The 60,948-nt window shown below is 36.5% G+C and overlaps 1 protein-coding gene and 1 non-coding gene across 2 annotated transcripts; both read left to right on the plus strand.

Moving 5' to 3' along the window:
* Positions 1-8,740: 8,740 nt before the first annotated feature.
* Positions 8,741-8,822, plus strand: TRNAK-CUU (transfer RNA lysine (anticodon CUU)). Its single transcript has one exon. It is a non-coding gene; the product is annotated as a tRNA-Lys (tRNA).
* An 11,081-nt stretch (positions 8,823-19,903) lies between these two features.
* Positions 19,904-59,273, plus strand: HFM1 (helicase for meiosis 1). The gene is given in 39 exon segments (XM_086617555.1): positions 19,904-19,974; positions 20,359-20,480; positions 24,777-24,824; positions 26,555-26,625; positions 28,438-28,570; positions 31,494-31,645; positions 31,994-32,071; positions 32,206-32,367; positions 33,557-33,757; positions 33,841-33,929; positions 34,864-34,907; positions 34,999-35,100; positions 37,153-37,298; positions 38,806-38,900; positions 39,739-39,872; positions 40,725-40,772; positions 43,142-43,222; positions 43,833-43,924; positions 44,733-44,785; positions 44,787-44,837; positions 44,925-44,972; positions 45,175-45,272; positions 45,359-45,490; positions 48,350-48,435; positions 49,344-49,427; positions 50,490-50,647; positions 51,363-51,466; positions 52,737-52,892; positions 53,395-53,490; positions 53,868-53,986; positions 54,851-54,933; positions 55,087-55,187; positions 56,990-56,992; positions 57,363-57,476; positions 57,901-57,994; positions 58,260-58,275; positions 58,277-58,366; positions 58,766-58,923; positions 59,207-59,273. Coding segments are annotated over 39 exon segments (3,780 nt in total).
* Positions 59,274-60,948: the final 1,675 nt, after the last annotated feature.

Consider the following 60,948-nt stretch of genomic DNA (forward strand, 5'->3'; position numbering starts at 1 on the left):
GTGGATTATTTACAATATTCTAGTAAGGCTAGAACTAAGTACACGAGTTCAGCAGTGTGCCTGAAGTACTCCTCAATTACATGGCTTCACTACTAAATTCAGTAACTGCCGAATCTGGAGGCATGAGTCATCACCTGCGCATTACATCATTTTGCAGGCCTGAGTGGAAGGGGCAAGTTACTGATCCAAAAAGTCATAAACAGTTACTTCCTCTCCATTCCTGGCAGAGGACAGATGCCAGTTTTCACTACTGAAATGAATGAGAACTTCACTCTTAGTTCTACAAAGGGAGGAAAGCCAGGGATGTTAACATGATGGGCTTTTTCCCCCTCTTTTTTTGGAAGTGGTTTCATACGTTCAGACCCACTGGGGTCCTGGGGGCACTGATGGGCTGGGTCAGTCCTGATCTGCCCCACCTGAGGCCGTGCCCCTCCCTGCCCAGGACCCTATTTCAGCCCCGACAGGGGCTGCTGGTCTCTTGGCTCCCCACAGCCTTGCCTGGCTGGAGGCTGTTCTTGTGCCAGATGGGTGCTGGGGGGCTGCCCCTGTGCCTGGGGAGGTGCTGGGGCTGCCCCTGCCCAGCTCCCTGGCTGGGGGTGGTGGTATGAGCCCTGACTGCCCTGGGGATCTCTCCCAACTCCCAGTATGAAGAGCTGCCAGCCTTGATGTGCCCTGACAAGAATGTTGTTACAGCTGGATCTTACTGAGGAAGAAATCCAGTGCTCATCTTGGTTCTGTTACTTCTCTTCTTGGAGGTGTACAGCAGAGACCCTCTGTGGAAGCCTTCTAGACAGGTGGGCCTTGGCCAGTGTGTACCTAGCCTGGCTGTTCTCTTTGCATGCAGCTTATGTGCTCCTGGTTCAGACTCCCAGGTTCTTTGGCCAAAGGCAGCAAATACAGGAATTTATATCAGGAAGCATATATCCTAGTCTAGGCAGCTAAGTAACCTGAGTTTTAGGTTCTCCCAGCCCAGCAGTAAATCAGAACAATTACTCAGCCTGGGTTGTGATATACTTGTAGCTGCTTCTGTTGCCCCTTCAGTTTTCCCTTGGGGTGACAATACTAAAATTTCAGAAAAGTGATTAATTTCTTGCAATCTGCTCATACTGAAAGTAGTCATACCTCTATCAGCCGTCTCCAATACTACTGCAGTGCCTACCAGCTACTGCAGGGATAATAGTTATTGAACTTGGGTATACAACCTTTGGGGGTTTTTTTGCCTTCACTAGGAGTAGAGGGTAACATGCCTTGGAAAGGCATTATTTAAAGTGTGTACTGGGAGACTGCAGAGCTTGTTCTGTATTAAATTCCAAGGATGAATTCTCTTGTGAGTAGTTTGCTGTGACTTGACTGATTTATTTATTTTTAAAGAAAATTGACTGACTTTTTTTTCTTTACTCTTGACTACATGTAATGAAATGAAAACTAGCTTCATTGTTATGATAAAGACTACAATGAGCTGACTTTCTTAACTACAGGAGAAGGCAGTAACTTCTGTAAGCTGGTAGAGGAAGATGTTGATGTTTACAACAGATGTATCTCTGTGTCAGGTTACAGCAGAAGACACTTCTCAGGCTCTAGCACGGGGAGGTTCATGACACAATGATGTGGGAAGGCTGTTCTGGTTCTTCTCCCCGCATGGGAAAACATGCCATGTTTCTAGCTTACTGTGACTCTGGCAACTAGGTGGAAGCCATGCTTTCCTTGTTACCAAACTACATGTTCAGGTGTATGAGACAAGCCCTCTCCAGACAGACGAGGACCAGTGCCAATAGCACGTATGGCTGCATCTGGAATAGGCAGGACAGTCAAAAATTAACTTTTTTTGAGCTCTCATGCCATAATTCTCCAATGTTGCTCTAAGCATAGAAACTCATGTAGAAAACTTCGTCACATTGCCTTGCCTATGTCTGGTTGCCTGCTTTCTGCTGTTGTATGTTTTTTGTAGTGTGGCACATAGCATGTTACTTTTTCTGAAAGTCCTCTCACACAAGACTGTTCTTGAGTTCTTTCATCTCTTTCATATCCTCTGTGAAGAAATATTTAGTGCTGAAACTTGGTATGGGCATGGTCCAAGTAGAGGGTTTGGCTGCATATGAGCTTTCCAGGGCAGAACTTTGACTACGTTCTGATTTTCATTTTTGTTCTTCACTCTGTGGTATGCAAACCACAGGACCATATGGCACAGCTACAACAATGTGCAAGCTGATTATGCAACTGCTTCCTATTATAGCTACAAAATATGGAAATGATGAGTTAAATGTATCAAAAATAATGTCACTGTTAAGAAAGCAGCAAGCCCCAAACATTATCTGTGAAAACTGAAATATTATTGTCCAACAGGCATTTGTAAAATATCTAATGTTAAGAAGACAACTGAAAATTAATTTAATTTACAAGTAACAACACAGAGGGGTATTCCAGTTCTTTTGCCTAACTGAAAATGGACTTGCTGCTGCCATGGCTGAGAGGAGAATGAGGGTGGCTGTTCATGCTTTGTCCATGAGAGTTGTCAGCTGCCTGCTGGATAGAATATGTATTCCACAAACATAGTGTTGATGTTACTGGTTTTGGTACAAATGTAGTAGTAAACTGGCATTTATGCAAGTCCATGTCACTTTCCAAATGTCACGGCAATCTCGTTTATTCTCTCTTTTGTCCCTCTGTTAACTGGAATTTGTAGCAAAATTAAAGGAGTCATACAGGTATTATATGAAGTTTGAAAAGGAATGGGAAAGCAGTAGGATTTGATGGAAGGATTGAGAAAAGTGGTAGGTTTTTTTGGATAGCAGAAGCAGCTTAGGAGCAGTTTTATAAACAGTGCTGGTAAAACTGTAACAAAAGGACAGAATGGAGAGTGGTGCTAATCAGGTGAGAAAAACTCACAGGAACATTACAGCTTTAATTTGTTGCTGGCTAAGGCAGAGAAGTCTTCATGTTTGTGCTAGTTATAAGGATCTTTAAGCTGTTGTGGGAGCATACAACTTAGCAGGGTGTCTTCCTTCAGAGATCTGAGTAAGGGAAAAGAAATAAGGCAACTATAATGCCCCCCCTCCCTGAACACTGCCTGTCATGCCAGAAGAAAGGCTGAGAGTTTACTTCATCACGATCTCTATTATATTCAATATTCTTGTAGCCATAGGCTTTGTGTACTAACCATTCTCTCTCAACTCTGAAAACCCAATTTCCTCCTTTTTTTACCCAAATTACACCCTTTGGACACAGTTTGGGGTATTCTGGGTTGTAGATGGTCTGTTTATCCCAGGGTGCTCTTGCATAGCACTGACCAATGGAATCTTATTCTCCACTGACTTTATCTGCATTTGTATATATACAATGCAAACAAAGCTGTGTATAACACGGTCTTACCTGATAGCATTTGGTACCACGTGGCTCTGATGAAAGTTACTTCCTAAGGAGAGGTGGAATGGAAAGTCAAGCCTTTAGATGAAAAGGTAGTCTGGAGAAAATCCATGGAGGAAACCAAGGAGAGATATTTTGAACAGATCCTGAAATCAATGAAGAGCTGGTAGGGATAGCTGAAGGTGAAAAGGCTCATGTGTTTACATTAAAATTTGCCTTAAGTAGGTTAATTTTAATGTTTCTGCTGGGTGCTTATATTAAGAACCATTAAGGTCGAAATACAAGCACTTCAAGTTAGGAAAGCAACTAACTTCAGTGACAGCTTTAAATAATCAGATTTCTTAATGGAAAATTTCACTGAGGATGAAGTTTTAGTAGAAAGAGATGGCTAAAGCAATGAGAACAGCAATATGCAGCCACAGGAGATACAGGGAGAGGAAGAAAGCCAGGGTCAAGGATGAAGTCAACATCACAGACAACAGACAACCATTAGGTCAAAACCGAGTAGAACAAAAGAAGAGCATGAGTAGTGCATGTATAATATATGTGGTAGGCAGGGCCAGATTCTGCCCGAGCTTACACCAGTTCAGCTTCGTTGTCTGAATCCTCTTAACACAATGTCACTTTAAATATGATCTAACAACATCTGTGCAGGCTTTTATTTAAATCAATGCACAAGGCTAAATTTTCCACTCTCCTATGCTGTTTCTAGACAGTTGTAACTTCACTGTTCCACTGTTGTTACTATTGTGGTCCTTTAGATACTACTGAATTTCTTCTCCTGTGTATCTTCTATGGGTAAACATTTACCTGTTCCACATCTGTATTCTGCTTTAGCAAGATTAAATTCTTCAAATTAAAAGATCACTCTAGGAAAGCATGATACTGTACACTATTGCTTGAACAATATATTATTTTGTACATATTTTAAAACTATGAATTCTGTGTGTGTTCTACCTGTCAATTGTCATTTAAAAATACTTAAGGTTTTTTTACAGTGTTAGTATTCACATTTTCCATATTGTTGTTTGGCAGAAAAGCCCTGCAGATGACTTGACAAACAGCCAAACAAAACCAGCAAGCCTTTCGGAGCCCGCTTCTCCCATGATGTGACTGGTGTGGTTTCAGTCTCATGAAATGATCCACAGGAAACTTTGCCTCTAACTTCTATAGTTTAAAAATTGTAAATCTCTAAAAGCTGTCGACACCCTACCCCAAAAGTCCAGCCTTTGGCTACTCTTATTAATGTATGTTTTATCTTAGTTTAGCATTATAGACAACACTGTATTTGCTCCTTGTTTACATCAGTGTAACACAGGTAGAATTAACCCCTCAGCTCACTGATTAACAAGAGCAGCAGTGATACCACCTGGTCTTTTCCATGTGCCTATCACGCTGTCGGCTCTGAAGAGCTACCAACACAAGAACAAAGAACCGCAGCTCCTAAGAAACTTTTCCATACCCCCATCCAAAAGAAGAAAGCAATGCATACAAAGAAAACTGTGCTGTACCCTGCATGGCAGCTTCCCTGGCGAGGTGTGCCGGGGTCCCGGTGGGCTGAGGGAAGCGATGCAGAGCCCCCAGCAGACAGCAGCGCTGGGGCCCCCAGACCAAAGCAGTCTGTCAAAGAGAAATTTTATACTGAAAGGAAAGTAATACATATATCTCTTAAGGCATCTAGCTTAAAATATTAAAAAGGAGGCCAGAACTATGGAAAGGGGAGTTATTTTAGAAAATTGCCCATGGACTGTATTTTAATGTTCTGAAGCTGTTCCCTCCAGCTATTTTATACAATACCCAGTTTTCTTGAGTTTCAGAAGTACTAATGATTCAATGGATGCAGAATCACAGAAAGCTCCTGAACTCAGCTTATGCTCCCCTCCGCTGCCTTGAAGTCCTATTTCCAGCTAGTGTTTTAGAACTATAGAACATTGCAAAGGGGCAAAAACTCCCTGTAGTATTAACTGTTACCTTCTTTGAAAGGAATTTGTTTTCAAGCAGAGAAATTGGATGTATATGATCAAAATATTTTGTCTTTTTCCTGACAATTGTAGATTATTAACTTGAAGCTTGGCTTAGTGCAACAATTAGTAATGAAATGCAGCATCTTCTTTTGTGTTTAATATAAAGTTTTTTCTCTTATCCAGTATTTCTGTGGATATTTCTTGTGGGTTTTGATATTTAAAATAGCAGATATTTGAAATGTCATGAATAGAAATAGAAATTTGGTAAGTAGCAAGTGCCTCTCCCCAACTGATATGAGGATAGTGCTTTTTTCAATCCTTACCAAACACATGGCCAATGGTTATTGGTGTGATGTCAAAGTGTAACATGAAAATACCGTTTCAAGCAAATTTCAACTATACATGACTTCAGATACATGCTGCATACTGTCTAGCTATATAAATCATCAGGGTAGAGATGGCTTGTTTTTATGACAGCAGCAAATAACATTGCCAAGATTTCCACTATTAAAAAAAAGTAGGAAAAATGTAGATAATGCAAAAGTATAACTGAAATTAAAAAAAAAATCTGTATTTGCAAAATCTCATTTTAATGCCTTTTTCCACAAGACTGTTCTGAATTAATTAAAAATTATAGAAGCATTGTTGAAGCAAAGCCATGTTCTGCTCAAATTTCACCATAATCGGAATATTCCACTTGGAGATAACCACCTTTGCCCAAGGTTTTGATGGAAAATTTCAAAACAACTGGGTATTGTAAGTGGGAAGTAGTCTGAGGTATTAGAATTTTACCAGGATTAAAACTCTATTTTTCAACCAGCTCTAGGTGGAAGTGCTCCTCTTCCTCCTTCATTCCATTCTGTGGGCTTCCCAGAAATCAAAAAGGAATCACTAGTAATAACAGTGAAAATAAAGCTATGCCTTACTACCAGAGGAATGAGGTAGCAGTTACTGGGAAATTAGTCTGAGACCTTGAAATTGCTTATATTTTAATGACATGTACAACAGTGTAATTCGCAGGAAAGGAATAATGGTTAAGACACGTATTTCAGGCTGGACTTGTAGCAGCCGTGATCTCAAATGGGGAGTTTTGCTGCTCTCTTGTTCCCTAAGATAATTGCTGGAGATTAGTTTTGCTCCTAGATCTATATGTACTAGTACATGTGTGTGCTTATATTTCTAGGTTTCCAATGTATGTCAGTCTGTATTGAGTGCTGGAGGCGTGTTCCGTGCTCTGTCAGGCAGGAGGGCCCAGGTGACACCCAAGCTCTATTTTCAACCCTTGAAATGCTCACAGCACACACCCCATGAGCTAATGACAAAGCAGAAAGTCTCTGTGAAAGACCACTGTGAATTCCCTTTAGTCTTTGTGAAACAGATGACAAGAAGCAGTAGCAATGACCGTATCTTAAAAGCCTGGAATGCATTTGGGGAAATAAGAATTTATTTTTGAAAGCCAAAATACCTGTGAGCAAATGGGACCAGATCTTCCTTTGGGAACTGGCTGATGCGAGTGCTATCAAACCCAGGGAGACAGGATCCAGGTGCCCCTTCCAGGAGTTTCAGCCACTCTGAGCCCTTCTCTGTGCATCTTCCTTTTTGCTTTCTTTTGCTGAGTAAACCTCCTCCACCGAGCTGATGTCGGCTGTTGTATTGCACGGTGGTTGTTGTGATAGAGCTCAGCTCCACCACAATAATTGCCTGTGTCTCTTTGCTCTCCTTTGCCATCTGGAAAGCGCTTAGAGCCGCAGCAGAGCTCTCAGCCGCAGTGCGCCGACTGGCAGCGCCATAAATGTGTGCTCTGAAACTGTATGAACGCCGGGCTTGTGTCTTAACACTTCAGTGCATTTCTCTTGCTTATACTCCAATTTTTTTATTACTATTATTTCCAGTGAACACTGTGAGTTTATCTAAGTTGACTCTAAAGTTCTGTAGATCTATATTCTATACTTTGTGCATTGGTGATTAAGATTCTTCCCCATATGTATGTAGTAGCTGGGAGGAATAGCTTGGCACTGTGATTTTTTTTTTTGAGGAGATTTATCCTAACACTTTGTTTTCCCTGGTACTCCTGCTGTTGCCACTTCTATTGCCCAAGGAAATGTTTCTGCCTCAAATCCCTCTGCTTCCAAAGTCTCTGCACAGACCGTGAATATAGGCCAAAGGTTATGCTTTGGAGAAAGCAAAAAAGGGTGGAAAGAAAAAGGAAAAGTTACAGGTCTCAAAAAGGGGGTGACTTGGTGAAGTTTAATGGCTTTTTACATGCAGAAGTTCATGTTGGAAATTCTTACAGCCTCCCTGGTTTTACAACTCTGGCTCTGTAGAGGTAAAGCCAAAAGAAAAATGAACTGAAACAAGGTGATGGGAGATAAATTTCATTTTATATATATGTTTAATTAAAACACTGTCTTAGGAGAATGTTATCTATTAATGCAGCTTCTCAAGAAACAACACTTTTTTCTTCATAAAGAAATTCTTTTTTTTAATGCTGGGTATTTTGTCGTCAGCTTATGAAGACCAAATGTTAAAGTCATTTGCCTAGATGTTGCAATTCTAGCTTGTTTTACAGGAAAATAAGGTGCTTAAATGAGTATGAAATACTAAATGCTAATAGACACTTGAAACTCACATTTTCTAATACTTAGCAATGCTGCAGCAACAGTTTAGGTTAAGCTGATTTTATTAACTTTTTGTAAGCTAGTATGATTTGTAAAAGCATTCTGTTAAGGTACAAGTTTTTAATCTTTAGTTTCATGCTAAATTAAACAGTTTTAAAAGTTATATGAAAGCCATTCCTGCAATTCAGCATTATTAGAATGAACAAATTACATTCTCCACTTTTAAATATTGATTTGACCCTTTGGCTCTCCTTGCAAATGTGATCTAATCATCACTAATGTCGGTAGAAATACTTTGCTTGTGTATAGTGGTTATTTGGTTGGGTTCCTTTGCATTGTCGTGGGTTATGTTGAACCGCCCCACACACAGCCGGTCACTCCCCCTCCCCCACCCCCAGGAATGAGGGAGAGAATTAAAGGATAAACGTGAAACCCGTGGGTTGAGATAAGAGTGATTTAATACAGATGATTTAATACAATGTAGGTGCTCACCACCCCTCGTATGCGAAGCCCGTCTCGTCCCGAAAACTGCAAATCCCGGACGAACGCGAGGCCCCGAAATAGAGAGGGGCAGAGAGGGAGAGAAAGAGAGAGAGAGAGAAAGAAAAAAAACAGCAGAGCAGCTGGCAACGCAGAGGTAAACCCATCTGGGCTGCCCCGTTGTGGAAAGACATTGCTGCTCGAGTAGAGAAGCTGATTGTGAAAGTACGACATGTAGATGCCCATGTACCCAAGAGTCGGGCCACAGAAGAACATGAAAACAATCAACAGGTGGATCTGGACTGGCAACAGAAAGGTGAAAAATTTCTAGCTCAGTCGGTAGAGCATGGGACTCTTAATCCCAGGGTCGTGGGTTCGAGCCCCACGTTGGGCGCCAAAAAGGACTGTCGTGGTTTTAGGCTGATCCAGCAACTAAAACTCACACAGTCTCTCCTTCTCCAATAAAGTAGAGAGGAGAGAAAAAAAAACAAAAGGACTGAGGGTTGAGGCAAGAACAGAGGGAGCACCCACCAACCATGGTCCTGGGCAAAACAGGCAGCGCTTTTTCTCAAAGCAAAACAGTTTATTAATGATTACTTAGAAGGACAAAGGGAAATAAAAACCGATTACTTGAGAGGACAGAAAGAAACAAAACCAGATCTTAAAACCGACACCTTCCCCCCCCCACCTTCCTTTTCCTCCCGGCTCTACCTCCTCCCCCCAGCAGCACAGGGGGCAGGGACTGGGGGAGTGCAGGTCAGTTCATTCCGTGCTGTTACTGCTGCTTCTTTCTTAAAGGAGAAGGAGTCCTTACACCCTTTTCCCCTGCTCCAATGGATCCCCTACCCACGAGGAAAAATCCACAAATTTCTCCAGCGTGAGTCCAGCCCACTGGAAACAATCCTTCCCCACAGATTGCTCCGGTGTGGGCTATACCACAGTCTCGGGTACTTAGGGAGCTGTAGCCACTCGCTCCGGCGTGGGTCGTCACGAAGACTCCAGATGCCTTTCTGCCTTGCCGTGCCCCCAACACGACCATCCTCGGGCTCAGGCATCTTCTCCCCACGGGCTGCGAGTGGGTCGCTGCTCCACCGAGGCCGTCCTGGTTGCAGGGGGGCAGCCTGCTATCTCACCATCAGCCGCAGGGGAAACTCGGCTCCGGCACACCTCCTCCTGCTCCATCCTCACTGACCTGGTGTCGATGCAGCTGTTTCTCTCAGATCTCAGTCCTCTCTGGGTGAACTCAGCCCAGTGGGCACCCCGGGAGTGGGGTGCCCCCGAGTTCCCCAGCTGGCTCCGCCGCTGCCATTCTCCGTGGGCGGCGCCGGCCCGACGCAGGCAGCCGCCCGGCCGGGAGCCAGGGAGCGGGGGCAGTGCCCTCCTCCCTTCTCTGCTCGATCCTGGGCGAAGCACCTTTTCCGGTTCCCTTGTCCTGACTTAAATAGGGCAATTCGCAGAGGCGCCCTATTGGCTCAACCCCGAGGGGGATGGCAGTCTGATCCGGTGGCCAGAACTAAGCCTAACCCGGATCCAAAACCGGGGAGGTCGCAGGGAGCAAAATCCCTCTCCTGCCACCAGAACCACCCCCCCCCTCCACATCAAACCATGACATTCATTAATTAAATATTTGGACAGGAGCGCACATGACTCTATTCTCTTGTAGCCTAGGGGAATGCAGTGATTTGGGGAGGGGATGTGGGGTGTATCCCAACTCTCAGGTGATTTTCCTGAGCCATGCAGTTGTGTTGGCACATATATGCTCTATGTACATAAGGTTTAATTATTCCATACCACTTCAAATGGTTTTACCATGAAAGAGCTGAGACAGGCCTGGCCCACAAAACCCAATAATTGAGTAACTGGAGTTTTCACTCAGAAGGTGGGACATGTTGATTGAAATCACTTCACTAAAAGGGAGGGAATCTTGAGTGAGTGCCATAACTACAATGCTGTTTGGAAAAATGAGAAGGGAGAACCCTACCATACTTCGTAGTGGCTTGCTAGATTCTGCAAGCTCCCAAGTCTTCCCCAGAATTACACAGGAAGCCAAGGCTTTCAATTTTCTGCAGCACATTCCAGTAGAAAACACATACACCACATTCTAGCAGAAGGCAGACAAAACTGTCAGAGCATTATGGCATCTTGAGTTCTTCTGCAGACAAAAACTCAGTCCATTGATCACTTCATCTTTATGTATTTAAATATATATGTCCTCTTCTGAATATCTTACAAAAAATCAACCAATAAGTCTATATGGTCTGAATTAATACATGAAAGGGCTGATTCATGAATAGCTGGACTAAATATGCAAATGACAAAGTTTTCTTCATGGCTTTATATAAGAAATTATTTTAAAAACTTTATCAATGTCAGTGTGTCAGCTTGCATGTCTCTGTGAAATCTTGAAACTGCTCTTTCATCTATGTTGTAAACACATCAACAAGTATGTAGAATGTCTTGACTTTGAAATGCTGTCACCTACTTTCTGTATCGTTGTCAGCAGTCAGCTTGTTATAAAAGTGTTTCATATCTAGCTCTGTTTCTTTTGGTAGTGTGTCGACATACTGTGTTCCTTGCTGCCTCTTCCATTTTTATCAAAAATTCTGTGTGACAGAAGTTTTTCTCTTTCTTTGCAACATGTTGATATCTCTGGTTCTCCACTGTCACCAAAGCAGTTGTGCTGCTTTGAGGATAACTTGAGTCTGTGTAAGCAGTCTTCAGCATTTTGTGCCAAAGTGCAGTGGGATTTTGAACTCAAATGTTTTTGTGATGGCAAGAAGTCCCCAAGCTTCAGTCATTGCCTTCACTCCTTAGTTTGGAACTTTCCCAGAACATGTTCAGTTTAATTCAATGCCTATTCCTGACATGCTCTGCAATGTGGAGTCCATAGTTTGCTTGGAACAAACCCATCTGGTGATGGACAATTTCTTAAATGTGAGTGTACTCGGGCTTTCTATTCTGCTGCTTCTCATGTAATTTTCTGTTTTGTTTTGGATTTTGTTTTCAGAAGATAACATGTCAAGACCTGGTACAATTGCCTTAAGTGCCCCAACTGAAAGCTGAACATCTGTACAAGTTACAGCATTGCAGAATCTAAGACACTCGCTATTTTTGAGTTTAGAGCTATACTTGTTTCACAAGGATTTTCAGTCCAAAAATACAACACTGCTCAAGTTCAGAGGTACAAACTTCGTTGAGTTGGAAAAAATATTTTGTTCAAATCCTTTCCAGACTTGTGCAACAGAATTGCATAGATCAGTACTGAAGGTCAGTGAAGCCAAGAACTATGAGTACTCACCACAATAGATACTGTAATATTAGATACTTGTATCATTCTCCTGTGTACTATAACATTAGCATCTTGTTGCATCTACAACCACAGTTTCCTCACACCTTTCAAAGGCCAGTGTCATGTTAAGTTCCTGAATCAATACGGTCCAAGTGTTGTAAAACACATTTTCCTGATATCCAATATGGAGTAAGGAGTGTTGGTTTATGCCCCTTCCATCATCTGCAAGGGTATGTACTACTTCTGCACTTCCTCCTGTTTATTACTTGCACTTCAATAACATCCTAAAGCTCTACTCAGGGCTAGACCATGCTTCCTTAGCTGTATTCCAGAGACACAGTTTTGTACTTAACCCTTTTATGATGCATTCAGTAAATACTACTATATTATCAAGCATCTAATTATTAAACTTAAAATCATAAGGCTCAAGGCAATGTTCTTTATGATCATAAAGGTTAAAATAGATAAATATGAGAGAAAATACAAACTTTGAGGAATATATGCTGCTTACTTTAGTGCAAGGAGAATAAACTTCATTTCTGAAGCAAGATCACTGCATGAACTCTTTGCCCCTCTATCACATTCCTGATAACTAACATATCATAAAGAAATATCTTCTAGTTACGGTGTGTTTCAAAACCAGGTTGACATGAAGCAGAGATCAAACAAAATCTGTATACACGGACCTACTTTGAAAAAGCTAAGGATCTGTAGGGTGTTCAGATCATATAGTCTGCGGAAATTTAATTGGCATATTGTTGCTGTTTAACTTAAAATGCACAGCATAGCCACAGTACAGAAGATTACTAGAAATAACTGAGTAAGCAGGCTGTCATCCTAGGAAAGACAGTTTAAAATTATCAGAATTATCTCTAAAATACATATGTGTCTTAGCCCATATGGACCCCACTCACCTCACATGGTGATCATACTGGTGCTTTAAACATTGTTTGTGTGGCTGAGTCACTTTATTCCACCTTTATTAACATAAGTTTAGTAATTAGTATGGGACCAGGGAAGGAAGAAAGAAGTAAGATGAACTTTTCTAGAAGTCTTTGGATAAGCGTTTCAAAGAGGACAGTAGCTAAAATATTTGCTTCTTTTTGTCCCTAAAGAAAATGGAGGGGACACAAACCCAAGAAAATAAATTCCCTTGAGGAAGAATCAGACACATAGATGTTGAGTGGCCATAGTGTCACACAAAGAATCAAGGTCTCCTTACCTCTTGTCTGCTCCTAAAACCAATATCTGCTAGAAATAAACATTTCAACAGACAAACTCTCTTAGTGAATAAAAATGTTATGTGTAAAACAAAATATATTCTAAAAATTCATCTTATCAGACCCATATTTTCAAAACTCACAAATTTTCTTCTATCCCTTGAATGTGGACAAATGCCTCAGTCATAATAAGACTTCTGTATAAGCAGCGTTTCCAACATGAAAACATCCCTTTTCCTGAGAATTAAATTTCCTGACTTATTCTATGGACCTTTTCTTTCCATAATGTGTTTTCTCATGAGTTTAACAAGCAAGTTAGCAGGCTTTCACTTACAATCCTAACTCAAAGTCAACTGGTCTGCAAGTATTACTGAGTAATGTTTGTAGAGCTAAGGATTTGGAAGATAAACATTTTGGACATATATTTCAGTGATTCAGAGTGATATAAGAAGACTACTATGAGTAAACTTCTTAAAAATTGCCAAAATTTTATACAAAATGAAATTCAAACAGTGCATATTACTTCAAAACATGGACAGAAGATGACTTTATTTTCTCTAGGGAACTAGTTTGATAAGATGATAAATAGGCTCACACTGCAAAAAGAAAACATCACTTAAGTTCCCTGTTCCTGCACAAAGCTCACTGCAAAACTGGGACTATTCATAACATTAATCTTTATTAGAACAGTTTATATTTTTTTACAAATGAGAAAATCATTCTAGGAAAAATCTGTAGATTTTATAATACACATACCTAATAAAAAGAAGAAATCTACAAATGCATTTCTTTTCAGAGATTTCTGAATTATTTTTTATGATAGAATTATAGTTTCCAATCCAAAGCAAGAAATGCTGACAGGAAATCTTGTCAAACTGAATGAACTATTAGCGGATCTGGAATCCAGATGTTAGCCATTGTATAATAGTAAATATCATTGATTCATAATAATTTAGAGCAAAAGCCTAATAAAATAGCATTTTGTTGTACCTTATACTTGTGTTGAGATCTGACTTCAACAAAATAGCTCTAGCTTAAAAAACATCCCTTACTCTTCTCCCTTTAAAAAAAGTACATTGCTGGAACTGATGATATGAAAATAGCCACATTCGTTATTTTCCAAAACAGAGGTTGCAGATGTTAACTTTCTAGTTTATTTGTCATTTATTCAGAAGTGGACTCTATGGACACTGTATCAATGGGACATTCTTTATGTTTTACTTTTAAGGGAAGCAGGGATGACTTGCCTCCTAGGAGGCACACTCTAAAGGAGCAAGTATTACCATGGCATTAATCTAATTTTCTTTCCTTGTGCATATGTCTTATCAATTGAGCCTATCATTTAAATATACAAAAATTATAAAGTATCATCTATGTGAACTGTAAAATCTATACTCAATAATAGAATATCTTCTTTGTCTATGTGCAAAACTGCTAATGTCTCTAAATAGTATGTGACATAAAATAATGCATTTGTACATGATGAGATTTGTTCAGAGTGGAGTTGTGAACGTGAAATATGCTCGTTTTAATTTGAAGATGTTAATACTATACATAATGAAAATGGTCCTTGGTGGTTAGTCTGTGCTTGAGGGGTTCAGTGGGAAGAGTTCATATCTTAAAAGAAAAAATTTATAGTAAGAAACTGAAAAAGGAAACAAAGGTAAAGTACAGAACAGAACACTTTCCCACCTCACCATGGAAAAAAAAAAAAGTGTTAAATATATTTTACTTTAGCCACATTAAAACCAAAGCTCAAGAGCTAAACTTCCCAGGGAAGCATACGTCAGGGGCACGGCAAGAGCAGGCTGCTGGCTGCCGCCCTGGGGAGCAGCGCCGTGTATCGGGTCTGGGAGATCCCCTCCGGCGGACATGCAGAGCAGTATTGCCAGGTCCCAGCGGGAGCTGCGTTTAGCTCTCTTAAGACCCAATCTTGCAAACGCTTATGCACATGAGTAATTTCAGCTGCCACGAATCAAGTTATTCACCTGTTTTAAGTTTTTGCAAGGGTGGTGCAACATCGGGCCCACGTTTGTACATGCTAGCCAACCCGACAAAATGGAAGAAACTCCCATTTTGTCTTCCTCATCTAAGCAGCTTAGGGTTTGCTGTATTTTTATTTCCTAATTTTGACTGGAAAAGATTACAGCTGCAATTTTTTTTTTTAATTCTGGAATCTTACAATTTCTTTAATAAATAAATGAATCATTTTGCAACCATCTCAAGCAAATGGTAAAAATCACATTCTTCAGAGGTCACCTGTATTTTTAAGACCTAATACTTCATAGTGATTTCTGTTATAAGGTAGAGCACTTTTCAGAGACCAGTGGACTTGCCATGTCTCTGAAACTGTTGATAAAGCCAAACAAAGGAAACTGAGAGAAGACATCGACGATTGTCAGCCCACTTATGTCTTGATACTTTTCTGCATTTAATTTCTTTGTAGCTGATTTGTTCAATTTGTAAGTTCTGGAGAAATCTGAATCTTCTAACAGCTTTGTATTTACTAAGTATGAGTATTATTCTGTTATATGGATCACTGAGCAATGTGTGGTGGTTGTGCGTTTTCTAGTTGTGTTGCTCCAGAACATGTAGGTTTATGACTTAGTATGTGATCTCCATGAGCTGGAAAGACTCAAAACATATGGCAGATCAGATGTTAGGCTTGGGGAAAATCAAAAATTAAACTGTCTCAGAGCAGTTGAGAGACTGCTTTGCTATATATTTTATGTGATTTGTGTGTATGTTGAGGGAGATGTCACCTAGGGAAGGGAATCGAAGAAAAAATAGCTTTAAAAAATGAACTGTTTGTATTATCTCTTTAAACTTTAAAGTCTGGTCAGCTAAAAGCAGATGTTGTGAACTAAGATGGAAACTTGCCTGAGGCCAGAATCGAAGAAGGCATTCTCTAATAGTAAAAAGTAAAAATACTTTCTGGTTTCAGAGTGTATTATAAGCACAAAATGAATGCTTATTTGTATGCTTATAAGCACAAACATTTCCCCACTTTTATTCAAATTACTGAATAATATTGGTGGCTTCAGAATTTCATTTCAGACAATGGGTTCATTAGCAATCCTGACTGTATTCTAAGCTCTTTATCATAAAATTTTTTGTTATTCTGTGCTGGCCAAGATCCTGTCATGTTGGAAGTAAGAATGAAGTGCTTCTTACCCTTGGCTGTCTGCCCAGTAATTAGATAGGGAGGTGGATTAAAGCATCTAAACATGTGGTGTAAATTTTGGAATATTGTAATACGACACAGTTCTGATGCAGGTCTTTTTAAGGTAAGAATAATAAAGGAAAGACCTCATATACCCAGAGTTGTAAAAATGAGCATAATCTTTACTGTGTGCTTTTAATTGACCTGGGCTTGCACAGTCTGAGAGAATACACTTACGTTATGTAAACATACAATGTCTAAGAATTTGAAATGGAAAGTTAAAAATTAATCAATATTTTCAAGAAAGAAAAACAAAAAAGTTAATTAAATAAAAATTATTTATGTTAAAATCAATCAATATTTGAGAAAATCTTCTGTCTCCTTTTCATCTATTTATGTATGAGGAAATACTTTATAGAGTAGCTGCTTCTATAGTATTTGTTGAGTGGCATGAAGCTTTGAACCAGCTTAAAATTTAGTCTTTCTGAGACAGTTCTGCAATTTATTTTAAATTTACTACTTCAAAAGCTATGGTCTAATGCCAAGTCCAGAATCATACGTTGCAGTATTTCTGTGGGAAAAAAAAAAAAGTACAGCAACCTACTTCTGCATTGTACAAATACTTTACATGGTATTGTTTCAAAGCTTTGTTGCTCTAGTTCAGCAGCAAGAAAAAAAAAGATTTTCAGAAATGCACTAGAAAATATTTTAAGGATCAATATACTCAGTGTATTTATTTCTTCCTGTAGGAATCCGTTTGATAATTCATATGGTGCAGGAATCAGCTGCCTTTTCTAATTTACACCAGGCAAAAAGCAAGTAAGGGCTTTCCAACAGACAGAGTGTTTACTGAAAAATCCATGTTTGGGCAAGCTGTAAATCTGGCGCCGGCGGAGTCCCTCCACGTTCCTTTTTATCGTTTTAAGGAGGATTTAGCCCCGTCCTTTCCCACCGGTTTCAGGATTTGTGAGCACGGGCGGGTTGTCAGGCGTTATGGCCAGGCCGCGCCTCGGAGGACAGGCAGCCGTGGCGGAGCGGGCTCGCCGTTCCCCCGACGCCAGCCCGTCCTGCGGCGACAGACAGCGGGAGCCGGCGGGCGCCCGCGAACTCTGGAGGGCGGCCCTGCCCCGGGGCGGCGCTGCGAAGGGAGCGGGCAGCGGTCGCCGCTTGCCGCTCGCTCGGCCGGCCCGGCGGAAGAGCGCTGCTCCCGCCTCCAGCACCGCCTGCGCCCCTCCGCTGCCGCCATTTTGCGCGCTGGTGGCAGGAGGCGCTCCTGGGGCGGTACGAGCGACTCGCTCGGGGTCTCTTTGCTCAGTCGCGGGAGGAGTCGGGAGAGGCGGCCTGCCTGCGAGGGGGGCTGAGCGGCTCGAGGGAAGGGAGAAGGAGCGCTGTGAGGTGGGGGTGCCCTCTGCCCCTCAGAGCGCCTGATCCGCAGCTGGGAGCAGCAGCTGCCGTTTGTTCGGGTTGTCATCCCTGACGGTGGCGACCTTTGCTTTGGGCCCCCCGGAGAGGGCACTGAGGTGAAATACTGAAGTCTGAGGGAAGGATTTGGTTTTAGGGGAGAGGTGAAAAGCAAATGGGCTTCAAAACTGAGCAAACTCCCTTGTGGCCTGCAGTGTTTGTAGAGAGTCTGTAGTTTAAAGCAGGTACCCGAGAGATCTTTGCTTACAGGAGTCGGTAAACATCTAAGTGTGAATCAATGGTCTTTGCTGCTCCTGCGAACACCTACTCATCTCCCTCATGCAGCCATCTTGAATGTGCATCTTCCCTGTGCTGTCAAACACCATTGAGAGTATGGAAATCCTTTGATTCCTGTCCGCCTTGGAGACATGTTTTGCCCTACTCCCTCTATTTATTTTTTTTTTCTTTCCTTTAAAAGTCTGAGAGACACTTCACTATTTCTTGGCTGGGTGGGAGTTTTCAGGGTGATCTCCTAGCTGCCAGTCAGGGAGCAGGTAGATGAATGCAGAACTGTATAAAGAAGTGCTGTGCTAGGGTTTTCCAGTCTCTTAGAATGACCACGACATCTCCTATTGTTTTTATTTACATTACTAAGCAATTGGAATTAATGGAGCCAGTCAAAGAATAAATGACAGAGAGAGATTGGGGGCCTGGGAGATTAAATACTGTGTATAACAAAGACTGCTGAAGGATGGGAATCATAAATCCAAATTATTTAAATGGAAGTTGCATAATCATAGATTGGCAATTCTTAACCTAAGGTATGAAAAACACTTCATACTCATCTGCAGTGTTTGCAGCTCTTCAGAGCTGATGGAGTGGTAGTTATTCACTTGGATAAGCATTTAATGCAGTTAATTACTACTTGAATAGCAACAACTTGATAGTACTCCTGACAGAGGCTTTCTGCTACTGATATCCAAGCCTGAGAACTTCTGCTTTAGACTACTGACATTAAAAGCAGCTTTGTTAGATTTATTGGTGTGCAGGGAGAAGTGGTAAAACCTGGTGGGAGAGAGTGGTGGAAATTGGCAGAAGTGGTGTTGCAGACTTACTCTGAAAAGGAGTGTAAAAGGGGCATTGACAGATTTCTTGTTTGAAGTTCTGAAACGTGTCTTCTTGACTGTATTCACAGACAGTTTTGATCACATGCTCTATATTCTGCTGGTATTGTGAAATGTTTTCTGTTTTAAGTTTGAAACATTTCTTTGGAATATTTGAAGCTTTACATCTTCTGTGGAAGAAAAATATTTTTAAAATTTTTGATTCACAGCTGACAGTATACAGTAATTAAATAAACCTGAATCCTATTTGCAAAGCACTCTAAAAGATTTTTTTCATACGTTACTAGTGAGATGCTGGAGTACAAAAGAAGTGTTGCCTTTGCTTTATCTCTGTAGGTAAAGAAGGTAGCTTTGCTTTGTTATTTTATCAACAAATTTGGCCTTCATTGAGTTTTATAAATTCTGTTGAAACTGATTTGGTATTTTACCTTTTGTTTCAGTGAATCTAAGATTTTTTTACTCAAAATCCTTTCTGTGGTATTCTTTTAGTGAGATCGTTGCTTTTTAAAGTTGTCCTTAAGCAAAATTAAGAGCTGTGAAACTTCTCAACAAAAACATATAAAGAAAACATGTTTAATGCCTAGAGTTGGTGCTAAATGAAAAACATTTAAATTAACTGAATTATGTTTAAAACTGGTTTATATGATAAATACATCTGGTCCTGATGTTTCAGACAAACCTGTTAACAATGTTAAGGAGTTGGGCCCATACTCCAATTATCCACGTATGCAATTTGCATGTAGGTTAAAAAAAAAAATCTGATTTGCTTTTAAATTAAAATATTTGTTGGCTTTTTTAAGGTAATGCAATAATTTTATTTTGTAAAAGTTAACAGAATCAGATCATAAGACAGTTTGAATTTTTCCATCAGAACAGAAAAAGTCTCAGAAAAAATAATATAGTCTGCAGTTGTATAATAGTGTCTTAGCATTATTCTTAGAAATTAAATAATTTAACATAAACTTTATCTGGATCTTCCCTCTTGCTCATTTTTTCCCTCTTGACATGTCATGGTAATGTAAAGGTTGTTTTAAAGTGCTGTCCTACAGGTTTTTTTTTGGCCATAAGTAATAGGAACCGTATTTTATCAGGAGAGACATTCTCTTTTTGAATAAGACTTAAGGATGCAGGTAAGAGCTCTAAAAGAAAAAGAGTCTGGAAATTAAGTATTGACACTTAAAAGGTTTCTGTTGCTTCTACAGGTTCAATCCTGGTAACTTCAGTTTCACAGTTCCGTGTGCTGCCTTTTGCAGATTAAGAGACTTCAGGTTTGATCTAAAAATGTTCAACTCTGCAGACATGGTCTTTTCGTTGGATAATTTATTTTATGAAAGACTAGATACAAGACAAAGGTAAATCTTTATTTTTAAATATATATAATTATTTTCCAAGTTTTTCCTCACTCTGAGTCATTTTACAGCAGAATTTATTTTTAACTCCCTTTTCTGCCAATAGAAATGTGGGGCTAGAAATTTTAAGATTCATAACCCATACTTAGAAATGTTTTTCCAAGCACACTGGCGTCTGAAGGATGCAGATGTATCTTAGGGCTATAAGAAATATGGGTTAGCAGAAGTTTTTCCACTTAAATTTTCTGTGATTAAAAACCACACAAATTAAAGAATAAGAATATTTTTTTAGCAAGAGAAACAGTAGGTTATTTATGATTAGTGATTTTGAGCTAGATGTTGTGAAGGGTGCTTAGGTTTTACCTCATGTTTTTGTGTTAAAAATAGGTATCTAGAAAATGAAGAGCCTAAGATTTGCTGCATTGCACCTGCTCCAGCTATTGCAGAAATTCCAGCTGCAGAGGACTTACAGAGGGAACTGGAAAAAAACATAGCCAACACTCATACGGGTAAAATATAGAATAGAATCATATCGTTTAGGTTGAAAAAGACCTTTAAGATTGAGTGCAACCAAGTCCCACTAAACCATAATATTTCACATTCATTTTGGATGGCTTAACAAATAATTAGCTTGACAGATAATTCCTCTTCTCCCTTTTAATGCCGTGAAATATGAAATAGTCTAGATGTGCAAGTAGAGACAAAGAATGTATTTTAGTTGAGAGTGATGGTCTTACATATGTTTGGAGTACTAGGGATCCTCTTTGGGCATATACAGACTACAAGTTTACTGTGCAGAAGTGGGCAAGGTATGAAGTATGATCAAAATTTCAACTACTACACATTGTTCCATGAAGCATCATAACAGAGTGGGACGCAGCTGTGAGAGCATAATGCAACTCATGGATCTGATGACCTGTCGCCCATCCAAGGAACAGAGAGTTGATATGAACCTAACTTTCTTCTTCCCTTTTGGGGCTTTTTTCAAGTTGATGTTCAGGAGGCAGAATTTGAATCTGACCATTCATCACTGTTAAGTGGAGTTTTCATTCCATCTAGACATTGAAGATCACCTTAAGGAAATTTGTATTAAATAATTTGGTTGCTTTATCTCTGTCAACTAGATTTCTGCATTTCTTAGCTGCTGTGCTAATTTATGACATTCTTTATTTAGGAATTATATTGTTAAGACATAAGGGTTTTTTTCTACTTTATGCAGGAGCAATTCTATTAAGAACTACTCATTCAAATAAGCTTTCTGGTGTTTGTAGAATTAGAACTGTTGGGGTTATGTCACAAACAGACCGTTGTAATTTTAAATTTCTAGATGAGTGACACTGAAATTAACAGACTACGGAATAGAGCTGTTCTGTAGTTTTGTTGCATTCAGTGGTTTATTTCTGCTCTTGCCTTCCTTTTGCTGATAGCAATGCTTGTATGGTCAGCCAGCTCCGGATACTGATCCTACTGAGAATTAACCCTGCAAAATGTGATAATTAACCAAGATGGCTATGAAACCAGCCTGTCACTAACATCATTACAGATTTTGTCTGTTCAGATCACAGGGTTTCTCTCACAACTGCTTGTAGTAGGAACTTCAAGCTTGGTTGTTGTGTCATTTTTTTAAAACACTGTCTTTATTCTGGGACAGGGTGAAGAGTTCGTATCTTACAAACTACTTTGTAGTTCTGAGGAATAGTTTTGCTCCATTACTTTGTATAGGAAGCATAGAAAGTGACCCTATTTTATTTAAAAATTTTACGTGACAAGAGTTGCGTTGCATTCATCAGCATGAGTCATAAAATATACACTAAATTTCTTCCAATAAGATAGAAATATCAGTTCATATAATATATGTGAATTTGGCTTATTCTGTGTGGAAGATATTTAATAAAATTACTATGAATAGGAATATGAATATTAATAGAAATAATAATTTAATGGTTTTGTAGGAGGGAGAGAACAACAGAAGTTTATAAAACAATGTAAGAGTAACACTGAGGAAATAAATACTAAATCACCAGTGCCTGTTCATTTTGGTGTAGCCTCTGAAAAAGAAGTGCTCCAATTAAATGTAGGAGAAAGAGAGAAAATCGGTTTTCCATGTGAAAGTCTGAAAATGGTTTCATTGTTTCTCTCTTCTGATCAAGATAAATCTAAAACAGGAACAGCGGTTTCTCAGCAACCTGGTGCAAATTTTTCACAAAATAAAATACTAAGTAATCTTCTAGAAAACAGTGATGATGAGAGTGTCCATTCAACGTTAAGAAAAAGGTATGTGTGTAGTCAATTCTGATATTTTATCAACTTTCAGAATTGTCTTATTTTAAATACATTTGTTAAATGCAGAGTTTTGGATCCTTCAATGGGAGGGCTCCAGACACTAATTCTTTTCAGTATAAGGAAAAAAGATGTTTCCTTCTGGAAATATTTTAGTACTGTAATTAAATGTGTCCTGAGCTCAGCCTCTCTTATGAGAAAAGTAAGGATGAGGTTTGTTGCTTTAATTTTAAGTTGTTAGACAACAAAGGTTTTTCAAAATACTATTTTGAGTTCTTTATCCACATGGTAAGGAGCAAGAAGGCTAAGATCACTTGCTTTTCAGAGCAGAGGTCAGCCAGCCAGGAATACCTTGAGCAGTTCTCAACATGATTTCAGTGCTGCCTGGGAGGAGAGATTTTACAGATAGATTTCTTTTATGCCCAGCTCTTCTCACTCCTCAGAACCTGTATATGTCTATTGTTTTTAATTATGCAGAGATTGACACTTAATCTGCTGTTGGGATTCAGAGCCCATCTGGATAGGCAGTTTATTCTTTTAGGTTCTTTCTGGAATGAAAGTAAAGTTAAAATGTATCTTGAAAGGAGTCTTCTTCAGGTAGAAAAGTGTCAGATCAAATAAAGTTAGATACAAACTTTTCTTATTATCGTATCTTACTAGTTCTGCTTTTAATACAAACATATATGTTTTTCAAATATTAGAGAAAGTGTAACATTACAACAAACTAATGAAAATCCTGGATCTTTTGCAGCTTGTTTAAAACGTCTGGTTATACATACAAAAATACAGCCTCTAAAGAAAGTTCTGTGGATGTGGAAGGAATTGATACTTACTTAAATACAAGTGATAACTTGAAAGAAGTGGGAAAAGAAGGTTTATGGAGAAATAATCATCATGGTCCAATAACTAAAGACTCAGATTTTACTCTGCATAGGGTAAATGACAGGGATGCTACATCTAAAAATGAAATAAAAATGGAATCAATTTCTAGTGCCTCGGAGATTCTGGATATGACAGGTGATTATTATTTCAAGAAAAATAGTCCACTGTCTGTCTTTGGTATATAATAATAATGGATATCCATGATCTGAGGTAGTGGACGTTTTCCCACAAGCTTAAGGTGAGATAGTTGGCTAAACTTTATAGAAGATATTGCAATTCTATGGAACTTAATTGCATTGTTGTTTAATATGAGCTGGGTAAACAATTTATGAAGAAGAGTCACATTTTCGAAAGTGCCATGTCATGTAAATGTTTTTGAAAATGTCACTTCAAATCAGTCCCCTAAACAATTTGAAAAAGAGCAGCTTTGTCCCTTCATGTAGTAAATAGTCTCCTCTTCATTTGAAACCAGAAATCGAAAATTGAATGTTTATTTACGATGTGGCTCATACTTGTACTTTTGTAGAAGTAGATTTTAAGTAGGAAAAAATCTTCAAAATGGAGAAAAGTGGTGAAATTTTTGGTGAAATGATAAAATACTTGGTTTAGAAATTATTTTTGTTTTTTAATAGTTTTTAGATACATGTGGTTCATTTCTAGATTTTAATCTTTTGAGGACAGGGATTCATTGCATCTGTAGAATGTACCTTGTGTACCTGGCTAACTGCTACAGAAATACGGAATAGAAAAATAGTTCTAGCTAAAAATTGTAGGGCAGAGCAGTGACTTAGGATGGGATTTGGAAGCTGGTTGGGAGTGGAATTCTGATTGCCTTCTGAGCAACAGTGACTAGATTTATATCTGAGGGGAAAGCAGTGGATGCCACTTACTTTGACTTCAGCAAAGCTTATCATAGAATGGCTGAGAAACAGTCTTCCACAACATTCTTGTATCCAAGTTAGGACATTAGGAATGGATGGATGACTGCATGGGTAAAAGAAATGGTCAGGCTCAGAGGGTGGCGGTTAATGGGTCACACGCTGCCTGCATGACTGCCACAAGTGGAGTAACGCAAGGGTCTGTCCTGGAGGAGGGGGTGGCCTGAGATCTCATGAAATTCAGCAGGAACGAATGCGAAGTTCTGCCCCAGGGAAGGAGAAGAACCCCTGGGGTTCCTCTGGGATGGACTGACTGGGGACAGCTCTTTGGAAAAGTGCCTGGGGTCTGGTGAGCAGCTCGCTGAACATGAGTGAGTGGTATGCCCCAGCAGTAACAAAGGCCAACAGCATCCTGGGCTTTGTTAACAGGAGCAAGGCCAGGAAGTTGAGGGAAGTGATTATCCCGTTCTTCTTGGCACTTTTGAGACCATGTCTAGATACTGCATCAAGTGTTGAGCCTCTGGTATAGGCGACACATCCTTAAACTGGAGTGAGTTCAGCAAAGGGCCAACAAGATGGTCCTTTCAAATGACGAGCTTGTGACCTCCCTGTCCTATCCTTTCAGCTCCTTCTGTGTCACCTGGACCTTGTTATAGCCTTTCAGCTCCTCACAGAACATATAGCTTGGGGTCAGGAAGATATTTTTCATGGTTATTGGTTGAAAACAAATCTGGTTTCATAAATTTACTACTTTTATTTCTTTAGGAACTACAGGAAGAAAATTGGAAATTTTGAGGGCTGTTACAGAAATACGTATCCTTGTATTTGCTGTATCTGATTTACAGATTTTATTACAATGCTTTTTACATTTACAAAATTATAGTGTTTAATTTGTAGCCATAGGACCTAATGCATTACACTGTAATAGTTTTGATTTGTACTGTAATGCTGGGAATGAAATGATGAATAGATATTTACCCTTTGGAATTCCAAAGGTAGAATGAAAGTAGGGCAACTTATAGATCGTTCATTGCTAAGCAAATTTATTCTTATTTCAGATATTCAAGTTTTATCCTCCAAACTTCTCATTTTTAAAATGTAAAATGTAGAATTTTTAGTTTGTGCAATATGTGTGTCAGGTCAGATTTTTATATGCAAAGACACATATGCACATATATCCTCATACGCTTTAAATAAAAGTGAGTTAGTATTTAGGCTTTTTAGGAAAATTGAATCTTACTTTTTGTCCCATTTTATCAGAAGAAAACAAACTTCACATACTCCTTATAGATCTGTATTTATGTTGTAGTGTGCGTCCAGTATATTTCTAGTCTTTAAGCAGATTTTTACAATAATTTTCCTTCTTGTCCCTGCCTTGAACCCATAACATAGTTAACCATCCATCTATAACTGTTGAACATTTTTTTTCTTTCTTTACACTCTTTTCAATATTTTGTTTCTAGTAACCTGTCAAATGGTAGGTTAAATATCAGGAAGAGGAAACGTCTAAATTTAGGCAACTTAAATTCATGTGAATAGCTTTAGGAAGTGTCATAATTTCCAAAATGAGTAAGGACTTGGTTGTTCTGGTGTCGCCAATTACAAATAGTCAATGTTCTGCAGTGTGAAAATAGATCACTTATTTAAAGAGGTAATTTTAGAGAAGTCTTTAAGAAAAACCCTTTTATTTCTTTAATCTAATATTACTTGGTTATCTTTACCCATTTTTAATGTTTATATTTAACTACTTTTATTTCTTGTTTTACTCTTTTTTTCTTTTCCTCTTTATTTAGTCTTTCAATGTAACATCGATCTGAGGCCTCAGCAATTCATTGTTCTTGTTACTGTTGATGTTATGTCTGACTGTGTGTGCGTCCTCAGCTGCTTGTGGGGTTTAATGCAAGCCCAGACAAGGATCAACTCGCTGGTTTGGATTTGTAATGTAATAATATTGTCTTGATTTTAGATAATAATGATGTTGTCTGAAGGATAAACAATATTAGCGTTTGAAAATATCTTTAAAACCACTGTCAGCACTAAGAGATTGTAAGTGAATTTCTTTGCTACTGTTATAACTGGACATACAATATTATGCTAATTAATCCATATTGTATTACAAATATAATGTGACCACTGGCACTTTAAATAGGCTAACAGCAGTGCTCTGCTTGCTCTTGTATCTGGTTTGCAGTGTAGAATAAGCTTTTGTCCCTTTCAGTTTTGCATTCTGTAATCATATGCCATTCCATGAAGCCTGTGACAGGCAGGAGGTTCTTGATTATTGGTATAACCCTGAGACCTCTCAAATAGGTAGTGGTTTTTTAGATGAAGTGGAATATATGGCACACCGAGAATCTAAATAAAGCTACTAGAATAATTTGTTAGGTTACTTTTTGGTAATTTTTTACAATTCTATATCAGTGAAAGATTGTTGTGTATGTTTTAAGTTTGCATTTAAATTGCAAGAAAGAGATGCATTTACAGTTCTAAAATAAATTTTATAATTTTCACTCAATTGTTTTCAATTCCTTAATGCTGTCAAGCGACGCAATTTAGAAGTATTTTTAAGGAATTCCCATATTTTAACTATGCACAGTCTAAAGCTTTGGATGATGTAAGTATGAAAAATTAGCTGAAGCTGCAAGTAGTACTTTGTAGATAAATTTAAATGATACCTTGATATTCAGAGCTTAAAAGGGGTTAGAAAACTGTAGTATATCTAAAACTTCTTCCCATAGTAGTTGAGCAAGGTTGTGCTTAGCTGGGAGAAGAGACTAGAAGAACTTGTAAACATTTTTTTTTTCAGTTTTAAATACATTTATTTTAAGATGTGAATTATAGGTATGTTTATGCATACAGTTTAGTAATGTTTTTTTTAAATGATTTCACAGGAAGGTTAAAAGCAGAACTTTAGAGAAGGTTGTCCTTTTGGAGAAGTGATGTTTGTCCATGCCGTTTTTATCAGTTATGCTCTTTCTTTAAAAGTTGAAACTTATTTTGAAAGCAACTAAATTGAGAAAGATTGTATTATCGGTAGTGCAGAAAGGAGATACAGGTTCCATCAGAGCCTTCAACAGACCATTTGAAATTTTTATTCAACTCTAGGGGAAAGCCCAGTGTCATTCACAAACGTGTCTAAGCCTGTTTTTTAAACTACTCTTGATGTTGCAAATGTTTGTTTGATTTTCTTATCCACTTTTTTGAATGGCTTATGTATTGCACTCCTAAACATAAACCTGCTTGTAAGGTACTGGGAAGGACAAGGTTTGCTTATCACTCATGTGTAAGACATGACATGTTGTTAAAAAATTAAGAAAAATGGGCACATTAAAAAGATAACGGATTTGTTTGGGTTTTTTAATTGGTTAATCTTGCAAAATTCAACTTGGTAGCAACTCTGGTTCCAAGAAATGAGTTGTAAGCATCCAAGTTGGTGGAATTTCTCTGGTTGATTCACAGTGAATGTTACAAAGGATTACTTAACAAAAATCATGGAAAATTTTTCATACAGCAGTCATACTTCATTGATTTTTTGTGAGCACTGGAAAATTGGGAATGGTAGATAAAGAACACAGGTAATTCCTGCAACTGTTCAGTAGTACTGTCAGTGTCAGTCGTTGCTACAGTTATTTATAAATCAAGTACTAGGTGATTCGCCTTCATCCTTGTGAGCTCCTAACAGTCATAGAATAGTTTTAGAGCATTAACAGCTAGAAGGAGAGGAAAAAAACATGAGAATAGTAGAATCCATGAGGAGTTGGGAAGGGAAGAAAGGAAATTAAGCTGCACAGAGCATGCTGCATGGAGGGAGGATGGGTTAGTAACACTGCGGAAGAGGAAGAAGAGTAGCATCAACCTGGTCAGAGGAAATTGAGAGGAAAATACCCGGCTTCTAAGATGGTGGAGGACAGAACGTGGGGAAAGGAAGAAAGGAAGTATAGTTATACAAAACCTACTTTCGTCATTATTGAAAATGTAACATTCTATTAAAATGCTACATATTCAACAATGTTGGAATTTTAAATGCAGATTGAATTGCAGAAGGAAAACAAATTGCCCTTTGAGCACAAAATACCTTTCTGATGAGCCTATGTTTCGCTGCAGTTGGACATTGGCAGTGATTCTGTATTAATGTCATCTAAGGCTGGAGAGTGGGTTTTTTGTTTGTCGCAGAATGGCAAACTTCATGACATAATAATCTCAGATGAACGGTGTCTCACGTTTCTGTGACAGATGTGTAGCGGAAAATGTTCGTTCTTTTGCTGTAACTTTAAGTTCACATCTAATACAATTTTTTTTTGAGGAGTGTGTGTCAATGTAATAACGATTTCCTTGTGTCATTCTCTCCTAGACAATGTTTTTGGATTGTATGAATAGATACAATGTATAGCTGTGTAATATTTCCTGCTTTGCAATTCTTTCCTAGCTTCTTTACACAGATAGAAATTTTGTGATCTGTGCTCCAACTGGCTCTGGAAAAACTGTAATGTTCGAGCTAGCTATTACCAGATTACTTATGGAAGCCCCACTGCCTTGGTTAAATATTAAAGTTGTTTACAGTAAGTGTTATGCAGCTTTAAACATTTTGGTGACAGCAGTAGAAAATGACATTCTGTAAATGCGGAGATCTGGAGTGAGTACTTCAATGATACTGAAATTAAGTATGTTAGAAATTGTGACCTACCTCATTCTTTAAGAAGTTTATTTTAGGGTTTATTTGTGATATCATTGTAACTATTATTAGTATTTAACAGCACTGTGTAATTCATAGAATCATAGAATGGTTAGGGTTGGAAGGGACCTTAAAGATCATCTAGTTCCAACCCCCCTGCCATGGGCAGGGAAACCCTCCACTAGACCAGGTTGCCCAAAGCCTCATCCAACCTGGCCTTGAACACTTCCAGGGATGGGACATCCACAACTTCTCTGGGCAACCCATTCCAGTACCTCACCACCCTCAATGTAAAGAATTTCTTCCTTATATCTACCCTAAATCTGCCCTCTTTCAGTTTAAACCCATTGCCCCTTGTCCTATCACTACAAACCCTTGTAAAAAGTCCCTCTCCAGCTTTCCTGTAGGCCCCCTTTAGGTACTGCAAAGCTGCTATAAGATCACCCCGGAGCCTTCTCTTCTCCAGGCTGAACAGCCCCAACTCTCTCAGCCTGTCTTCATAGCAGAGGTGCTCCAGCCCTCGGATCATCTTCGTGGCCCTCCTCTGGACTCGTTCCAGTAGCTCTATGTCCTTCTTGTGTTGGGGACTCCAGAGCTGAACACAGTATTCCAGGTGGGGTCTCACGAGAGCTGAGTAGAGGGGCAGAATCACTTCCCTCGACCTGCTGGCCACACTCCTTTTGATACAGCCCAGGATGCGGTTGGCTTTCTGGGCTGCCAGCGCACATTACCGGCTCATGTTGAGCTTCTCATCCACCAGCACTCCCAAGTCCTTTTCCATTGGGAATTGTAGTGTTCAGCATTGCCTATACAAATAAAAATGAAAAAATCTCGTAAAGAGTTTGTCCTCTAAGAAGGCATGAGGTACACAAAAAGGGAAGAAGGAAGCGAAGGACACTAGAACAAATTCTTAGTGGCAGAGCCAGAAATCATGCAGTATCTTTTGTGTGCCTGTCTGTTGCTATGAGATGAAGATCAGATTTTCCAATATTCGCTTACCTGGCAAGCTTTCATGCTAACTGTTGCTTTCTGTCTACTAGTTCAGAGGCGACAGAGCTGTGATCTTCATGAGTTTAATTGATCTTTATGGGAACTAATGAAATAATTGAAGATAGTCACAACAATTACACTTTTTTTTTTCCCTCCTGGAGAATTGAGTTCATATCTTGTAAATTGGATGAAATTAGTTATTTTCCCCCAGTTTTAATTAATTCATACAATGATGTATTAGTCAGTCCTGCTATTAGTGGTTAATCTTTATATTTACAAAAGTTCCAGCCTAATTATTTTTTGTTGATTTAGAGTTTACTGTGTATTTTAAACAGATGTTTTATAAACAGGTATGTATTATAGTTTCTCTGTCAGTGGATTGAGGTCAAGCATTTCAGTGTACTGTAAAGTTTTTGATTGCCTTGGTAGAATTGATAAAAATTGACTGACTGGAACTTTCAGTAAGGATGAAGTTACCTGCTGGTGGAATTAGATCTGTTGACCTTTCCAGGTTCGACAATGGTGGGGGAGACGTGTCAGTTTTCTGAATGTTGGAACTGAGATGTTTATCAGATTATGTACTGCCAGAGCATGTTCTGGTACTTGGTTCATCATGGCCCAATGTGCATTAATTAGCTTGCAGTAGTTGTGTAAATTAGAGTTGTTTCTCAGCAGCTTTAACACATGCTGAGGATTGGCAACTGAAGTTCCAAGAGCAATCGCTAGCTTCTTGCATTCTTGCATAGCAAAAGGTTATTACTTTTGCAATTTTGTGAGTTACTTGCTGGTAGCTTAATCAGTTTTCTGGAGCTAGTGATTCCACCTGCACTACAGGCCACTGATAAGCTTAAGAGATTTTATACCTCTTTCTGAAGCAGAAACTGATTCTTTAAATCTCTTCATCTTGGGGATCGCTTGTCAGCTAATAGGCAGAAATGGTTCATATTCCAGTGGCTCTGACTAGCCTAGAATGTAATCACTGCAAGATCTATTTTATTACTGCTGGTTTTGGATCATATGTAGATCTATTTTTGCTTTAATCACTGCATTTTCCATATAGATTACCCATCCAATATAGACTTACATGTATTTCTACTATCAGACCTTGTAGAGAATTACTTCTAATTTCTAGAAATCAACCTTCGTCTGCAAAACTATAGTGTTTATCCTCAGGAAAATAAAATTATGAAGAAACAAATTGGTTTAGGAGTCTATTCATGAGGACCAGCATCAGAACTGCTACCTGCTGTGTTAGCTGCTGCCTGCTGTGTTAGCCGTTCAGTGTGACCCTGGCTACACTTACCTGTACATTTGGTTTAGATAGATTTTGATTTCTTCTGCTATTCCGTCTCTTGCTGGTGGATGGTTTCTCATTTATAGCCCCTTTTTTCTCTGAATACAGAGTGCTCAAATCATTCTGAACTGGAAAAAGGTTGGTATTTGTATGATCTTCCATTAGAAAATATGTATTTCCTGTGGTTTCTTCCATCTGTGAGAAAACCTTTGATAGCTGAATGATTTTTTCCATGTGGGACTGAGGAAAAAATCAGGATTAAGAGAGGGCATAAATAACCTTAATTAAAGGGTTCTGTTTCTGATTGGTGATAGGGAAGAACTGGGGCCCAAAGCTCAACATTGATCTGTGCACATGGAATAGGATAATAATACCAGTTACAAATTTTATGGTTCTGGGAGCAAAGCTGAAAATTAAGGAAATTAAATTCAAGACGACATCTTAAAAATGTATGCACTTAGCATCTTTAGCAATACAGTTGAAGATTTGATTTTCCTGATATAACTCTATTTTATGTTATTTTTAGTGGCTCCAATAAAAGCTCTATGCAGTCAGCGCTTTGATGACTGGAAAGAAAAATTTGGACCTATAGGACTCAGCTGCAAGGAACTGACAGGCGATACAGTGACGGATGATTTATTTGAAATACATCATGCTCACATTATTATAACTACACCTGTAGGTTTCAATCCCAATTCTTACAAAAAAATAGAATAAGCAGACAGTAGTAGTCTACTAATTGTATGCTACTAGGACTGCTCCTTTTTTAAGTAATAAGTAGTAATTTTATGATCCTTTGCTTTCCTGCACAGTGCTGTGCATACTATTAGTAATGTAAACAACAGTAAGTAATATAATAATGTGCCAGATGAAACATATGTGTCATTAGCCTGAGTTAATTTAACTGATTTTATTTAAAGATTTATTAAAGCTTAGGCATGTCTGCCTCTACTGTACTTCTGGCATATGTTGACCTTTAAAACATCTTTCACTTTCTGTTGCTGTTTTGTTGGTTTTTTTTCCTAGGAAAAATGGGATAGTATGACTAGAAGGTGGAGAGACAACTCTATGGTCCAGCTTGTACGACTGTTTCTCATTGATGAGGTAAGAAAATTAATGTTTTATATGCCCTGGTTTTGTTCTTGAAGATAAAAGGAAACTTAGAAAATATATAATTTAACACATGTACAGATTGTAACATGAGAAATATTTAGCAAATCTTTTAAATTTCCTAATAGGTGCACGTTATAAAGGATGAAAGCCGTGGTGCAACTTTAGAAGTCGTAGTCAGTCGGATGAAGACTCTTCAGTCTTCTCTTTGGCGTCTTATAGAGAATCATGGCACTGTTCCTCCCTTGAGATTTGTAGCTGTTTCTGCAACAATCCCAAACGCTGAAGATGCAAGTGTTATATTTTAACTGTATTTTAATTAATGTGGTTGTATTTTATAAAATTTGCCTGGAGTTATAAATTCAGATTGATAAGAAAGTTGTCATTTTGAAGCTGTCAGCTGAGGACAGCTATGAGGTTGATGTTAATGTAACAAATTACCTACAATCATATGGAACTATCAGCGAAGTATGGAAGAGATGCTGAAAGAATTGGTATTGTTCAGCCTGGAGAAGTGAAGGCTCTGGGGAGACCTTCTAGCAGCCTTCCAATACCTAAAAGGGGCCTACGAGGAACCTGGAGAGGGACTTTCTGCAAGGATGTGTAGTGATAGGACAAGGGACAATGGCTTTAAACTGAAAGAAGGGAGATTTCACTTAGATCTAAGGAAGAAATTCTTCACTTTGAGCGTGGTGAAGCACTGGAACAGGTTGCCCAGAGAAGTTGTGGCTGCCCCATCCCCGGATGTGTTCAAGGCTAAATTGGATGAGGCTTTGAGCTAGTGGAAGGTGTCCCTGCCCATGGCAGGCAGGTTGGAACTAGATGATCTTTTAGGTCCCTTCCAATCCAAACCATTCTATGATTTATAGAATCATAGAATGGCGTAGGCTGGAAGGGACCTCAGAGATCATCTAATCCAACCTCCCTGTCATGGGCAGGGACGCCTCTCAACTAGACCAGGCTACTCAAGGCTCCGTCCAACCTGACTTTGAACACCTCCAGGGAGGGGGCATCCACAACTTCTCTGGGCAATTTATTCCAAAGTCTTACCACCCTCGTACTGAAGAATTTCTTCCTAAGATCTAATCTAAATCTGTTCTCCTTCAACTTAAACCCATTTCTCCTTGTCCTATCAGCGGACACTCTTGTAAAAAGTCCCTCCCCAGCCTTCCTGTAAGTTCCCTTCAGGTATTGGAAGGCAGCTATTAGGTCCCCCCAATTCTATGCTTAAGTTTTAGATTTCTGTTCGTGATCTTTATCTCCAAGTACAAATCACAACAGACTTGAGGTTTCAGTCCGAATTATATTGATCCTGTAGAAAGCAGAACTTCACCTGTGATTTTAATGACAAAAGCAATGTCAAATGCATTAATAGTTTACATGTGACAAAAGCTGTTAGTTATTGCATGATGCTGTTAGAGCAGAGTGTGATTAAAAGCAAAAATTGATCATTTCCATTCTATTTCTTCTTTTTTAAAGATTGCAGAATGGCTTTCAGATAGTAAGATGCCTGCTGTATGTCTGAAAATAGGTGAAGATCAACGACCAGTGAAGCTACGCAAAATTGTTCTTGGTTTTCCTTGCAGTGACAATCAGACAGAATTCAAATTTGACTTAACTCTTAACTACAAGATAGCTAGTATTATACAGACATACTCGGAACAAAAACCAGCACTTGTGGTACGGCAGCTTTTATTTCATCACATTTGAAATTGTTTCTTTCTTAAAAGTGTTGATTCAAAAAAATCTTTTCTTATTTATAGTTTTGTGCCACAAGAAAAGGAGTACAGCAGGCCGCTTCTGTTCTTGCAAAAGATGCTAAATTTCTACTGAGTATAGAACAGAAACAAAGGTATTTTATATTCAAGTTGTTAACAAGTGTTTGTGTGTTTTCATAAACCTGTGACATCTATTAAGAAAGCTGTTAAGCTAATAAAATTTTTAGCAGAGGAGTGTCTGCAACAAAACCATCATCACAGCTGATGTTCTTTTTGGTAAATTGGCACTCGTCTTGCGGAAGTTTTATTTGCTTCTCAGATTTTTAGGGTACTTCTCACAAACATTAAGTTGTTTCTAAAAGCTACTTTTTAAACATACAAATGTTAGGTCTTATGGACATATAAGGCCTTGTAGCGCAAAGATTAAGCATATGACTAGTTGAATTGGATGGGATATTACTAGTGTTTTACGTTAAGCCATAAGAAGTCTTTGCATTATTAGATACTTTTAATAAATACAGCCCTGACCCATATTCATTATTCACCTTGGGATTGCCTAGTCATGGAAGACTAGGCATGCAGAAGCTATTTCTTGATTTTGGGCCTCAAACATAGTTGTCTTTACCTTATGATGTGAACAACGCATCTAGATTGTAGGTTGTGACTTCGAAAGATGACTGGGCTGGAAAGGCTGCAACAGCTGCCTCAGAGAGTTCAGTTTGTTCCCTTTGCAAAGATGGGAAAGGTGGTGGTTGAAAATATCCAAAGAACATATATTTTAAAAGTTATTTTAAGACTATGTCCTTTTGATAGTCTAACATGTAGTTGAAAACTACAAACATTCTTAAAAAGCACAAAGGCAGTAGAACTGTGGGTAAGTATGTAAAAAATGTACATGTCAAGAAATACACCTTACAATCTTTAGTGGGATATTTGCGTATATCGTTTCATGTAAAGCTTTATTTTTGCATTTTAAAAACATACTTGCATCTTTGTACATTCCACTTACATTAGTGAATCTGTTTTGTGATTTTGAAGTATTCAAACGTTTTTGTGTGTGTTGCATAGATTGCAGAGGTCTGCAAATTCACTGAAAGATTCCAAACTGAGAGGTAAATATAACCTACTACTTCTCTAATCTGTGAGTGAATACTTGCTTGAGTAAACTTAGTCAAGTGATGGATATAATTATTTCATTATCAGATCTTTTAATGTATGGTGTGGCTTATCATCATGCGGGTATGGAGATATCTGACAGAAAAATAATTGAAGGAGCTTTTACTGTAGGAGACTTACCAGTACTTTGTAAGTAAATTTAACTTTGAAAGTCAAAATGTTGTTAATTTGAGAAGATTGCTGTTTGGAAGTGGTAGTATTTTATGATTCTCTAGTTTGTTTAACCTTTGGAATTACTTTGTGAAATTCAGATAAAGACGTGATTGTGTTTCACATGCACTTTTACCCTGTGAGTATAATACACAGTGTTACTAAAGACTGCAAGACTTTTCTTCTTTTTACCATACACGGAGGTCATCCTCCCTCGTATGTCTATATAGGTCTGCTTGTGTCCGCTTCCTTTTCATACCACTGAGCCGTCCTGTTGATGTGGAACTCTCTGCTAGTGTGTCTTTCCTCAGAGTTCACATGAGGTTTTCTTTGTGTCCTTTGTAGCAGTGGCTTCCCTGAAGGTAATCTTTTACATGTACACTTCTTAGATGGGCAGGATACTGTTTTCAAACTCCCATGCAAGGTGTTTTGACTCATGGGGAGCTTCCAAAGAAATACCCTATCTGCTGTTACCTGAAATGAGAAGATATCTGTTTGAGATGTGATGGTCTCATCTCATCCAGGCTTTCTGTAAAAAAAGATTCAGACCCTGTGGGGAATTGTCTGTGTGGTTCACATACAACACTGAAAGATTAATGGATTTTTTTTCTTTCCTGTACAACGGTCATGACTCACTATGAAAATTTAAAGTAGATACCCTTACTGTGGTCTGGCAACCTTGCTAGAGTTCCAGTGTCCATGGTATTAGATAGCCTCTGCATCCCTGCAATCTACTGTACTTTGGCTACCTGGTGCACTGTATATGGCTTTGCCAACTGCGGTGCCATTTCTGAAATCTCAGGAGGCTGTGGTTCTACAATTGCTCTTTGCAAAAATAACTTTGAGACCCTGCACCACAGCTGGGCACAATATGAGGGTACATATGGGCTATCACTGAAAGAATGTTGCTTATTGGTACTCAAGTCTTTTGAAACTTATAGTTTGTATTAATATTTCAGAATCATCTGAGATGCTAGAATTGCGTTTCTACAACTGAGGGGAAACAGAAAGAGTATGGGGCTTATTCCACTTTATATGTCTGTGAGTGTGATGTGGGGTAAAGGGGGAAAATTCTTTGGTCTTGAAGTAGAGTGTACATATACTCACAGTGTGTGTATATACACATGTGCATGCATGGACTGAAGCTCTGATTGGACTGGTAAGTAACCTTTCTTTGCAACTTTTTTATGGTTAGGTCATTTTGCTTTGACAAATTTCCCATTTTGCATACCATCACAATATGAAAAACAATAATATTCTCACAGGATGGTGTGGTTATGCCTTTAGTTTAGACTGGATTCTTTTTTCCTGGTGCACCTATGATTACTAATATTAGTTCTCCTTTCATTTCAAAAAAGAATCGAAAAATTCATGAATACTTTGTTTTCCTAGCGAAATAGTTATGTCAGTTGGCCTGTATAGCTCGCTTTCCATGTTCAAGTCCTGCTACCCCATATATTCATTAGAGAAAGTTAATTAGAAAACATGAGTGCGAGAGAATTTGCCACAAATTTGACTGGTGTTTTCTATGTGAGAGTGTGTATTGGCAAAGTATTGTGATACTGTTGGTGGTGATTCTGTTTTGATACCATGGATATAAACAGTGCTAATGACTGATGGCTTAAAAAATATATATCTTAAAGGTATTGATCACTACAAAGCCATGGCGGTATTGAAATATCTGTGCATGAAGAAATATGAGTAATGTTTCTTCAGAGTGTGTGTGTGATATTGAAGATGGATTGGATTCTGGATTATCTCCAACTGTTAAGGAATGTTTAAATAAAAATACCTGGGATGTAATTTGTTAAAGAATACTGATAATAAATGAATGCTGATAATCATTGTTTTGCAAATCCATGTCTGTAATCTACGTCTAATGCTTTGCGGTGCAGAACGCCCTCTGACTTCTCTAGAAAATAAGAGCTCTTAGGAATCAAGAGTTAGTCACTTATTTTGATGCTTGTTTAATGTCTGCCAGACATTTCAATGGTGTTCATCCCACAATCAATGTACTTTAATCTGATATAGTTACTACTAGCACCTTAGCCATGGGAGTCAATCTACCTGCACATCTGGTGGTTATAAAATCCACAATGCACTATGTTGGAGGAATGTTCCAAGAGTACAGTGAAACTGATATTCTGCAAATGATCGGGAGAGCAGGAAGGCCTCAAGTAAGTTGATGCTGTATTATACTGATGCTATCTGTTAGCGAATCAGTAGAAATTATTCTTGGCAGATAAACTACAGTATCAACAATTTTACTGCAGCATTTTGTTTTTAAAGGGTTGTTATTAATAGTTAAGTGACTCCAGGATAACTTCCTAATTGAGGAAAAAAAATCTGTTTGCTTTTGTATTGTCCACTAAAAAGCACTGCTTCACCTTGCTGTGGAAAAAGACCTAAAGATTACATTTGGGTTACATAACAAATGGGGATTAGAGAAAAAGTAGGAAGCTGGCACACAACTTATATATTGCATAATAAAAAATCTGGAATATTGAATAGTATAGAGAGCAATGTGCTTTTGTTCTTGTAACATCAAAACAAGAAAACATTTAATTAAGTTAGAAGTGGAGAAGGGGAGGATCAGAAACGTGGCCTTCAAAAAGTTATAATTCATTTTACTTCCACAGGAGGTTGCTGATGCCAAGAATACTATGTTTTAGAAAGGTTTTAGACATTGCTTTGGTTGTAAAAAGGAAGGGAGGTAGTGGTTAAAAATGGTTATTCTAATTATACCTCTTTAAAGTCTCCAAATAATTTCTGTTAAGTCTCACACTTTTAAGTCTTTTAATTTTTAGAAATACAGATAAAGCCTAATATGGGAGATAGCTTACCCCACATCTGTCTCCAGAGGCTGCTTATATTAGCTACTGTGGTAGCTAATGACAGTTTGTGCACATGACAGTATTTTATCTGGACCTAAGATCTAAACTAGTATGGAAATTCTGATATTCCTAACTTTCTTAAATTATTGGATTTTTTTTTGCTAGAGATTGTAATTCAGTAAGGTTTTTAAAGTCATGACTGAGAATCCTAAGCCACTTTAACTTAGTGAGTCAAGACCTAAAACTTTTACCAAGATCTGCCTTTCAGTATTACATACACTAATCTGATCTAAAAAATGCAAAAGTCAGGAAGCTTCTGGTACACAAAAAAATAAATCAGTCTAACAGTATTTTTTTCCATTAGAAAGCAAAATAATCTAAGTGAGATGGCTTGAGAGTAGATGATGAAGATTATAAAAAATTGCTATAAAAGGCTTAACTGTCCATTCAAGACTTTCTAATGTTTAAGGATTACTAATGAGAATTCATGTCAGTAAATTATTTTCTGTGGTTATGGTTAGGAATTCTTTCCTTGGCTGTGGACCTTGTAAAGAAGTCAATGACAGTTCACATGTGTGTTGTTTCTTGGCATGTCTCTATATATGTACATTAGCACCTGTAGGCTGGTGCACTGACTTGCCTACCAGCAATGGCTGGAATCCCGAGTCCTGCTTGTTACCCAAATAAGTTGGAACTTGCCTTTAAGTTACAGAGGCCTTGGCACTCGACAGCTATTTCAAAAAGGATTTTAAGAGAACAATTTTCATAGTTTCAACAGATACATGATGCACATTCAACTGGAATTTTTTTGCTAAGAGCTAAAGATTTTGTTTGTGGTTTTATTTTTCAGTTTGACACTACAGCTACAGCAGTTATTATGACGCGATGGAGTACAAGGGAGAGGTATATACAGATGTTAAATGGTGCTGATGTAATAGAGAGCAGGTAACAGTATTTTTTACAAGTCTCTATAGATGGTAGCAATGTTTTACAGTTTCTACAGAATGTGTTTTTTCAGGTGGCTTTTGAGATTTTTTTTTTGGTCTATTTAGAAGAAATTTAAGAATAATTTAAGGAAAATCAAACCAAGCTATTCAGAAGTTAACAGCTCTGTTTTATCAGCTAAAAACATGTTTAGAACATCTTAAACTTAGAAAAAAATAAAGTAGTTTTATATTCCTAGTGGAAAACTGAAATGATACATACTAAAAAGACAAAAAGTGAGAATTGAATGGATATCATGTTTCTGAATTTTTAGATGGTAGCATCTGGAAAATACCAGACTACAGAGTTCACTTATGTTAACAGAATATCAAGAAAGATATATGGGAAAGTTAAGACATTAAGGGTAAACTTGGAAATTTTACTAATGTAATTTTGTTAAGGTTTAATTTTTGAAATATATTCAAAGTATCAACACTGTGCTGTAACTTTTAAATGTAAGTAGCTTTGTTTTCTAAATAATTGTGAAACTTCCCAGTTGACAGGTTTTTTTAGTTTTACTTGCTGGACATTAAGCCATAATAAACAAATTATGTTGTTGATTATTTACTTATTCTTTACTGTTTTCTATTGATTTCACTGATTAAAGTGAACAGTTGACAGTAAAAAAAAACCAAACCAAAACAAAAACAAAACACAAACAAAACCCACACAGAAAAATGTTGTGGTTTTGGAGGAGGGGTTTGGTTTGTGGTTTTTTTTTTTTTAAAAAAAGTAGGTTTAGTACTTTTTGTACTACTAATTTGTAAATGTACTTACCTTTTTTTATTTTTTTTGCTAGCTTGCACAGGCATCTTGTTGAGCACTTAAATGCAGAAATAGTGCTACATACTGTCACAGATGTCACTGTAGCTTTGGAATGGATACGATCAACATTCTTGTACATAAGAGCCTTAAAAAATCCAACTCATTATGGTTTGTTGTTTGTTTTTTTTTTTTTAAGTTGATCTAAATTATGACAGTAGAATGTGTTAGATACATATTATTTGTTTCTTTAGTTTTCTTATGGACTATTATTTCATAAGAGATTGAAAACAAGATGTGTAATATGGCCTGTAACATTTAAGTAATAGGAGTTTCAGCATGGTATAACATTTAAAAACTATGAAGAAGCCATTAACAGCTTCATAATGATCTATTTCGACTGATCTTTATACACTGGACTATGTGTTAATGCAGTATCAAGCCATAATTTACTTTTCAGTGCTGAATATGTAATCTGCTGCTAAGAAAATGTGTCTAATGTTTCACAGTTTTTCTAAACCAAAATATCAATAATCTTAATGCTGGTGACTTCAGTTTATCTTGTCCGGAACAGCCTCTCAGTCCCCAGCCCTGACCATATCTTTGTTCCTGGCCACTTGCTCTACACCTGATTATGAAGTCATTGGACACTTGCTGAAGACAATTATTTTAAGGATTTATAGATGGGACTGGAACATAGTACATCTAGTACTTGAATGGATGGTACAATTTAGGTGGCTTCCTGTATTCTAAAATAGGAAAACTCTACATGTGAAGTTGCTCAATGAAATTTCTGCAACTTTTAGGACTCTGATATTTTACATACGGGAATATCTGCAGCTTTTACCTTTGGACATCTGTTCTAACAGCCACTTACTGATACTTAGATACACTATGTAAGACTTTGACTTGTTCCCAGTGTATTCATCTGGCTCCCAGACGATTTAGTTTTGATGAATAATGATACTGAGGAGGAAGTGTATAATTGTGTTAGGTTAAAAAGCCTTTTGTCTTTTCATGAAGGTTTTTCATCTGGATTGGATAAAATTGGAATTGAAGCGAAATTACAAGGTAAATGACTTTTAAGCTTTTTTCAGTAAAATGCTACATTTTATGGCAGGTTGATCCATATTTATTATATATCTACATTAATTTCAACAGATCCATTCATAGAAAAAATGTAATTTACTATGTTGTGCTGTTGATTTTATTTAATCATTAATATTTTCGAAATACTATCAGTATGTTTTGACTGGTGAAGAAGTTTTTCTTCTATAGAGGAAAAAAATTAAATGCCTTTACCTACCTCATCTCCATATACCTACTCAGAGATATGGAGCAGAGCACTTTAATTTTGATTGCTTGTCATTCTTCCTAATTTTCCTTTGATCTCATTTGTTTTCATTAATTTCTGTTGCTGTACTTCCAAAAAAACCCTTTTCAGAAATTGTCATCTTCCCTTCATCACAAATTTACATCCTTTGTTTTCAAGGCTAAAATGTAAACATCTTCACCTTAGAAAGAGTTTAAAATTGTGTATTTATGGCACGTTAGGCAGAACTAATATAGAGCAGGTGGAGATAGAGAACACGTTATTTTTCTATGATGGATATTTTTGCATTGGTCATTCAAAAACTTATAAATAATGTGAAAAAGAAGTTTTAGAGAACACCAGCGAGTGCCAGATGGACTCAGTGAATTGGATTATAGGAGCAAATCTTATATTCTGTACTTTTGTACAGGTAAGTCACAGCACTCATATTGTATAGGTTTGCTATTCAGACATCTGGACTGGTATGATCTGAGAATTCCACTCTCTGGCCATGACGTTTTGCATTGGAGATGGTACATCCTACTGTATTGTTTGCTTGTTTCCTGAAATTCGGCCCTCATGGATTGAATTACTCATTTTGCTTAAGGGTGTCAAGGGAAGACTTGCGATCTTTTGAAGATTTCTGTGCATTAAGCATTCCATACAATATCAGTCATATCTCAAATGTATGGATTCAGTAGATCCTCTTAAGAATTATTTTGCTATTTTTATTCCAAACTCTTTTCAAATTTGCGTATGAATAGCAAATGCATAATACAATAGCAAAGAACTAAGAGAATGCAAATACATAATTAGGAAATTGCACTTGGTCTTCAAGTGAGCAGTAATGTAAGAATGAGGCATCCAACTTTACAGATACAAAAGTAAAATTAGCAGCACTATATTTTTCCGGTAATACTGTAAAAAAACACTGGAAGACTACTTTTAAGAGGCTTTTTTTGCTAAGGTTTGAATAAAACCCAGTTACTGAATGTTTTTAAAATACCACTTTTTAGTTATTTACAATTCCATCAGAAAATATACAGCGGACTAAATAGTTTGGGAATCAATGCCTCTCATCTTTAAATATGGAAGTAGCATACAACTCTATTAATTTTAATGTGAGTTTCCTAGTAAATCCAAAATAAGTATATTAATAAAAGACTACTTGCTAAATAGAGTTCTGCAAATCTACAAATCCATTTTTCTCTCTTCAGTGAAAGTCCTTGTGTCCACCATGATTCTATATGTTTGTATACTAGACCATTTGGAGCTTAAATATCTGGAGGGGAGCCTGGTACATGAAAACATAGTCTGATATATGCCCTGAAATTTGTAAAGCCGATGCTTGAACTCCACTTAAACGTTTATTGAATTTTACACAATTGTGGAGAAAAAAATGTGATTGATGTTGGGCTTGGTGGAACTACACTGAGGCTGTTAATTGTGTAAGGGTTTCAAGGACCCATCTCCAGGAATACGTTCCATATATACTACTACTTGAAGTCTCCAGTTATGAGACACATTGGCTACAATATGCAGATAAAAAAAGGAGCACTTCTCAGTAAGAAAAGTTACCTAGTTCATATGCACGTTCAGTTGTTTTCTACCTTTTCCTGTCTTTTAGATCAGGGCATTTCTATTTTTGGCATGTGGGTTGAAAGGAATGGAGGGAATGAAGCATGTTGCTACCTAAATAAGCCTTTATGGGAGCAGGCATGGTTTGAAATCACCTCTACAGATAGTGCTAGGGTAGAAGGCTTCACTTACAAATGCTTTGTAGGTGTGGATTATGTTTCCTTTAAGTGCTCTGATTTTAAAAATAACCTCTTTTTAAAGTTCTTAATGGCAGCCTATGTTCCATGCATCTAGTTTCTTTTACTTTACCATTTCTTTACTGAAAAAGAGTTGGGTTGTCCTGTATCAAATATTTTTTGTGTGAGCTTTCCCCAGGGTGAAGTTAACCACCAGCTTTAGTAGAAGCAGGATCATATTCCAAAACCTTTACTTGAGTTCAGTGGAATTACTTGGGTATATGTTCATTGCAATTTGATAATGTTTCTGGTTTGTACATAGATAGGTTTTTTAACATGTACTAAAAATACATATATTTTCAAATTGTTGACAGAACTGTGTTTGAAGAACTTAAATAATTTATCATCTCTTGATTTGATCAGGATGGATGAAGCAAATAATTTCAAACCAACAGGTAACACTTTTTTTTTTTCTTTAAATAAACTAATTTTCAGAAGTGATGTTGAGATAGTAGTGAACTACAAAGGGTCACAGCTATTGTTGTGACCTGTTAACAGGAGTACACAAATGTAGCGGAATCTGAGAGATTGACTAGAATATATGAGCAAGTTTCTTTAACAAATCATGGAAATTCATTCTCTTAATGTTGATTCATGAATGGATTTTTGTTGTTGTTGCTGGATAGGAGAAAACTAAAGAACATTATCACAGGATAATTGGATATGACGCAGTGCAATGAAGGACAGGTTTTATCAATACCTGCTTTTCTCTACAATCCTTTGCTAGAGCTGGTTGGCTTCTCAGCAACCACAGTTCATGGTCTGGTATATTAGTGTGAATTCATCTCCATTGGTGAAAACTGTAACTGGTGCATGTTTCTTTCTGCCACTCTGTGATGGGGTCAGTAATATCCATCAGACAGCTGGAGTAGTAACATACTGAGTCAGTGGTGGTAAATCTCATAGAGCCTGCAATAAGAAAATAACTGATTTATTGACTTAAAAAGAATACACTAAAAAAATACTTGGTGTATTTATTTTTTAAGGTATATTCTTCTTTTACAGAGACTGGAAGATTAATGGCATGGTATTATATTGCATTTGATACAGTGAAACAATTTTTCACAATTAAGGGAACAGAGACCTTAAAAGAATTGGTAATTTAACTTTTTAAAGAAAATATATGTATGTTCAATTGATTTTAAACAGAATCAAAGATAAGAAGCAGACCTTTTCATTTCTTTTAAAGAGCTCATAAATTCCTTATGGAGTGTTTTTGAGGCTTTCTACTCTGAGATCTTTTGTTCTCCAACTCTTCCTCCCCCTCACTAACCTTGCTTATGAAGATACAAAGTGCTAAAGCTGTTCTGTTTATATATTAAACGCTGTATTGTTTTGTGGTTTAGTAGTTATTTTTTATTGCAAAAAACAGCTGCATGGAGAGCAGATTTTACTTTTAAAGGGATTGTCCTTCTATTGTAAGTAATTTTCCTCTGACAGATAACAGGTTGTTATTACTACTGTTGTCACAAAAGGCATTTTGTTTTCAAGCAAATACTATGGTAGAACATATTGGCCATGAAAAAACAGAATGCCTATTCTCCAATGGCTATCTTTGTTACTAAAGTATGAAGAAAGTAGAGTGAAATACATAACAGATAGCAAAACTATTTATATTTGCCTTCTATGTCATCAAGTGTTAGAACTGTGATTGATTTTGCATCATTTCAAGTGGAATAGTAATCTGAAAACTGAAAGAAAAATCTTCCCCTTTTGTTATACAATAGCCTTTATAGGAAGATGAAAGAAAGTTGGTCAGTATTAGAAAGAACTGATTGACCATCTGCTCATGGTCATAGTGTTGAGACAATAATTTTTTTTAAGTGGGTTTTTTTTAAAAGATGGAAAAAGTGGATAGGAAAAAATAGAAAGAAAAACAATTAATAAAAAAGTTAAATTGTACAGATTACAATGATCTCCAACTGCGCAGAAATTTCTGGATGTCAGTTAAGAACAATGAAAGAAAATACTGAACACTTTGAATAAAGACAAGGACAAAATAACTGTCAGGTATAAAAAAATACATTTAAAAAGGAAAGTATCTTTTTAGTAATAAATAAAAAGAATAGCAGAAAATATGTATATTTTCCTGCATAGGTTTCCAATGGAGGGAAAGATAAAAACAAGAGAAATGAAAATAAACTGGTAAATACTTTACTTTTTATTAAAAAGCTGTCATTTTATGGCTGTTGAAGTCCCTGCTAAAATTTCTGTCATTTTATAGAGGACCAGATCTTGCATTTTATTGTTTCTATTCTAAATTTTCTTTTGTTTTCCAGTAGAAATTTTTATGTTGTTTTACTTGGCTTACAGTATGACTTGTTTATGACAAATTTTTTTTTTCCAGTCTTATTCAGGCTCAGCTAGGATGCATTCCTATTCAAGACTTTACTTTGACACAAGATACTGGCAGAATATTTAGAAATGGCTTAAGAGTTACTAGATGTATGGTAAAACTTAATCCTTTTTTGGTACATATAATAATAAGCTATATTTTATCTGATTAATACAAGTTAATCTTATTTTTACAGGGTTATCTGACTTTCTGGCATCACGTAAGAACAACTTTTCTGCTTTATTAAGCTCATTGATCTTAGCAAAGTGTTTCAGGTGCAAACTTTGGGAAAATTCACTTCATGTGTCTAAACAATTGGAAAAAATTGGTAGGTATTAGTTAGAAATTATAAAGGTGTAATCTGATAGAGAATCAAAACTCATAATTAGCTTGCTAATTTCTGGAATGTCTCCTTATATAATTGAGTCTTCTGATTCCTCATTTGCCACAATTGAGTACCACAGTTGTCAGAATAGTCTGTCATGATAAAAGTAATCCATTTATTAATTTTCTTCAGGCTTTCAAAGTATTTCAGACTTGTTTTTTCTTCTTAATGTTCATCTTAGTATCTTGGGCATATTCCATATTTGTGTGATTGCATATCTCTGACCAGGCTATGCCTTTCTTTCCAAACAGCTGTCACTGTAGATCCTGTTACTCATAGGCATGAAAGCCCTTTAACTTGCATTGACATGGATAGGAATCACAAAATAGAAATAAATTTATTGTGCATGAGGTTCTTATGCACATGAGAATCACAAGTTTCTAATAATCTTCCTATCACTGTATCCTGTTACTGGATGAACTTCTGGCTGGAAGTACAGGCTTGTCATAAGTATTTGAAAAGGAGTTCTGAAATTTTGGAGTCCTCTGTATTACAAAAATATAGTTATACTTGTTTAAGGTCATAGTATAGCTTCCTGCTTTGAAGTCTGGTCTTATACTCCTTTCATGCTTTCAAAATTCACTGCAGTGTTCTCTGTATTTCCTCTTTAAAGACACATCTGCTCTGTATAGAACAGTATAGTACAGAGATCTGCAAATTAGAGAATAGCTAAGCCAGAAGATCCATATGGTACAGCACATTACAGCTTTGCCAGCTCAGGTGCAGAAGCTGTATTGCTTCATTCATGTGGATTCAAAGCAAGGGACAGAGCTTGTCAGCTTGGGTGCAGCACAGTACAGCATGGTGGGAACCCGTTTCCACTACCTCTGGATCTGTGCCAACGTGCGCATGGTCATCTGAGGAGTCTGCCTCATGTTCAGCGTTTATAGAGGGTTAGGATGAGTGGAATAAACATAGCACTTGCAGTGTAGACAAATCCTTTCCTGTACACTATATTCAACAGAATAAAGTCAGTTTTAGTTTTTTAATAATAGAAGTGTTATATATACACCTCTGTCCTGTTTTCTGTTTTTTGGTGGCTTTTTTTCCTATGCTGTCATTGCTCTTGCAGCATCTGTTACAAAGAATTGCTAACTTTGAAAGTTCCATTTGTTCCGCTCACAGGCTTTTGAACAGCCTGCTGATAGTTCACTCTCCTGAATCAAATATTGAATTGATGCCTATATTATGTCTGATTCTTGACTTCTCTCATGCTATGACTGCTAAGCCTATTCTATGTCTTTGTGAACATAAGTGAATTGTTTGAGCTCACAGAAATTTACTGATACCATGTAACATACTCAGAAATCCCTAATTTTTATACTCTTATCTCAGTATGTTATTTTTTGAATCTTAAAAAAGCCTTAGTAATCAGTATTTCCTTTATAAAAGTGACTGTTCTTTAACTGACATTTGGCCTTACTGAGATTGAGGATTCAGTTGAATTCTTACTGCGTTTCTACAACTATATCTTGTCCAACAAGGATGCTCCCTCTTGTTGCTCTGATACACTTGAATTCTGTTTGCTTTTTCTGACAGATGGGATAATGATCAGTTGCCATACAGGATTTTATCACCTTTACTACTTGTTCAGTTTGATTTCTACGTCCATTTTTTTTTCTTGCTCAGAAAAAGGCAAAAAGTCATATTTATATCTTGTATTTTCTTCATTGGTGGAAACTCTTCTGCCATTTTAGATATTATGACAAAAGAACTAGTCTTCAGATTCACATATGAAGAAACAAGGCAACAGCTCTCACTGAAGTAGCTGCAGAAGTAATAAGTGAGGGTCTTCAGTCTTCAGACTGTTCACAGAGCTTTTGCAAAGGAGGAGGAAGACGGTAGAAGATGCTTTCCCTAAGTCAGACCAAAAAGGTGTTCAAACATACATAAAAGAATGAAAGGTCTTTTGTTTCTCTAAATTATTAAATTATTGATTTGAAATTAGTCTTTTCTTATAAGATTCCTGTAACACCTTCCAAGAAGCAACCTAGGAGTCTCTTGAGAAGTTTCCCACTTAATTTTCAGATCTCTTTTACTGTTTCTACAGAACTACGTATGAAGAATCTACATAGTCATTCTGATTATTTGGTACTATCTCTTGTCTAAAATTATTGCAGTTACTGTAGTAGGCTGTAGTTCCAGGTAAGGGAAATGCCTTTTCATATGCTATAATGACTCTAAATCTCACTGGAAGTTTGAAAGACTTGGGAATCACAAAGAGGAATAAGATTGTATGTGGAATTCTTCGCCAGTCTGCTTTTGTGGCAGATATGCCATGGGAAAATTTTTTGCTAAATCTGCAGACTCCTAGAAGATTATAATATTTTTTGAGTGAATTTCATTATTAGCTTGCTCAAAAACATCGTGATCATTATGACTTTAACATAGTGAAATAATTTCTTGGATAGGAAAAAATTTGAGACACAGAATGGTGTGTGACATGCTTTTCTTCATCATATATATGGAGAGTATGTTTATTGACTCTTGTAGAAAGTGATCTAAAATCTGCTTTACTCTAGACAATGTAACTAAAAATTGTCCGTATTGAAATATTGAATGTTTTAATGTTTGATTTGTATTGCATTTCTTTTTCTCTTTACTAATAGATAAGTGAAATTAAATAATACTAAAATATTTAATCAACTGAAAAGAGATTTGGCTATTTGCTGGGCAAAAAGCTGGGAGAAACATACCATAAAATGATTTCTGCTTTGTTTTTACCTGCCATAATGCAGTGGTTGAGAATTATTTGAGATCAGTCATTGTCATTTAACAGTATAAAACTTCAATTTTGCACAGGTGTATCACTGTCAAACGCTATGGTAAATGCTGGACTGACATCATTTAAAAAAATAGAAGACATAAATGCAAGGGAACTTGAATTGGTAATTTATTATTTCATATGCAGATAAATATGATAAGGAAAATATTGAGTATTAATACTGTTACCAGTAAAAATGGTACGGTTAATATATATCTGCTGTATGATTATCAGCAAAATTGAGTGGTTTAAGTGGTTTATTCATTTATACTAGTGAATTAAAAAAAACCACGTGGCTACTGCTATTTTTGCTTGAAAGATGTGTATGATGTTTTGTTCTAGCAAATTTAATGTTGATGATTTCACTGATTTGCCTGGTTTTGGAAAGCAGTTGCTTAAATATGTAGAATTTCATCATTAACATGGTTTGAAACAAAGGACAATACACATTTCCCTTTTAGGAGTGTTAGAAAAAAATACAAAAGGGAATATGTATTTACAGTTTCTCTTAATGTATATTAATGATGAGAATCCTGAATTTCCATTATTGCTAGTTTTAGTTAAAGACAGCCATAGAATAAAATTTTTCTGAGTCATCTATAAAGCACTTCTTATTCTAGAGAAGTTAGATTTTTACTCTGAGACAAGTTCTTAATTGGGTTTTTCTGTTTTGGCTTTAGAAATTTGATTTCCTTTTTCTGCCTCCTTTTGCAGTTTTCCTGTCACTTGTTTTGATTAAAGCTAGGGTAACAGAAGAGTGATCTCACATAAAACCTGAGTAGCAAGGTTTTGAGGTCATTAGCTAGTTCATTGGCTGTTACCTGGACAGAAGCAGTAGCAACATGAAAAAGTATTGGCATTTTCTTTTGGTTATGTTGCTATGCTGGGCATCACTGACAGTAGAGGACCAGGGGTAATAAGAGCTTTTGTTGATGGCATAATAACTCTGGTGACTTTGATTCCTTGGATTTACATTTCTGATGGCATCTCTGATCAGCTGAATGTATCAGAAATGAAATTAAATCTTTGCAGATTTTAAACAGACATCCTCCTTTTGGAAACCAGATAAAAGAATCTGTTTTGCACCTTCCAAAATACGAACTTGACATTGAACAGGTAAATTATTTTCTATTTGTTTTCTGATTTTATGCTGGTGTTAAATGAAAGACCAGATACTGACTTCAAGAAATTTTGAGCCTTTGCTGATAGAAGATTACATAATATTTTGGCCTCCTTCCTCCTTAGCATGTATAGTCAAACTCTTAAGCATCAAAGGAGAGCCTTGGAACAGACATTCCCTGTAATATCTTGGCCTCTCTCTCTCTTGTTAATTGCATTTTATGTTATGCAATATGCACACCAAGTACATATGCACACCAAGTACATTCCACAGTCTAGCATTATATGTGAGTCTGAGAGATCTCTTCTATCTTGAATATAAATTAACTGTAGAGACAGAAAAACATCCATATAAAACTTACTGAAGAAGCATTAACTCATGTTTATTTTCTACGTCACACTTAGGAATATGAAGAAGCAGTAAATTATTACATTAATCTAGCTGGTGCCCTTACAAAGGAAGAGTGCCATTCCATGTGCAATCAGGAGCTTTTGAGGTGCTGATAAGCATTTTGTCTTTCAAGAGGTCACATAGCCACTCTACCTTTCTGAAATGCAACATTTGAAAAATTGCCTTAAATTATCTCATGCAGAGGAAGACACTTTTGAAGTTAAAAACTCAATAAATGTCTGAAATACTATTGTTATAATGATCAGTTCTATTGTAGTTTTTCATTTGCCATAATACCAGATGAGTATCTCTGAAGTTACTCTCAGAAGAAAGATTTAACAATTATAGAGGAACATTGGGATGCCAAAATATATCTAGTTTTCTTCTTGCATCTTTCTCCTTGCATTGAACAGAGGAGAATTTTTCAAGGACTTAATGTAGACCGTCTTTTCGTCTCAATATTTAACCAAATTGAGAATATTCAGCTATGGGTAAGTTAGTACTGTGTAATAGTGTCTCAGAACAACAAATAAAAATTGTACCACAAATTGAAATTGCTTGAATCAAGCTTTTGTGCTTGTATCAACAGTTAAAAATCTATGGAAAGGCATATATTTTATTTTGCATATTTTAGCAGTTATGTCTTTTTCTATATCATTTTTTCCTAGCTTCCAAAATACAGTGATACCTTAGCTGAAATCTTAGTAACCATCAAATTAACAAACTATGAACTGCTACAGACAAAGAGAACAGCGACAGACTTTCACTATGTTACATTGGTCATAGGAGATGCTGACAATCAAGTCATTTTCAATCAGAAAATTATGTATGTATGATATGGGGCTTTTGCCTCACATCTTTTAAGGGTGTTGCCTTTTAATCCTTTCTGTGACTTGCATTTTTTTGCAATACTTTCTACTGATGCCAAATAGTACAAAATTATTCTTTATCGTACAGTGTTTTCTAGTCACTGTTGTCATTTAAAATGCTACGAAAGATTAAAAACCCCAAAAACATACCAGTGTGCTTGTCAGTACAGAAAGTATGTGTAAATATCTGTACAACACCGATAGTATATTATGGAAGTCATAATTATTTCCACATAAATACAAATCAAGTAAAATACGTACTAAAAAGATAAATTCTCAAGTTGTTACTTGCTCTTATTAGCTATATTTCTTTAATTAGATCATATTGTCAAAATTCTTTTTCACTCAGAGATAGAATAAATTCTCCAGTTGGCTAAGATATGCTTGGAGCAAATCAGAAAAGAAAAACAAAATCTTTTCCAACTGTGTGATCTTCATGTGAGTTCTGGCTGAAGTCTGGCACTTTGGGCAGAACTAAAACTCATCTGTAGGATCCTGGCTCTCTTATGGCGATAAATCATGTATTATTGGAAGGTTATTCTTAAGCCACTTATCAAGCAAAATCCAAGAACTGAGACCAAATAAAGACTCTTTCACTTGGTTACAGATGCCGTAGTATACAGTCTTGTTTTTGTTCTCCATATCTAACAAAACTTTACTGATACATTGCAGGGATTCTGTGCTGCTGAAAACTGGAAATTGGATGAAGAAAATTGAAGTGAAAAGAGCTCTTAAATCAGAGGACATTAGTATAAATTTAATTAGTTCTGATTATGGTAGGTTGATTTGTATGCTTTTAATTTAAAAACAACTGCGTAAGAATTTTGAATAAATTATTAAAACACTTTATATCAAGCCAAAAATATAATAAAATGAACTAATCTGGAAACAAAATTCTATTACTTGTTTTTTACTGGGTTCAGTATTACCTAACAGTTCTAATTACATATCTGTTTCATTTACTAGCACATTAATGAACTGGGAAACATCAAAACCCTTACTGGGAGATAGTGTTTTGCTCAATTGATACAGATTAGGATATGCTTTTGCCCTTTGCTTTCAAGTTGAATTAACTTTCAGTAGGGATAACCCATCAGCTTTGAAATACAATTTAAAAATAGACTGGCTGTATTAAATTCTGTCGTCACGCCCCACCTGTAAAGACTGCTGTGTGCAAGATTAACTGAAGTATGTTGAGTGCTTCCATGATGAACATTGAATATTGAGACGATTACAATAATCAAGCCTGGAATAATCTATATTCCTATGGCTAAACCTGTGGCTCAGGAAAAAGAAGGGTTTTCTAAGCAGAGATGAAGAAAAAATTGTCCATTTATTGCTACTCGGCTATCTACACTTTGTACTGAGTTCAGTAAAACTCAATGCAAGAGTTAATTTCTCTGAAATTGATAACAGTGAAGACAGACTAAAACCAGGTCTTCTTAGTCTCTACTTATTTTAAAGTCTGCTTCTGTTTCAGAGTTGAAGGAAATCTCTCATTTTTTTAAAAGCCTGTCTGGTTTTCCAGCAATATTTGCCTAATAAAAGACAAAAATACTCTTTTTATAAATGGTGTCTCTCATAGTCTTATACGAATCCTGGTTTAATAAGAACTAGAACCATTATTAGCATTTAACTGCAAAAGTACTATTGACATACTCATTTCACACCTTTGTCAATACAGAGCTGCTGATACTCCTGTCACACAGACTGTAGTACAATTTTAAAGTTAAAATAACGTTGACAGTGCAAAGCCATAGATAAACATAGTTTTAAAACAATACAGAAAAATTCTCTTAAAGGGACTAGTTTTGTTACTCATCTAGTAACCATGTCTTTAATTCTGCAAATGTTTGGGGTTTTTAATCTCAATCATAAAGAATCCATTCATATAATAGTGTGCTTTTAATGGTACATTATCTTAACAAATTTCCATGATCTTTTAATAACATTTATACTTTCTTAAACTCTTTAGAAAACTGAAGGTAATCAATAGTTTAGAAACAGTTTATAGCAATTTTAAATATTTTTGCCTTTTTTCCAAAGTTGGCCTTGATATACAGCAAGAATATACTGTGTTTTACTTAACATCGAAAACAGTGGGAAGTAAAGTGGTGACAAATCAAAAACTGAAAGCTGAGTCTTCACTTGATGTGTGTTATGGCTCACCACAAAGTCTGCCAGCAGCAAAAGCAGATACAGGTAAACAGTCAGACCACAACATCTATCTAATACCAAAGTCAACAGAAAATTGAATTTTGCTTTCAGTATAGAGCTAGATCTTTATTTATCCGTACTATTTCTTTCTCAAGTATAATAAAAATACAATGCTGCTGCTTCTGCTTGTCCAGTACAACAGTGCAATTCTTTGATGAATTTAAAAGTAAGAAAAATCATGGGTGTCTGGCATCTAATATTACTGTTAGAATTTGGGAATGTGGGTAGTGCCTCTGTTTTTCAGTAGCATTGATTAATTTATTTCTAATTACATTGTTTGAGCAGCCCTGTGGGTAGTGCATCTGTTTTTCAGTAGCATTGATTAATTTCTTTCTAATTACATTGTTTGAGCAGCCCAAAGTTTTGTTGGAGGCAACAAAATTCTGGTGACTCAGATTACTTCTAGCCCATCTTTTACTGCATTAAGTACTCTCTGAACAATACATATTAAATACAAAATGAGCGTTTCTGTATTATATTTATCTAGGAGGCAGATCTAAACAAGAGATTACTTACAAGAAATATGGAAACAGAGAATGCAACCATCGCTGTAAAAATAAAGATGTGTGTGGACATGACTGCTGTGAGTCTCATTAAATCTCCTAATAATTACTTTTAGACAAATATAATTTAGAATATCTTCATTTATACCAATAGCTACATTAACAGAAGCAATGTAAGCAAGAGAGGCTGGCCTGAGTTGTTGCTATGATGCAGTCATAAAAGCAGTAATAAAAAGCTTTGTCAATAACATTTTTATAGGCCCTACAAAGATTAATATTTTTCAGAACATCTAGCATATGATTGTTACACTTTTATATAAATATGAGTGTGTTAAATCTTTTAGGATCTATTAATAGAAGATTGCAAGCTTAGTGGCAAACTTTCCATTGATATGGAAAGAGTTAGGATTTATTCCTTCTAAACTAAACTGAAGATTATTTTAATTCCTTTTCTCAGGTAAAATTGGAGTACTTCCAAAGTCTGAGATGAATGGAGATTCAAAGTTTTCTTTGTACCTAGCTGATTTAAGGAGCAGGAACTCAATTTCACCTGTGCCCCCAGTAAAACGGTTAAAGGTTTGTTTGAATGCAGTCAGCTATTGAATAGATTTATTTTAATCTGTTATGTATTTGTATATATTGTTTACAGAGAGAATTTTATAGCTAAATGTGAACATTCAAGATTGTCTTTTATGTGTGGAAGGCGAAAAGCAAAGAAGTACTAAGGTACCAAAGGTCCAGAAATCTTTGAGAGGTTCTACTAAACAGGAATGCTTTCAACGATCCATTTCTATACATGTACTCTTTGGTTTTACTTTTATAGCAGTTGATTGATAGTGGTGGGTGAGGTACAGAGACATCATTGGAAGGTACTGTACTGTGACTTGGTTTTTGCAAAACATGACCTGAATGAAAACAAACAGTGATATTTATCAGAGTAATGCTATTAAAAGATCTTTTTGCGTTGACAGGTAAATCCTCTTGTTTATAAGAAAACCAACCATGTTAGTTTTTAACCTCTGAAAGATTTCATGGCTTACACTTTATCCCTTTGAATGTACTACTAAACTAGTTATTTCTGCAGCAAGAATGGCATTTCAGATATTGGAGTGGTTTATTTCCTCCTCACAGTTTTCTTTTCTTGTTTGTTTGCAATAGAGAATGATTTAGTCTATAGCTAATACAGATAGAGAGTTAACGATAACCAGTCTGACTTTGCCAGTGTACTTGGATAACTCCACTAGAAGCATGTAATTCAAACCTTTTTACCTGATTACATTAGATAAGCAGACATCAGAAAGATTTTATATAAAAAAATGCTAAAAAAAAAAAAAATTATGCTAACTTGATACAGTAATAATGATGTCATTAAGATCCTTAAAAAACAGCAGTTTTCAGTATGTTTATATTTTATCAGTTAAAATAATCTGCTTTCTTTAGATGCAGATGTTAAATCAAGCTCAAAACGTGGATCTCAAACAATTTGTTTTTACACCTAAATCTTTGTTGCCAGCATTGCCAAGGTACTGATTAATACAAGTAGCAAAAATGAAATCTGTCTTATTTTAGACAGTATGCTAAGTTGTAACAACTAAAAATTGTTTTCTGGATAAAATTATTTTGCAACTTTCTGCATCTGTTTTACTGACATGTCACCCACTTTTTTTTTTTAATAGGTCTAGCAATAAACAGTCATCATCACCTTCAGTGGACCATGTAGTTAATAGCTTAGGAGTATCTCAGAAACAACTGCAATTCTGGAATGATGGAAAAAGTAGTAAGTTATTGCTAATGTTTGAAATTATGATTTTGACTGTTTTGATTTGAATATACTTGTGAACTCAAACTTGCTGAAATCACTAGAGCAACCAGTATGGCATTATAGAACACTGAATGTATAGGGAAACATAGTGGCCTTAATTGGCTTTCTTTCCGGTATTGGTAAGAATTTGTAATGTATATCTAATCATCTAAATGTACTTTCAAATAAAACAGTAATGACTAAATAAACATGTGAAGGTCCCAAATCTATAAGTACTTCCTGAAAGGTATGACTGTAATGTATTTCCACTGAAGCCACTTGTAATACAAGAGATATTTTTACCCTTATATCTATACATTTTCTTGTTTTCCCTTTCTGCTGGAAGAAGTTAGTGAAATAAGAGCTTTTGTTTGGTAGTTGACAAAACATGACTGTCTAGTAACTGAGTTCGTAACTAGTAAAATATCTCTATCTGGAAAAAAAATATGTCTTGTTTCTATTCTGCTGGAAAGGCCACAAACGTTTTCACATTTGGTGTTAAATGATCAGTCTTCAGTATCAGTATATAAATATGATGTTCTCTTCACTGCATGCCTTTTGCCATTGCATTTGGTGACAGTAGATTGATATCAATCAGGTTTTGTTTAATTTGGTGAATAAGTAGCAGCTCCAATGTTTAGGTCATACTCAGACATATAAGAAACACTGTGCTGAAATTAATTGAAACGTTTTTTAGTTCATGCTGGCCTAAGTGTTGGCAGCTATACTGCATAATTTCATTTTTACTTAATATTTTGACAATGGGATTGTAATCCTGTTCCTTTAAATTAATGCTTCATATTTTCCTGCCATACTAATTTACCTGCTATAGTTGTTATTTAGTCTTAAGATGGAAGACTGTTGTGTAGCCATATCATCAGTTGCTGGAGGCAACGTGGGCAGTTAGTGTATGTATGATTGTGTTAAAATAATAAAGTCATGGGAAGACAGATGGATATTCCAGTATAGCTATAGTCTATGCTCAAGAACATCTTGAGGCAAATCATACAGGATCAAGGGGATGTAGTAGATATTGCTGACTAAAAACCATCTCCATTGAATAGTAGCAGAAAAGGTAACCTTGGCTGTATTTATTGGGGTGGCTGCATTTAAAAAAATGCAGCAAAAATAGTTCTAATGAAGTAAGGCATCAGTTCACATTATTTTGATAGGGTTAACTGCATCTGTAATACAATATCTTTCCATTCCATATAAAAAAAAATGTAGGTAATTAAGAATATACTGTGAAATTGTAGTAACCTAAACCTACAATTTATTTAAAGTCGGGGGGTGGATGTGCAATAATGCACTGTGCTACTGCACATCCAGAATTACTATAGCAGCACCTTCCTGGTGTTGCCAGTGTCTGTGGAACAGGTGTTTTGATTTGAGCCTGTCCTGCTCCCCCTCTGTTGAAAGGGAGACCTGGATCAGGGTTTCTTAGGCATATTTGGGCTGTGACTGGAATGAAGATTCCATATTTGGCTGGAATGAAGATTCCAGCACTGTCTGATGCTGGAGGGTGGTATGGCAGAAGAGAGGTGAAAAAAAATTAGCAGAGAGAATTGGATTGGTGATGAAAAGAGAGAAAGAATACAACAAACAAAAGGGAAAAAGAGTAAGAGAGGAAACAGGAAAGTCATCTTTGCACCAGAAAGAAGTATTTTCAAACATTAACTGTCACATTTTAATTCAGAATTTGAACAACAATGCTTGAAAATGTGTTTGTCATGGCCAACTCTTAGGCATTAGATGTACGGGAGGAAGACAGCATTCAGAGTGTTGTGAAAAACTGTGGAGAGAAGAAAGGACTGAATTAAAAGTACTAAATTTGGAATCAAACAATGCTGCTGACAAAGGAGAAGAATGAAATTGCAGTGATTTTTATAATGCCTGTTTTCAGAATCTACACTGAGGATAACTTTTCTCAGAATAACACTGAGGAAAAAGTGCATACGTGACAATCGTCCTTTCAATAGATTGAACAACTGGTCGTAAAGCATAGAACAATTTTTGTTGTACTTGTCCATTACAAAGGTATTACAGCTTTCTCTTGGAAACACTGTTTGAGTGAGAAGAGCCAAGAGACAATGGCATAAAAAAAACACGTTAAAAATCTTCAATGCATGACTTGACTGATACAGATAAAAGCAGATCTTGTTTTTTCAGATGCTTTGGATGCGGACTTTGAACGGAAAGATGATGTTTGGGATGATATTGATGATGAGAAATTAGTATTTGCTAGCAACTTCGCCAGTAGAGAACTAGGTAAGGTTATTTTAACAAAGTCTCGTTTCCTACGCACAAAATATTTTACAAGCTATTATTTGAGAATAATTTATTATAGCATATGATTATTAGAACTACCTGAAATTTTTTTGTTGATTTGACCACCAGAATTAGTACTCTACCTTGAACGTCACCTATATTGAAGCAAATGTAATATGGAAGACAGAGTTGAGAAAGTCATAATTAAAAAAAATTGTTGGATGGTCTGCAACTGCGTATTTGTTAATTTATCTGACTGCCTATCTCTGCTTATCTTTACATTACCCCAAAACCCACAGAAGAAATATTTCAAGTGTTAAGATATTTGAATAATTTTCAAACTATTATTTATCATAATGTAAATATTTACAAAAGGTTTCAGCTGTTTCGTGACTCGGTTTTTAAAACTTTCATTCTTATATGGAACATGGAAATATCTGCTTTCAAATTCCAGATCAGTGTGAACCACTTTGCCAGTATACAAGAAGCAAAGCCACAAATGACATGTCGAAAGAGTAAGCATTATATAATTTATTACAGTTTTGCTCAGTTAAAAATATTGTCTGTATTTCACATGTATCTGTATAATTAAATGTGTGGAAGGTTGTTTGCTCACAAAAGTGAGTAAAATTTCAACTCTTAAAAGGTATGCATTGTTGAATTATTTGATTTTTTTTTTAATTTAAGTGTGGAGGGAAATAAATAGAAAATCCTAAGCTGAAAAGTAAATTATTTTGCACTTCTGTAAAATACTTAAATTATTCAACTTGATATTTTCAGTTCATGCACATTACAAGGATAAATCCAATATTCAGAACTCAGTTGTTTCTGTGGTTAATAGCACATCAAAAGTGAATTTACCTGTACAGAGTGAAAATATAAATATGGTGAGTAAAAATATGTCGATAACAGAATTTCTTATGATTAGAGTATTTAATGTGTAAATATATTACTATATCTGACTTATGAAACAGTTTGGACATAATGAATTTCTGAACCTTTCTGTGTTGTCCAAACACACGTGCATCCTGTGTTCAGTGTGATATTCATGATACAAAGAAATAGGACTTGAATTTACTTTATATAGCATGACTTCAAAACTATTTACTCAATTTGATTGTGATTCTGCAAGTCATCCGGTATATGATTATATTTATCATGTGCTTGGTCCTTGTCAAATACCATAATATCAATATAAATATCTGTACTATATGCTACAACAATCTGGCAGTTCCTCTTTTGTTAGCTATTTTAACCATATACACTTTTTAACATTTACATTGCAGTTCAGTTTTCAAGAAAAAATGCATTCAAATCCTTCACAAGAGCTGAAAAATGTACAGTGTTCTTCGATCTCAAAAATAATCTCCGACTCTTCTAAATTCACTATGAAAGAGGATTTTTTTATTTTCACAAACGAACAGGAAAAAGTAGTGGATTCCAGGTAATAAAAAGTTGTGTGTGTTTTTCTGTTGCCTCAGCATTACAGTGCTTAGTCCTTCATGGAACACAGATCTCTAGGTGATGTGTTAATTTATAACATTAATTTCGTAAAGACTAATTTTCCACATAATAGCAGCAATTAACTTTCTAAGAAAAGGAAAATACTTTAAAGTTATCTTGCTTGTCTTGGTATCTCTTGATTATACTTTGTATAGTGTTCCTGACTTCATAGGTTTTGATGTACTGTACCTAATTTAATTTTTTGTTTGCTTAATCTTCATTAGATATCTTCTTGATGATGAAACCAATGATGTCAAGCCCTTTCTTGGAATATTTGATGGCATTTTGTAAAACATATAAACAAAAAACATTTTAAGTGCTGCGGAAAAAAGTTAGCCATTTTTAGAGTGAAACCTTCAAATCCAGTTAAGAGAATTTGATTTCTGTTACATACGTATTTACCAATAGCTGGATTGCAGCATAGAGTAGACAATAACAAAATTGATGTCTAATTTATGGAATTATAGGTATCTTATTTTGAAAAGTAGTTAAATATTTGTTTGTTGGCCTTGCTGTTTTCAGGATCACAAAGAAAAACATTGGAATGTGTCAAAGGAGAATAGTTCTCAAACTGAGGGTGCTTTTATAGATAAAGTAAAAATCACATAAGGGAAAGTAAGCTGTTTGTTACATGCCCTGCTCACATGTACTCTTTAAATGAATGAATGACTCTTTCCTTGGAAATTTCTTAATGCTTTTTCATTTTGTCTTTCAGTTTCTGTAATGTTGAATTATTCTTAGCACTGATTCTGTAAAATAATTAGATTTACAAGTAAAAGTAATAGAATGGTAAATTATTATAGACTATATTCCTTTTGACAGTGCTATCAACTCGTTAATAAAGTGCAACTTCCTTCAAGCAAATGTGTTTCCAGACTCTCAACAAACCAGTTGTAAAACGTCTATAATCCCTATTCTAAAGTTGTGTTTGGCTGTTCACTTTGACAGTCAAGGTCATAAAATGGACATTTATGCATCCTAGCACAGATTTAGGCAACCAAACATTGGATTTGGATATCTTCTTGTAGCTCTAGTGTTTGAACAGTAGACCCTTGCAAGCTCAATAGTTAGAAATACCTGATGTTGCTTAAAATCCAAGGGAATGTTAATTTTCACTGTTCATTATTCAAAATGTATGAAATTAAAATGTTAAAATCACACATGGAACCCTAGCTGTCTGTTCTTGCAACATTGTAGTGCAATCAAATGCAACCATGTTTTGCTGTGCTACCCGGTTGTATTTTCCTCTGCTAAAAACATTTTACTTGATTCCAGTGTTTCCTTACACTTTTGACTTACTTTCTGGTTTAACTCTTCTTCATATCAAAGAATTGCCTAGCACAAGCAGCCTCAACACTCACCACCCAATATGTTTTTGACTGTGCAATTCCAGCAGGCCCAAGCTTAACTAATTTTGCTGTACCTCAGATATTTAATTGCACCTGGAAGTTAGTAGTATGTCAGATTTCTTTTGTCTCTTTTTTTTAATTAAACTTCCAAACTGAGGTAACTCAGAATTACTATATTACTGCTATGTTTAGCCCAGCAGTTGTAGTCACCTCTTCAGTTCTATGTGAGGGTGACATTTAAGAATGCAGAGGGCCAAATGTAATTTAGGTGCCCCAGAGAATCTTCCCTCAGCTCCATCTATCATGCCAGAAGAGCAGGAGTCTCCCACATGGAGATGTTCCAGGGTCCTCTAGGATATCTAAAATAGTACTTGATGCTGATGTTTAAGCACTTGACTCTCTCCCTGCTGCTTGAAATACACAAATTTTTTTTCCAATTTATAGTTCATATTTACATAGTATCCTTTAATTGCCTTTGTATCCTGTCTTTCCCTGGGGTTTTAGCTTGCAACAACTAATTGAGCTGTTCCACAGTTTCTTCAAGTTTGACAAAAGCTTTTACATAGCAATACAAAGCTGAGCTTCAAACATGGAAAACAGGAGAGGAAGGAAATAAT

This window comes from Tauraco erythrolophus, chromosome 10, assembly GCF_009769465.1.
Source record: "Tauraco erythrolophus isolate bTauEry1 chromosome 10, bTauEry1.pri, whole genome shotgun sequence".
NCBI classification, from domain to species: Eukaryota; Metazoa; Chordata; class Aves; order Musophagiformes; family Musophagidae; genus Tauraco; species Tauraco erythrolophus.